At 39.0% G+C, this 72089-nt stretch overlaps 4 protein-coding genes and 1 long non-coding RNA gene across 6 annotated transcripts in view; 3 read left to right on the top strand and 2 right to left on the bottom strand.

Annotated features, from left to right (window-relative positions):
• The first annotated feature begins 28433 nt into the window (after nt 1-28433).
• Nucleotides 28434-30241, top strand: LOC103703032 (galactolipase DONGLE, chloroplastic-like). Its single transcript, XM_008785731.4, has one exon. It carries the CDS (start codon nt 28631-28633, stop codon nt 29957-29959), a length of 1329 nt encoding a protein of 442 aa, XP_008783953.4. The 5' UTR covers nt 28434-28630; the 3' UTR covers nt 29960-30241.
• Nucleotides 30242-32870: 2629 nt separating this feature from the next.
• LOC149767812 (uncharacterized) lies at nt 32871-46148 on the bottom strand. The gene is made up of 5 exons (XM_089930396.1): nt 45946-46148; nt 41658-41751; nt 37457-38140; nt 37174-37375; nt 32871-32926 (listed from the first exon to the last, which is right to left on the bottom strand). The coding sequence occupies exons 1-5, from the start codon at nt 46146-46148 to the stop codon at nt 32871-32873; spliced, it is 1239 nt and encodes a 412-aa protein (XP_089786522.1).
• On the bottom strand, nt 33680-35443 carry LOC120113118 (uncharacterized). The gene is made up of 4 exons (XM_088712314.2): nt 35357-35443; nt 34897-35073; nt 34350-34448; nt 33680-33802 (listed from the first exon to the last, which is right to left on the bottom strand). Exons 1-4 carry the CDS (start codon nt 35423-35425, stop codon nt 33680-33682), a joined length of 468 nt encoding a protein of 155 aa, XP_088568440.2. The 5' UTR covers nt 35426-35443.
• An 8755-nt stretch (nt 46149-54903) lies between the features above and the next one.
• On the top strand, nt 54904-61461 carry LOC148714110 (uncharacterized). Its single transcript, XR_015977251.2, has 3 exons — nt 54904-55100; nt 58682-58757; nt 60891-61461. It is a non-coding gene; the product is annotated as an uncharacterized LOC148714110 (long non-coding RNA).
• Nucleotides 61462-65812: 4351 nt separating this feature from the next.
• Nucleotides 65813-72089, top strand: part of LOC103702925 (transcription factor bHLH129-like) — a 6610-nt gene continuing 333 nt past the window's right edge. The window contains exons 1-6 of one of the 2 annotated variants that reach the window (XM_008785566.6): nt 65813-66423; nt 69419-69750; nt 70182-70313; nt 70432-70497; nt 70761-70829; nt 71827-72089. The exon at nt 71827-72089 is cut by the window's right edge and continues 333 nt beyond it. In XM_008785566.6, the coding sequence (XP_008783788.3) occupies nt 65967-66423; nt 69419-69750; nt 70182-70313; nt 70432-70497; nt 70761-70829; nt 71827-71883 (1113 nt within the window). In that variant the 5' untranslated portion in view covers nt 65813-65966 and the 3' untranslated portion in view covers nt 71884-72089. Of the gene's footprint in view, nt 66424-69409; nt 69751-70181; nt 70314-70431; nt 70498-70760; nt 70830-71826 lie in introns of both variants that reach the window. The other variant, XM_008785565.6, reaches the window with a different exon arrangement.

Raw genomic sequence — 72089 nt, 5'->3', positions numbered from 1 at the left:
ACTAAATTTTTAGTATCTATGAACCAATTATGGAGATAAAAATATAAGAAAATGAATCATGTGCTTGCAAGTGTGGACATTGTAGAGTCTGGGAGCAGCAGCATGTGATCACTTGTCATGGACACACAAAAATGTTGACATACAAGCCTTTCCAAACCATCTTCTGATCATCGAAGTTTTAAAAATTTAATATTCTTATGCATTTATGCCAAAAAAACTATCTCCATCTAACATTTTTATAATTTCACTCAGTTATGTCTGTAATTAGATAGCTACAAGAAGCCTTTCAAATTTATCATTGCCAAAAATCTTAGAAATGATTTAATTTTAGAAACTTTCATCATTAATACTAGCATGCACATGACAAATAGAGCACTTGCATAAGAGCTTTTATGCAAGAACTCTCGTTACTAATATCAGCATTTTTCTTCTTTTCCAATTATCATCCTGATGATGGCCAAGCATATTAATACGGGCGTCATCAATATTTGTTGCGTATTAAGCAATAAATTTTAAAAATAGTCGAGCATATTAATATCGGGATCATTAATATAGAAAGCCACATAGCATATAAAGAGTTGTATATAAACCGAGCCTCCATTTTAGTTATTATAATAGATGATAGTAATTTTTTTGAGTAAAATTTGTAAATTTTGCTCCTATTGAGCAAAATCTTTATCTTTCTATGAAAATAATTTATTTTCAATAAAACAATAGGTGAGTCTCTCCCAAGACAACTTGGATAAAGATAATTCCAAGTCAACCCGAGAAGCAAACTAACCCAATTTGGTTGAGTTAGTTTATTAGTAGGCTGGTTAACTTCATTTCTTCTTTTCTAAAGCCTAATTAGATTGATTTGGTTCTGAATCAAACGGTTGGTTGAGAGGCCTTATCTAACTAATGAGTCAAATTTTTGATTGTTTGCTATAATGTTTTTTATTGAATATAATCAATGAATCATTAATATTTAATTAAATTTTCGTATCATTAAGTAATCCAAGAATTAACTCGAACCATCTTGAATCTGACTACCAGTTAGGTTAAGCTTCAATACTAATTGGTACAATTATAGTCGAAAAACACTGGAGAATCCGTTAGGATCGATTCAAATCAAGTTAGCCCCTAACGCAAACCATCCTAACCTATGTGCAACCCTAGATCCAACAATGATGTAACTTTTTAGTTTCGTCTTAGCTAATTTTTAATGAAAAAGAAAAAGAATTAACTCTATGCTCTTTAATTTCACTTCAAAGGCCGGCGTTTCTGCTACTAATGTTGAATTCAAGCTAGTTTGGATCACCACCCTGCCGCTTTAGACATGATGTTGAATAGGTGCAAAAATAAATAATATTTGAACCAACACGATTCGCATACTTGCCCTTGTGTATCACATCAATCCCTTTTCGTCAATGCTCTTTAGGAGGATTGGAAACATGACATTGATGTATGTCTCCAACATAGCATGCTAAGTGACCATTTAGGCCATCAAAGAGAGAGAGAGAGAGAGAGATGATCTACCAATATGGTGTAAACAAGATTATTATGTCGTACCTAGTGTGCGTCTTCGGATTTTGAATGTCATGTTGATGATGTGCCCCAAATTGGAACATATGCACATAATAATCATGATGTAGGCCAATACATCATTAATATGTCATATTAGAGCACAAAAAATTACGAGGCCTAAGAATGTCGACTACCATCTTGGAATGCATAGCTAAGCGAGGAATTCTTAGTACGATGCCATGTTGTAAATTGAACAAATTGGTCAAGGTTATGTATGTGAATTAGAAGAACATCATTTAGATACTTTGAAATGGAAGGACAATGGACAAAAATTCCCATCGATCTAATTCGAATACCTATGACTTATTTTCCGGTCTAACTACCAAAAATTCAAGTTGTGCTGCTCGGAGCAAACATGGTCACATTGTCCCTTTTGATGCAAGGGGAGGGCAAAGCCAAACATGGTCACGTTATCGTGCAAACATATGCACATATGGTCAAACAATCTTCTTTTTAGATCAAATTGAGCTGGGTCTACCGGACAACACCTAAAAATGGTTCAACATTTGGGTCCTAACTCATGTTAATAGACGTTATGTAAGTCCGTAGTACCGGAGAGGCAGAGCCATGATGCTAGCTTTAACTTAGACATCCAAGTGGAGCCAACTCATAGAAACTGTTTAAGTGACAAAAAATCAAAAGAGCATCGATCTTTGAGGTGTTTTGAAGTCAAACAGGAATAATACTTGAAGGAAAACGCTTCATGTACCCCTTAGCATGGCCTAACCTGGTTTTTTTTTTTTAAATTGCTAGGGCCAAAATGGATAATAAAATCTTTCATGAACCACCTACTTGTGTGAATTATTCTACCACTCATCCACCCAAGAAATAAAGCATTATACAATTCACAAAAATCAAGCCTTATTATGTCATGCTCCACTAAAAATTAGATAAATTAGTTTGATTTTCTAAAAAAAAAAACAAAGATTCGGCGGTAGGTCCCAACTAAGCTACCTGCAAGGACCCATGCGAACTTTTGTCTAATCCCACTTGGATAGATCCTAAGTGCGTATATAATATTAAAAAATCATCTTTCAGTGAGTTTTTTTAGATGACATCCTGAGTTATAACAAATGATACCAGAGCGGATTCGGCTCATATTCTATATAATTAGGGGACACTATAGCATAGTTCAAGATTGGATATATAGTATTTGTAATTAAATTTGAATGATTTTGGACTCTTATTCTGATAAAAATGCTAGAGTTTAAATAAAGAGAATATGTGAAGATCCGTGTAGGTGTATGTTTAGTCCCACATCTACTATGTAATAAATAGATTTTATATAAAATTAAAAAATCTAAATAATATTTTTCGGTTAATCTTTTTATATGTCCTAAGTTGGTGCCGGACAACAAAGTGGCACCTTATGTGGAATCTATAATTAACCTTTGTGGCGCATTGAACTCCTCCAACCGTTACAGATGAAGCTAATCTTAAGTCACGTAATTGAGAACCGGTTACATCCGCTTTCTGTTGTTGAAGTGGCCTGAAAGGAGACCGATTAGACCCGCCGAAAGCCTAAAGCAAACATAATTAAAGAACGTACTTAAGATCTTTTGACATGACATAATTAAATCACCTAGAATCGGACACGAGCCAGTACTGTAAAATAAATGGTTTAAGTCTGGATCCTTTGCTCAGGAAAAGTTTGGGTTCGGTAAGCACTCCAACGTGGTGCAATCTTTTTTCTTTCTTTTTTTTTGGAAATTAATTAGACTTCACGACGATCAAACAAGCTTAAAAAATATTTTAAGAAAACAAACAAGCTTGAATATTAAACTCCAGTTTAAGGTAGGTGAACCAGCCATCATGATCATATATATCCTTCTATTTTCTCGATCAACATAAAATCTTGTACTGGAAAATGAGTATGCTATGCATACTCTACCATGCACCAAAATGCATCGGGTTACGATGTTTTTAGGGACCAAAATACCAATTTTGCCTCTAGCAATTCAAAGAAGATTTTGAGTTGGCACTTTTTTTTTTTTTCTTCTAAAATTAATGAATTATACCAGACGAGTACAGATACACCTAATCAAATCAAAAAATAAAATATCTCGAAGTGCTAGAGATAACTCTCCATCTCCAGCCCACAAGATACTATCGGAGTAATTGGCTACATAAGTAGCCACCCAGTCCGCAGCCCAATTAACTTCACAGAAAATATACTTGGCCTGAAAGGCTCCTCCATCCCTCACCATTGCCCAAATATCTCGAAATAAAGAGTGGACACAACTATTATCCCTTGGACCCTCCGGATCCAACTGATAACCATGGCCGAGTTCCCCTTCAAGATGATGGAACTGGCCCGCCCAAGCGGCCCTCAGCTTCGCATCCGAAACCAAAATGTCGAAGAGTTGATTGCCCTCTGCAGCCACGACCCTACCAGATGGTCCTGAATTGGCACTTATTCACTGTACATGATTAACTACATAAAAGTATTATGCATTAAAAAAAATGAAGCCTTACTCTTATGACGCCAATGCTTTGCTCATGCTGGGCATATTAAACTTAGACTTCCTGTAGTTCCGAAGTATAAATATGCCGAATAGAATGATAAGCGACAATTCCAACATCTGGATTTGACCAGCACCCCAAGTAGTTTAGCTGACTACAGTGGTCAACAAAACCGAGTAAAGGATACCGTAGCCGTGAGTCAGTACCTTCACATTTTGGTGGATCAGTACTTTTAGGTTTTAAGCCATTGCTCTACTTTTCGTAGACCAGTGGGAATGGCAGGGAGATCCCATTGAAATTTTTTACTTTGCAAAGTCTTGCCGGTCTAAATTCATGACTAGAATTAAACAACTAAAGTTAGAGAGAGAGAGTGTGTGTGTCAAGGTTAGGTGACCCCTGAAAAGTCCTCATGTTGCATGGTGAAGAGGATATATTGTATTAAATTAAACATAAATAAAAAAAATAAAATATTAAAAAATTGAATAGGAAAGTCAGCTGAAGAAATTTATAGCGTTGACCCTGTATGGCTAGGGTTGTATTTTTCTTAATTCTTCACATTTCCTTTTTTTTTTATCCTTAAGAAAAAAAAATCATTACATTCTAGGATCCGCGTTTGCATAGATAGAGGCATAGTTTTATTTTAAAATAGTGGTACATCTTTACCACTCTTTACAAAGTACACATACATTTCCTAGTCTATATTTTATATATATATATAATTATGAGGCTGGACCAGATCATACATTTGGGTGGGCCCACTGAGAGTAAAAATCTTATCAAAAAAACTAGTCGGAAGGTATTATTTAGATTCCTTGATCCTGTATAAGTATCCAAGATCTATTTAGATTCCTTGATCCTTGATCCTGATTTACCCTCCTTGTTCACAATTCCTCTTAAGAGGAGATTGCATGAAACTGTATCCATGTAGTTTCTGCACTTTAATCTCCATTCATAAGGAGGTCAACACGATTACAGACTAGTTGGAAAAGTGGGGGAGAAATGAAGAAAAACATTAGTAGTAGAGGAACTAATAATTACTCTAAAGATGTGATTTATCTATATAGATAGTTGTGAAGAATTTTATTTCAGTGGTCGCATATTTAGCCAACCCTGTTGGCTGAAAGGAATGATCAAGGAGAGCATGGATTCACAAGAACACCTCGATCGTATTCCCATTAGGAATGCAGGAATGCATTCCTAATGGGAATACGAGGTGTCTCCAAGGGCTGCTTCAATTTTTAATGAAAGACTCAACAATGGGTTCATATGTACAATTAATAGACCTGAACAGTAGCATCTAAAAACTCATGTTTAACCTGAGGCTCGGGAAGTGCATCATAATTAATATCCCGAAATAAAGCACTAAAACCTTGGCCCATTCAAAAAAGGGAAGATCGAAAGTCTAAGGGGAAGGCTAGGATTGGGGACCCTCTCTAAGGCATAGGAGGACGAGGAGATTCAAGCACTGCAGTAGACACACATAAACATAACACCACATAAAGAGACACACATACACAAACACATTAGATTATCAAGGTTGTTTGCTATAATATTCTGTATTATATCATGATATGCTGGTAGATTTAGATAAACATTTTTCTTACAAAAGCAATGCTGATCTAGATACATTTTGGTGGTCAAAGTTATGGAATTTCGCATGTCTTCCACATAATAGACCATTAATTTGGCAAGGTTGTTCCTATCGATCGAGTATAGTAGGGCTAAGTCCCCATACTTTACTAGGTCTTGCCCCATTTGTTTACTAGTATATATTGCTAATCTTTATCACTAAGGATATATTTTAGAGACTCCACCTAGTTTGTCGTTTGGACAGGAAACTTATTATTTTTGATGACAAGCAGAGAACTGATCTGATCCTGAAATTGGTCACAAGAAGCCGGATTTCAGGAGTGAAGCCTTAACAAGTCCACGCGTGGGAGGGAGGGAGGAGTGGTACAGAGAGAAGGCATCCACACAAAGAGAGAGACCCCCATCTCTCTCTCTTGTTCTCTTTGCATAAATACTATAGATACCAATTATCTCGATGGATGCCCTAAAACTATCATGGGATTAAATAAATGTTATAATAGAGTCTTATTAGACTAGAAATCGTTTTTGGAATAGCTGGAATAATTGCTTGCAAGAAACAAAACAGTAGATACGAATACTTTAAATTTGGATAGTTTTTGGTAATAAATAATAATAATATTTTAATTTTCTGAAAATTAATAGTATAAAAAATTAAATTCTATAATCAATGACAATAGTAAATATTATATATCTTATGTGCATACACATAAGGATGCACTATACTAAAATGAGTGAAATTAAGGAGATTTTTGGATTTGTCGAATTTACCATTAGTATGTGAAAAATTAGTTTATTGGCAAATAAAATTTTATTAGATGATAACTATAAATTTGAGTAGTTTTGAGAATAATATTTCCATAGGTATATATATCACTTGTATAGTTAGAAACTGTTGCAAAATTTCCAAGCTAATGAAAGAAATGTCTTAACTATGTAATAATTTTATCTCTTTTTTTTCCTCATAGAAAGGTTTATAGGCAATAAGTTGAACAATGGAGTAGCCTTTTCTCCAATTATCTCTAATCCCACAAAAATGATCTCAAGTCACTTGGCCTAACAACCAAGAACTTTACTAGCCTAATAAGTTAACACATTTCATTAAGTTACTTCCTTGCCACCGTTGGATGAATGACCCTTACTCTCAAAAAGAAATGGATTTTATATACTTGGATAAGATGAGTGATTCCTTCTTTCTTCCATAATTTCTATTTAGGCCAACTTACAATTCTAATTTATCTAATTTAATTCATCTCTTAATACATTTTTTTATACTTGGACTGATGGCCTCTTTCTTTCACACGCATGCCTCCTCTTCCCCTACTCAATTTATCTTTTCTTCTCTTTTCTCTCCTTATCCCAATGCTCATGATCTCGATCTCTTAAATATCTCAACACTCTCTTTGGTGTCCTATAAAAACATCGTTTCAAGTATGTTTCATATTATATAATTATTATCTCTCCACCACTCTCTCTCTACATGTCTCCTCTCTTTGAGTGTTCCCAATTTCTTAATGCACTAATTTGAGCAACAACATTATTAGAGACAGAAAATATCTAGATTAAGACACAACATTTGATGTTTAATCTCATAGTTCATTCTTTTTTTTTTAACATTTTGCGGAGTACCATATCGAATCTTGTTTCTAGCATACTTTCCATTATGTGGTTATAAACTCTCCAACACCCACTCTCTCTATATGTCTCCCCTCTCTCTTTAGTCTCTCCAATATATTATCTTATTTTATATTTTAGATTTAAGCTTGTGTACTAGAATAAATTGAGTTGATTGTGTGCAAATTTTTTTCATAATGTGTTAGTAAGGATGTACTGTTAGATTTTTATTAAATAATAATTAAAAGTTTTCATACTTAAAACATATATATTATGTATATATGTTAAGAAGGGAGTGTGGTGTGGATGGTTGGTGTGCCCGCTTGAGGTGCTTGAGGTAGGTGGTTCGAATCTCTGTTCCCTCCTTTTTTTTAATCTCTCATATGGAGGATTTATTTACGTGAAGGCTCGGTTCTGTGCCTGTGCTCGTCCGACCCGACGGTCTTTGCGCTCGAGCCTGTGCTCGCTCGGCCCTGCTCGTCCGAGGTTACTTGCGCCTCACAGGCCCTGCTCGTCCAAGGTTCCTTGTGCCTGTGCGACCAGAGGTTCTTTGCGCATGTGCCCTGCTCGTCCGAGTTTCCTTGCGCTCGTGCCTCTGCTCGTCGGCCCTGCTCGTCCGAGGTTCCTTGCACCTGTGCGACCCAGAGCTGAGGTCGTCCAAGAGACTGAGGCCCTGCTCGTCCGAGGTTCCTTGTGCCTGTGCTCGTCCGAGGTGCCGAGGTTGAGGTCGGACCACAGGTGCAATGAGCCCAGAGGAGCCGAGGTCGGACAACAGGTGCGATGAGCCAAGAGGCGCATGAGTCGTGCTTCGCACCCTTAGCACGAGGAGCCACGTCGCTTCCTCGATAGCACCTCTTCGCAACCGACCTCGCATCCGCTGGCCATACTCCCAGTGTTTTTTCAAACTTTCTTACCGGTTTCGACCGTTGGATCGTTTTTGGGTCGCGTCTGCCCCGAAGAAGTCTATAAATAGACCTCTTCGGATTAGACAGTATATAGAAAATTGAAAACGGAGAACTTCTATTCTTCCTGTTTGCTGTTTTTCTTTCAATCAACGGGCTTGCTGCATACTGATTCTGGGTTCGAAAGCTTCTTTGATCCGTGCAAATCATTGAGGCAGAAGGAACAGTGCGAGAGGCTGTTGTATCTCAGGAGTAGAACGCCATCCAAGCCTAGTGCACTGTAAGGCGGCGAAATCTACTTCAAGAAAAGTGACCAACATACCACGCCTCAGCATCTCGGGTTCCATTTTTCCACTTTCTCTATTTATTTTCTATAAGCCTATTTCTGCCTATTATTTGTTGAAGTAGAGTATTATAGATTTAAAATTTTCTGGGACAGTATTTTTCCAACATTCTTGAAGTAGATTTCTTCCTACATATAATAGGCTAGTACTTAGAGTTACCCCAATGGCCAATGCAAGTGACCCGGTTCCTCCTGAAAAATTTAATGGAAATAACTTTAAGCGTTGGAGACAGAAGATGGAAATCTTCTTAACCACACTTGGGTTATTTTCCATAATCTTTGACTCTCCTCCAAATGAGGAAGAGAATGAACTAGCTAGAACTTGTAATTTGGAGGAATTTAAGAAGAAAGACTACCTGTGTAGGGGAAGGATTCTGTCCTATCTTACTGATCCCCTTTTTGATGTCTACTGCACTTTTAAAACCTCCAAGGAGATTTGGGATGATCTTAATAAGAAATATGGTATCCAAGATGCCGGAATGGACAAGTATGCTGCTAGTCAATTCCTGTCTTATAAGATGGTTGACACCAAGCCCGTAGTTGACCAAGCCCATGAGTTAACAGTGATTTATCATGAGTTAGGCTTAAGGGTGTAATAACCCCAAATTTTTTTTTTTATATATAAAAAGGGATAGAATAGTCCTTTAAAATTGATATAAGGGGTAAAATTGGAAGGAATCAAAAGTTAATGGCATAACCGTAGATATGTTGAAGTGTTAGGGGCAAAACGGGAATTTAATAATATTAAACAAAGGGTGAATAGTGTCTTGATGTGATTTAATTGGAGGGTTTGAGCTGGCTTTTGGAATGAAACCGAGAGAAAGAGGGAGGGGGTTCTCAGGCGTGAAACGGAGGAAAGAAAGAAAGAAAGAAAGAAAAAGAGAAGAAGAAGAAGAAGAAAGAAGAAGAGGAAGAGGATTCGAGGAGGAAAGAGATCCCGGTTGTACTTCCAGCTGAAGGGAAAAACGTAGATCTCCTTCCCCTCTACGCAAGGACCTCGATTTCCAAAAAGAAAAAGGTAAATATCCGTCTCTATCTAGTCTTTTGATGACATTAGGCTATACAAAGGGTGGATATAGTCTAGAGGGGTCGGATAAGGGTTGTAGAGGCGGTTAAAAGAAGAAGAATCGGATTTTGACAAATTTTTCCGGCACTACGGAAAAACTGTGTCGAAGTCCCAATTTCGGCGAATTATTTAGGGGGTCAAACGGCCTCCGATGATGATGCATGTTATCTCTTTGGAATCCTCTATGAGTGTAGAATGTTAGGTAAAAATTTCATCAAATTTGGAGTTTGGAAAGTGGATCAAACCCAGGATGAAGTAACCGGCTGTCGGTTCGAGTTACTGTTCATCCGGGTGGAAAATAGGGGATTTCATGCTATAATAGGGTATTAAGCCTAGATCAAGCAAAAAGGGACCTTGTACTCATGCAAGAGAGTCCCTAATACATATAAATGGTAAGTTAATTAATTAAAAAGAAAAAGAAGAAAGAAAAGAAAAGATTTAGGGAACGGGGGAGTTGAATCAATTAAAGTTCCCTATATTATAAATGGCACGTAGATTATAGCCCTTGATACAGGACTAAATGTATTATAAATGCATGTCACAGTTGGGCAAGAAGCTAGGGAACAAGAGGAAGAAGTTCCCCACTGCCTGCTGTAGATTTTTGGAGGCGTATCAGGGCTGTGCCAGATTGACAAGTGAGTGGGAGTCATGTACTTTGCACCATGAGCATCCTTAATTCATTTTCATGAATGTCGCCAAGTGTGAATTGATTCCACTTGAGCATATTGATTGATATTGTAGTAGATTTCTCTATAATCTTGATTCTCTATGCTTGATTATTCTATACATGCATTTGAGGGAACATTGAGAGGAATTACGAGGGGTTGATGAGTAATCAAATTGATTCCGAATTGTGAAATGATTTCTTTTGTAAATTGATTTCATTTCCTCTATTTTAAAGACTTGTGAGTCGTAGCTTGATTATACTCTTTTATGAGTAATTAAATTGGTTCCAAATTGTGAAATAACTTCTTTTGTAAATTGATTTCATTTCCTCCATTTCAAAGATTTGTAGAGCCTTTTTAGTGGTATATTGAGTTGTATTGCACTTCCTTGACCCTCACTCCTAACCCTGATGTTAGTTTATGATTGGGTCGGAGTCGAGTGAGTGGTAGTCTTGATCATACTCCTTTTTAGTAGAGTATTGGGAGGGTGCATTATGGCATTTATGCATGGCTTGGCAGTATCTGCAGGACACCTATAGTCGATGGGGGTTGAACATCGGCCTTTGTGCACATAGTAGCCTTCTGGGTGGGCGGAGCCCAGTCCCTTCCTAGGGGGGGGCACGGCCCTAGGCGTAGGATCGGCCGGTCCTACGACTTATATTCTGCTTGCCGCCGGGCATAGTAAGACCCCGCGAGGTGCAGTATGGCTTTCCGCGGATGTAGAATTCCCGCGAGGTGCCGTTTAGTATGTAGATGTGAGATGGATTTCTGTTCTGGATACTGGCCAGCATTTATATGATCAGTGTGGTGTCTTATCCTGCATATGCATGTGACAGTAGGGAGTTGTTGCTGGTTCGCCTGGGGCGTAAAACCCACCTCCCGATAGCTGTCTAGCATTTATGTTATCGGTATGGTGTCTTATCCTGCATATGCATGTGACAGTAGGGAGTTGTTGCTGGTTCGCCTGGGGCGTAAAACCCACCTTCCGACAGCTGTCTAGTGATGATTTACATATTGGTGTGGTGTCATATTCGATGTATGCATATGGCAGTAGGGAGTTGTTGCTGGTTCGCCTGGGGCGTAAAACCCACCTCCCGATAGCTGTCTTGTTGATGATTCAGCCTATTGACACCTGATTTATATGATTCAGTACTATGACCTGTTGAACATATTCATGAGTAGCATATATGTTGACTTGATTATTCCATATATGCTTCAGATGAGTTGATATTGATTGTGGTGATATTGATGATTTACTCCATATTCTTTATGTTGAGTTCATGTTCATCTTGTTATTGATCTTGAGATTTTACCTCGAGCCATGATTATATCTTGTCTCATGTGTATAGTACTCTCTACTCCACTCACTGAGTATTTATATACTCACTCCCCAGTTTGATGTTTTTGATTGCAGGAAAGGTATTGTATAGAGAGGAGCAGGATTAGTGGTTGCCTGCTAGCTGTGCCGCTCCATAGTATAGTATAGTATAATGTAGATAGAGGTTTATATCTTTTGGTGTATTATAAACCTTCTATTGTATATAGTGCATAGTTACAGTCATAGATCCTGTTGTGGATATGGGTTTGACCATGGATGGATTGGGAAGCAGGTATATATATATATGTGTGCAGATCAATTGTGTGCCTGTGATAATGTATTGCTATATATTGTCCAGGTTTATTATGTGACAGATTATGTGATTGCTGCTCTGACAGGTAGTGTGTTGTATGTATTGAGATAATCCTGACAGGTCACTATAGGAAAAGTGATCATTTTGTGCATGCATCATGCCAAATTTTTGAAGATTTATTGATGATTGATAGGTAGTAGGGTTCTATGCGGTGGCTGGTGGCCTTATGCCTACCCGCACCCTAGGACCGTCGCGGCGGCCCGCCGAGAACGGGGCGGGGGTCGTGACAAAGCTTGGTATCAGAGCAAAGGTTAAGAAGAGTCCTGTCAGAGCAATAGGATGAGTCAGGATTAAGTATAGGATTATACTATGGAGCATAGGATTTTTCTGTATGTTATTTTATGAGTCATTTACAACTCAGTAAAATATATCATGACTCAGTGTGTAACGACCATCCTCTCTTTTTGACTTTTTAGAGAGATATAAAGAATACCTCCAAGGAGAGGACCTGCTCGTTCTGGAAGGAGGATGGAGCCAGATATAGTATTGGATGCGGGTTCTGCACATGTCGAGCCCCAAAGAGAAAAATCTCCTCCTGCTGATAGACGGAGGGTTAATGATCAAGGAGATGTAGGAAGTAGAGATGCATTGATGGAACAGTTACTGGCGGAGAATCAGGCTCTGAGGGAGCAGATTGCTCGGGGGAAATCTCCTGCCCCGTCAGTAGTATCCATCCCACCTCCTGTACCTGTGCCAAGAAGTTTGGCCAGGCGGGCTCTAAATGATGAGGGGATTACTGTACAAGAATTTCTGAGGCTTAGAACCCCGGAGTTTAAGGGGGAAGAAGGTGAAGATCAAGGTGAAGATCCTCAAAGATTCCTGGAGGAGACTGAAAAGATGATACGGAGACTGCCCTGTTCTGATGCAAGAGCTATAGAACTTGTAGGGCTTACAATGAAGGAAGATGCCTGGGACTGGTACCAGAGGCATATGGAGGACAGATTGTACAGTAGGAATCCTCCAACCTGGGAAGAGTTCAGGCAAGCAGTGATGGATGAGTTTTTGTCTCCGGCTGAGAGGCAAAATCGGGCTCTTCAGTTTGAGAGGCTGAAGCAGATGCCCGGAATGAGCGTATCTGAGTATGCTCGTGAGTTCACTAGATTGGAGAAGTATGCTCCTTACATCATCCCCACTGAAGCTGCCAGGATAGAAAGATTCAGGCGGGGTCTGATTTCCCTGCTTTATAATGCAGTACTGGCAGTAGAGGTCCCCACCTTGTCTAGGCTGATAGATAAAGCAAAACAGTGGGAGACCAGAAACAAAGAAGAAAGAGCTGAAAGAGAACAGAGAAAAATGAGTGTGGGGAAGGAGCAAAGCAGTAGAGGTAGATCTGAGGGAGTAGATCTCTTGGAGGACCCGACGGAGCAGTCTGTATGCTCAGCTCCACCTGCCCCACGTAAGAGGAAATGGAGGGAAAGAGGTCAATCACAAGATACTTTTCTACCATCAGTACCTCGTCCTCCAGTCACTATGGCCAGAACTGAATCTAGGTTCCAATCATGGCCAGTATGTGGCATATGTGGGAAGCAGCACCCTGGCAGATGCAGAATGGGTCAGGGAGTGTGCTACAGATGTGGACAGCCGGGTCATTTTGTCAGAGAATGCCCGCAGGGTGCCACCCAGCAGTTTGTGCCTTTAACATCCTACCCTTCTGTGCAGATGGACAGGCCTAGTAGTAGGGAGCCTGTAGGCAGAGGTAGAGGTCAAGCACAAACATCACAGCAGAGTGCTGGACCATCTCAACTGTCAGCTCCAGTAGGCAGAGGGCAAGGAAGGGTGTTCACGGTAAATCCACAGGAGGCACAGGCATCAAATGCAGCTGTGACAGGTATGCTCCTCATTGATAAGATTAAAGCTAGAGTGTTATTTGATTCTGGAGCTACCCATTCAGTCCCCTTATTTTGCTAAAAAGTTAGCTAAGGATAAGATATTAATGCATATTCCCTTAGCTATTAGTACACATGTAGGGGATAGTATAGAAGCGAAGTATGTGTATCCTACCTATGTGGTAGAGATAGAAGGTAAAACACTCCCAATTTATTTGATTTCCAATACCACACCGAGCAGAATATGAAAAGCAAATACACTCACCCCTTTGAGTAATCAGGTAATTTACTCTTTTAAATTCGAGGACGAATTTTATATAAGGAGGGGAGGATGTAATAACCCCAAATTTTTTTTTTTATATATAAAAAGGGATAGAATAGTCCTTTAAAATTGATATAAGGGGTAAAATTGGAAGGAATCAAAAGTTAATGGCATAACCGTAGATATGTTGAAGTGTTAGGGGCAAAACGGGAATTTAATAATATTAAACAAAGGGTGAATAGTGTCTTGATGTGATTTAATTGGAGGGTTTGAGCTGGCTTTTGGAATGAAACCGAGAGAAAGAGGGAGGGGGTTCTCAGGCGTGAAACGGAGGAAAGAAAGAAAGAAAGAAAGAAAAAGAGAAGAAGAAGAAGAAGAAAGAAGAAGAGGAAGAGGATTCGAGGAGGAAAGAGATCCCGGTTGTACTTCCAGCTGAAGGGAAAAACGTAGATCTCCTTCCCCTCTACGCAAGGACCTCGATTTCCAAAAAGAAAAAGGTAAATATCCGTCTCTATCTAGTCTTTTGATGACATTAGGCTATACAAAGGGTGGATATAGTCTAGAGGGGTCGGATAAGGGTTGTAGAGGCGGTTAAAAGAAGAAGAATCGGATTTTGACAAATTTTTCCGGCACTACGGAAAAACTGTGTCGAAGTCCCAACTTCGGCGAATTATTTAGGGGGTCAAACGGCCTCCGATGATGATGCATGTTATCTCTTTGGAATCCTCTATGAGTGTAGAATGTTAGGTAAAAATTTCATCAAATTTGGAGTTTGGAAAGTGGATCAAACCCAGGATGAAGTAACCGGCTGTCGGTTTGAGTTACTGTTCATCCGGGTGGAAAATAGGGGATTTCATGCTATAATAGGGTATTAAGCCTAGATCAAGCAAAAAGGGACCTTGTACTCATGCAAGGGAGTCCCTAATACATATAAATGGTAAGTTAATTAATTAAAAAGGAAAAGAAGAAAGAAAAGAAAAGATTTAGGGAACGGGGGAGTTGAATCAATTAAAGTTCCCTATATTATAAATGGCACGTAGATTATAGCCCTTGATACAGGACTAAATGTATTATAAATGCATGTCACAGTTGGGCAAGAAGCTAGGGAACAAGAGGAAGAAGTTCTCCACTGCCTGCTGTAGATTTTTGGAGGCGTATCAGGGCTGTGCCAGATTGACAAGTGAGTGGGAGTCATGTACTTTGCACCATGAGCATCCTTAATTCATTTTCATGAATGTCGCCAAGTGTGAATTGATTCCACTTGAGCATATTGATTGATATTGTAGTAGATTTCTCTATAATCTTGATTCTCTATGCTTGATTATTCTATACATGCATTTGAGGGAACATTGAGAGGAATTACGAGGGGTTGATGAGTAATCAAATTGATTCCGAATTGTGAAATGATTTCTTTTGTAAATTGATTTCATTTCCTCTATTTTAAAGACTTGTGAGTCGTAGCTTGATTATACTCTTTTATGAGTAATTAAATTGGTTCCAAATTGTGAAATAACTTCTTTTGTAAATTGATTTCATTTCCTCCATTTCAAAGATTTGTAGAGCCTTTTTAGTGGTATATTGAGTTGTATTGCACTTCCTTGACCCTCACTCCTAACCCTGATGTTAGTTTATGATTGGGTCGGAGTCGAGTGAGTGGTAGTCTTGATCATACTCCTTTTTAGTAGAGTATTGGGAGGGTGCATTATGGCATTTATGCATGGCTTGGCAGTATCTGCAGGACACCTATAGTCGATGGGGGTTGAACATCGGCCTTTGTGCACATAGTAGCCTTCTGGGTGGGCGGAGCCCAGTCCCTTCCTAGGGGGGACACGGCCCTAGGCGTAGGATCGGCCGGTCCTACGACTTATATTCTGCTTGCCGCCGGGCATAGTAAGACCCCGCGAGGTGCAGTATGGCTTTCCGCGGATGTAGAATTCCCGCGAGGTGCCGTTTAGTATGTAGATGTGAGATGGATTTCTGTTCTGGATACTGGCCAGCATTTATATGATCAGTGTGGTGTCTTATCCTGCATATGCATGTGACAGTAGGGAGTTGTTGCTGGTTCGCCTGGGGCGTAAAACCCACCTCCCGATAGCTGTCTAGCATTTATGTTATCGGTATGGTGTCTTATCCTGCATATGCATGTGACAGTAGGGAGTTGTTGCTGGTTCGCCTGGGGCGTAAAACCCACCTTCCGACAGCTGTCTAGTGATGATTTACATATTGGTGTGGTGTCATATTCGATGTATGCATATGGCAGTAGGGAGTTGTTGCTGGTTCGCCTGGGGCGTAAAACCCACCTCCCGATAGCTGTCTTGTTGATGATTCAGCCTATTGACACCTGATTTATATGATTCAGTACTATGACCTGTTGAACATATTCATGAGTAGCATATATGTTGACTTGATTATTCCATATATGCTTCAGATGAGTTGATATTGATTGTGGTGATATTGATGATTTACTCCATATTCTTTATGTTGAGTTCATGTTCATCTTGTTATTGATCTTGAGATTTTACCTCGAGCCATGATTATATCTTGTCTCATGTGTATAGTACTCTCTACTCCACTCACTGAGTATTTATATACTCACTCCCCAGTTTGATGTTTTTGATTGCAGGAAAGGTATTGTATAGAGAGGAGCAGGATTAGTGGTTGCCTGCTAGCTGTGCCGCTCCATAGTATAGTATAGTATAATGTAGATAGAGGTTTATATCTTTTGGTGTATTATAAACCTTCTATTGTATATAGTGCATAGTTACAGTCATAGATCCTGTTGTGGATATGGGTTTGACCATGGATGGATTGGGAAGCAGGTATATATATATATGTGTGCAGATCAATTGTGTGCCTGTGATAATGTATTGCTATATATTGTCCAGGTTTATTATGTGACAGATTATGTGATTGCTGCTCTGACAGGTAGTGTGTTGTATGTATTGAGATAATCCTGACAGGTCACTATAGGAAAAGTGATCATTTTGTGCATGCATCATGCCAAATTTTTGAAGATTTATTGATGATTGATAGGTAGTAGGGTTCTATGCGGTGGCTGGTGGCCTTATGCCTACCCGCACCCTAGGACCGTCGCGGCGGCCCGCCGAGAACGGGGCGGGGGTCGTGACAAAGCTTGGTATCAGAGCAAAGGTTAAGAAGAGTCCTGTCAGAGCAATAGGATGAGTCAGGATTAAGTATAGGATTATACTATGGAGCATAGGATTTTTCTGTATGTTATTTTATGAGTCATTTACAACTCAGTAAAATATATCATGACTCAGTGTGTAACGACCATCCTCTCTTTTTGACTTTTTAGAGAGATATAAAGAATACCTCCAAGGAGAGGACCTGCTCGTCCTGGAAGGAGGATGGAGCCAGATATAGTATTGGATGCGGGTTCTGCACATGTCGAGCCCCAAAGAGAAAAATCTCCTCCTGCTGATAGACGGAGGGTTAATGATCAAGGAGATGTAGGAAGTAGAGATGCATTGATGGAACAGTTACTGGCGGAGAATCAGGCTCTGAGGGAGCAGATTGCTCGGGGGAAATCTCCTGCCCCGTCAGTAGTATCCATCCCACCTCCTGTACCTGTGCCAAGAAGTTTGGCCAGGCGGGCTCTAAATGATGAGGGGATTACTGTACAAGAATTTCTGAGGCTTAGAACCCCGGAGTTTAAGGGGGAAGAAGGTGAAGATCAAGGTGAAGATCCTCAAAGATTCCTGGAGGAGACTGAAAAGATGATACGGAGACTGCCCTGTTCTGATGCAAGAGCTATAGAACTTGTAGGGCTTACAATGAAGGAAGATGCCTGGGACTGGTACCAGAGGCATATGGAGGACAGATTGTACAGTAGGAATCCTCCAACCTGGGAAGAGTTCAGGCAAGCAGTGATGGATGAGTTTTTGTCTCCGGCTGAGAGGCAAAATCGGGCTCTTCAGTTTGAGAGGCTGAAGCAGATGCCCGGAATGAGCGTATCTGAGTATGCTCGTGAGTTCACTAGATTGGAGAAGTATGCTCCTTACATCATCCCCACTGAAGCTGCCAGGATAGAAAGATTCAGGCGGGGTCTGATTTCCCTGCTTTATAATGCAGTACTGGCAGTAGAGGTCCCCACCTTGTCTAGGCTGATAGATAAAGCAAAACAGTGGGAGACCAGAAACAAAGAAGAAAGAGCTGAAAGAGAACAGAGAAAAATGAGTGTGGGGAAGGAGCAAAGCAGTAGAGGTAGATCTGAGGGAGTAGATCTCTTGGAGGACCCGACGGAGCAGTCTGTATGCTCAGCTCCACCTGCCCCACGTAAGAGGAAATGGAGGGAAAGAGGTCAATCACAAGATACTTTTCTACCATCAGTACCTCGTCCTCCAGTCACTATGGCCAGAACTGAATCTAGGTTCCAATCATGGCCAGTATGTGGCATATGTGGGAAGCAGCACCCTGGCAGATGCAGAATGGGTCAGGGAGTGTGCTACAGATGTGGACAGCCGGGTCATTTTGTCAGAGAATGCCCGCAGGGTGCCACCCAGCAGTTTGTGCCTTTAACATCCTACCCTTCTGTGCAGATGGACAGGCCTAGTAGTAGGGAGCCTGTAGGCAGAGGTAGAGGTCAAGCACAAACATCACAGCAGAGTGCTGGACCATCTCAACTGTCAGCTCCAGTAGGCAGAGGGCAAGGAAGGGTGTTCACGGTAAATCCACAGGAGGCACAGGCATCAAATGCAGCTGTGACAGGTATGCTCCTCATTGATAAGATTAAAGCTAGAGTGTTATTTGATTCTGGAGCTACCCATTCAGTCCCCTTATTTTGCTAAAAAGTTAGCTAAGGATAAGATATTAATGCATATTCCCTTAGCTATTAGTACACATGTAGGGGATAGTATAGAAGCGAAGTATGTGTATCCTACCTATGTGGTAGAGATAGAAGGTAAAACACTCCCAATTTATTTGATTTCCAATACCACACCGAGCAGAATATGAAAAGCAAATACACTCACCCCTTTGAGTAATCAGGTAATTTACTCTTTTAAATTCGAGGACGAATTTTATATAAGGAGGGGAGGATGTAATAACCCCAAATTTTTTTTTTTTATATATAAAAAGGGATAGAATAGTCCTTTAAAATTGATATAAGGGGTAAAATTGGAAGGAATCAAAAGTTAATGGCATAACCGTAGATATGTTGAAGTGTTAGGGGCAAAACGGGAATTTAATAATATTAAACAAAGGGTGAATAGTGTCTTGATGTGATTTAATTGGAGGGTTTGAGCTGGCTTTTGGAATGAAACCGAGAGAAAGAGGGAGGGGGTTCTCAGGCGTGAAACGGAGGAAAGAAAGAAAGAAAGAAAGAAAAAGAGAAGAAGAAGAAGAAGAAAGAAGAAGAGGAAGAGGATTCGAGGAGGAAAGAGATCCCGGTTGTACTTCCAGCTGAAGGGAAAAACGTAGATCTCCTTCCCCTCTACGCAAGGACCTCGATTTCCAAAAAGAAAAAGGTAAATATCCGTCTCTATCTAGTCTTTTGATGACATTAGGCTATACAAAGGGTGGATATAGTCTAGAGGGGTCGGATAAGGGTTGTAGAGGCGGTTAAAAGAAGAAGAATCGGATTTTGACAAATTTTTCCGGCACTACGGAAAAACTGTGTCGAAGTCCCAACTTCGGCGAATTATTTAGGGGGTCAAACGGCCTCCGATGATGATGCATGTTATCTCTTTGGAATCCTCTATGAGTGTAGAATGTTAGGTAAAAATTTCATCAAATTTGGAGTTTGGAAAGTGGATCAAACCCAGGATGAAGTAACCGGCTGTCGGTTCGAGTTACTGTTCATCCGGGTGGAAAATAGGAGATTTCATGCTATAATAGGGTATTAAGCCTAGATCAAGCAAAAAGGGACCTTGTACTCATGCAAGGGAGTCCCTAATACATATAAATGGTAAGTTAATTAATTAAAAAGGAAAAGAAGAAAGAAAAGAAAAGATTTAGGGAACGGGGGAGTTGAATCAATTAAAGTTCCCTATATTATAAATGGCACGTAGATTATAGCCCTTGATACAGGACTAAATGTATTATAAATGCATGTCACAGTTGGGCAAGAAGCTAGGGAACAAGAGGAAGAAGTTCCCCACTGCCTGCTGTAGATTTTTGGAGGCGTATCAGGGCTGTGCCAGATTGACAAGTGAGTGGGAGTCATGTACTTTGCACCATGAGCATCCTTAATTCATTTTCATGAATGTCGCCAAGTGTGAATTGATTCCACTTGAGCATATTGATTGATATTGTAGTAGATTTCTCTATAATCTTGATTCTCTATGCTTGATTATTCTATACATGCATTTGAGGGAACATTGAGAGGAATTACGAGGGGTTGATGAGTAATCAAATTGATTCCGAATTGTGAAATGATTTCTTTTGTAAATTGATTTCATTTCCTCTATTTTAAAGACTTGTGAGTCGTAGCTTGATTATACTCTTTTATGAGTAATTAAATTGGTTCCAAATTGTGAAATAACTTCTTTTGTAAATTGATTTCATTTCCTCCATTTCAAAGATTTGTAGAGCCTTTTTAGTGGTATATTGAGTTGTATTGCACTTCCTTGACCCTCACTCCTAACCCTGATGTTAGTTTATGATTGGGTCGGAGTCGAGTGAGTGGTAGTCTTGATCATACTCCTTTTTAGTAGAGTATTGGGAGGGTGCATTATGGCATTTATGCATGGCTTGGCAGTATCTGCAGGACACCTATAGTCGATGGGGGTTGAACATCGGCCTTTGTGCACATAGTAGCCTTCTGGGTGGGCGGAGCCCAGTCCCTTCCTAGGGGGGGACACGGCCCTAGGCGTAGGATCGGCCGGTCCTACGACTTATATTCTGCTTGCCGCCGGGCATAGTAAGACCCCGCGAGGTGCAGTATGGCTTTCCGCGGATGTAGAATTCCCGCGAGGTGCCGTTTAGTATGTAGATGTGAGATGGATTTCTGTTCTGGATACTGGCCAGCATTTATATGATCAGTGTGGTGTCTTATCCTGCATATGCATGTGACAGTAGGGAGTTGTTGCTGGTTCGCCTGGGGCGTAAAACCCACCTCCCGATAGCTGTCTAGCATTTATGTTATCGGTATGGTGTCTTATCCTGCATATGCATGTGACAGTAGGGAGTTGTTGCTGGTTCGCCTGGGGCGTAAAACCCACCTTCCGACAGCTGTCTAGTGATGATTTACATATTGGTGTGGTGTCATATTCGATGTATGCATATGGCAGTAGGGAGTTGTTGCTGGTTCGCCTGGGGCGTAAAACCCACCTCCCGATAGCTGTCTTGTTGATGATTCAGCCTATTGACACCTGATTTATATGATTCAGTACTATGACCTGTTGAACATATTCATGAGTAGCATATATGTTGACTTGATTATTCCATATATGCTTCAGATGAGTTGATATTGATTGTGGTGATATTGATGATTTACTCCATATTCTTTATGTTGAGTTCATGTTCATCTTGTTATTGATCTTGAGATTTTACCTCGAGCCATGATTATATCTTGTCTCATGTGCATAGTACTCTCTACTCCACTCACTGAGTATTTATATACTCACTCCCCAGTTTGATGTTTTTGATTGCAGGAAAGGTATTGTATAGAGAGGAGCAGGATTAGTGGTTGCCTGCTAGCTGTGCCGCTCCATAGTATAGTATAGTATAATGTAGATAGAGGTTTATATCTTTTGGTGTATTATAAACCTTCTATTGTATATAGTGCATAGTTACAGTCATAGATCCTGTTGTGGATATGGGTTTGACCATGGATGGATTGGGAAGCAGGTATATATATATATGTGTGCAGATCAATTGTGTGCCTGTGATAATGTATTGCTATATATTGTCCAGGTTTATTATGTGACAGATTATGTGATTGCTGCTCTGACAGGTAGTGTGTTGTATGTATTGAGATAATCCTGACAGGTCACTATAGGAAAAGTGATCATTTTGTGCATGCATCATGCCAAATTTTTGAAGATTTATTGATGATTGATAGGTAGTAGGGTTCTATGCGGTGGCTGGTGGCCTTATGCCTACCCGCACCCTAGGACCGTCGCGGCGGCCCGCCGAGAACGGGGCGGGGGTCGTGACAAAGGGGAATGGGAATAACTGAGAGCCTTCAAGTTGCTTGTACCATTGACAAGCTCCCACCTTCTTGGAAAGACTTTGGGTTATCCCTGAAACATAAAACCGAGGATATGACAATGAAAACTCTATTGTCTGCCATTAGGATCCAAGAACAACACCTTGAGAAAGATAATGAGCAACTCATGAATCCTGAGCTTCTAACCAAGGTGAACTTTGTAGAAAGCCAAAATAAGACCCATAAGTTCAAGAACTCCAAATTTGAAAAGGGTGGACCTAGAAACAAAAGAAAACCTATAAAGCCAAAACACCATATCAATAAGAATGATCGGAAGCCGATTTGCTACAATTGTAGGAAACTCGGTCATATGGCTCGAGTATGCCGGATGAAGAAGAAGAAGTATCAGAACTATGAACATGCGCCTTCTCAACCTGCAAATCCACAAACCAACATGGTGCTATCCAGTACTGGTCCTACTAGTACTGATGATCGGTATGTAACTTTAAGTCCAGAATTAAATTTGGCAATTTGCTCTACCGATTGGTTAGTGGATACAGGTGCGAATGTTCATATGTGTACTGATCATACCCTTTTTACTACTTATCAGGTCCGGAGCGGCCTAACAGTAACTATGGGGAACGCCACCTCGGCACGAGTGCTTGGAACTGGAAAAGTACTTCTAAGGCTTACGTCTGGGAATGTGCTTACACTATTTAATGTGTACCATGTGCCCGATGGAAGGAGGAATCTGATCAGTGGATCTCTTCTAAATAGAAGTGGTTATTCTTTGTTATTTCAATCTAAGAAAGTGATTATAACAAAGAATGGAACATTTGTAGGCAAAGGCTATGAGTGTGATGGCTTGTATGTAATAAATAATGTATCTTTGGATTTTCCTTCTGATAATAATAATAAAATTGTGCTTTCAATATGTTCTTCATCTCTTTGGCATGCTAGATTAGGACATGTGAATAATAATACTATTAAAAGAATGATTAGCTCTGGTTTATTACCTAATGTTTCATTAAATGAAAAGGAAAGGTGCCAAATTTGTGTTCAATCTAAACAACCTAGAAAACCATTTAAAATAATAAATAGAAATTCAACTTTATTAGAATTAATACATTCAGATGTATGTGATCTAAATGGAACTTTGACTAAAGGGGGTAGAAGGTATTTCATTACCTTCATAGATGATTATTCTAAGTATTGTCAAGTTTATTTAATGAAATCTAAAGATGAAGCATTTGAGATGTTTAAGACTTATAAATCTTTAGTAGAAAATCAACTTGACAAGAGAATAAAGATTCTCAGGTCAGACAGAGGAGGAGAATACACCTCTAATGACTTGAATGAATTCTGTAGAGTTAATGGAATTCTACATGAAGTTACACCTCCCTATTCACCTCAGTCTAATGGAGTGGCTGAAAGGAAAAATAGGACTCTGCAAGATATGGTAAGATCTTTGCTTGCCAACTCAGGTTTACCTGATGTTTGGTGGGGGGAAGCAATGCTTACTGCATGTTTCCTGCTTAATAGGGTTCCATTTAAAGGTTCTAATGAATCTCCTTATGAATTTTGGAAAGGAAGAAAACCTAACCTAAACTTTGTAAAAGTTTGGGGTTGTTTGGCTAAGGTTAATATTCCTTTAATCAAGAAAAGAAAATTAGGACCTAATACTTTTGATGCTGTGTTTCTTGGTTATTCTCTTAATAGTGTTACTTATAGGTTCTTAGTCATTAGTTCTGATATTAATGGCATAGAAAAGAATACTATAATTGAATCTAAAGATGCTTCTTTCTTTGAAGACATTTTTCCATTTAAGGATAAAATAGAAAAGCATGTAATAGATAGATCTAATGATGCATCTTGTAGTTCGCCATCTAATTCTCTAATTATTCCTAATAATGAAAATGAAAATGAACTTAATGATATTAATGAACTTGGTAAAGGGAAAAGAATTAGGAAAAAGAAAGATTTTGGATCTGATTTCTATACTTTTATGGTTGAAGATGATCCTAAAACTTATAAAGATGCTATGAACTCATTAGATTCTATGTTTTGGAAGGAAGCTATTAATAGTGAAATGAATTCACTTATGACTAATAAAACATGGTTTTTAACTGACTTACCACATGGTAGTAAGGCTATAGGTTGTAAATGGATATTTAAGAAGAAATTAAGACCTGATGGTTCTATTGAAAAATATAAAGCAAGATTAGTTGCTAAGGGCTTTTCTCAGAAAGAGGGTATTGACTACTTTGATACATATTCTCCTGTAACTAGGATAACCATAATTCGTACTTTAATTGCACTGGCTTCAATCCATAATTTGATAATTCATCAAATGGATGTCAAGACTGCCTTCCTTCATGGTGATTTAGAGGAAGAGATCTATATGGATCAGCCAGAGGGATTTGTGGCTCAAGGACAGGAAAGAAAAGTTTGTAGGTTAGTCAAATCTCTCTATGGTTTAAAACAAGCTCCTAAGCAATGGCATAGGAAATTTGATAAAATAATTGTTTCTTATGGCTTTAAAGCAAATGAATCAGATAAGTGTTTATATGTTGATGATATTTTAATTTTTGGTACTGATATGAATATGGTGACTGATATCAAAACTTTCTTGTCTAATAATTTTGATATGAAAGATTTAGGTCAGGCAGAGATAATTCTTGGTAACAGGATTACCAGAATACCTGATGGTATAATTTTTGATCAATCACAATATATTGAGAAAATATTGAAGAAATTTGATAAGTACAACTGTAAACCAGTGAGTACACCTTATGAGCATGGTTTGAACTTGAAGTGCAATAAAGGTGATCCAGTGGCCCAAGAGAAATATGCTCAAATTATTGGGACACTGATGTATGTTGCAAATACAAGTAGACCTGACATTTCTTATGCTATAGGAAAGCTCAGTAGGTTTAATAGTTGCCCTAGTCTTAGTCACTGGGAAGCACTGGATAGAGTACTTAGATACTTGAGAGGTACCATGTATTATGGTTTACATTACTCAAGATTTCCCGCTGTACTTGAAGGATACAGTGATGCTAGTTGGATCACTGATTCAGTGAATCGAAAAGGAACTAGTGGATACATATTCATGTTGGGTGGTGCAGCTGTTGCTTGGAGATCATCCAAACAAACTGTGATCACAAGATCCACTATGGAGGCTGAGATTGTAGCCTTAGATTCTGCAAGTCAAGAAGCAGAATTGTTTAAGAATCTTATGTCTGAAATACCTATTATGGAAAAGCCTATACCTGCTATCTCTTTGTTATGTGATAATGAAGCTGCAATTAATACTTGTAGAAATACTGAGTATAATAAGAGAAACAGAAGACACATTAGTGTGAGACATAAGACTATTAGATACCTAATTAAAAATGGTATCATAACTTTGGAATTTGTTGGATCTAAAGATAACCTAGCAGATCCTTTAACTAAAGGACTGGCTAGAAGCAAAGTCATAGAAACATCAAAGGGGATGGGACTGAAACCCATAAGGAATCATTGACAATGGCAACCCAACCTTTTCTGACTGGAGATCCCAAGACGAACGGTTCAACGGGAAAAACAAGTTGTTTAATGATTAGTTAGCACTATAATAAAATGACTTTATGTCATTTGGTCTCTCCCTGTGATGTGAGTGCTAAATACAGCAGAGGTATACGGAAGAGTTTAAAACTCTGAATGAGTCCGAGACTATGGTAAGGTGCTGTGCTGCGAGCACCCTTAGAGGACTCACCTATGTGAGTGTGACTGTGTGGCCGCAGTCTATGGGGATAAGGGTTTAACCCCTAGAGCACTCATGAAACTGAGATATTGGTGCATAAGGCCAGAAAAAGCACCACCTATAATGAACCCAGTATTTGCATTTGTCATGGGTGAAGTATATAGAAATCTGAACCAAAGGATTTGGTTCAAAGCTTTTTAGCTACCACTATACCTTTCAGATGAAAATATACTTTCACTAGGTAAAGGTTCAAAGCCGCAAGCTACCTTTATTGAAGTCGTGACATAAACAAGCCCAGTTTGACTATTTTTTATTTTATATAGTTTTTGAAAACATTTTAATCAGGTGGGGGAATGTTAGATTTTTATTAAATAATAATTAAAAGTTTTCATACTTAAAACATATATATTATGTATATATGTTAAGAAGGGAGTGTGGTGTGGATGGTTGGTGTGCCCGCTTGAGGTGCTTGAGGTAGGTGGTTCGAATCTCTGTTCCCTCCTTTTTTAAATCTCTCATATGGAGGATTTATTTACGTGAAGGCTCGGTTCTGTGCCTGTGCTCGTCCGACCCGACGGTCTTTGCGCTCGAGCCTGTGCTCGCTCGGCCCTGCTCGTCCGAGGTTACTTGCGCCTCACAGGCCCTGCTCGTCCAAGGTTCCTTGTGCCTGTGCGACCAGAGGTTCTTTGCGCATGTGCCCTGCTCGTCCGAGTTTCCTTGCGCTCGTGCCTCTGCTCGTCGGCCCTGCTCGTCCGAGGTTCCTTGCACCTGTGCGACCCAGAGCTGAGGTCGTCCAAGAGACTGAGGCCCTGCTCGTCCGAGGTTCCTTGTGCCTGTGCTCGTCCGAGGTGCCGAGGTTGAGGTCGGACCACAGGTGCAATGAGCCCAGAGGAGCCGAGGTCGGACAACAGGTGCGATGAGCCAAGAGGCGCATGAGTCGTGCTTCGCACCCTTAGCACGAGGAGCCACGTCGCTTCCTCGATAGCACCTCTTCGCAACCGACCTCGCATCCGCTGGCCATACTCCCAGTGTTTTTTCAAACTTTCTTACCGGTTTCGACCGTTGGATCGTTTTTGGGTCGCGTCTGTCCCGAAGAAGTCTATAAATAGACCTCTTCGGATTAGACAGTATATAGAAAATTGAAAACGGAGAACTTCTATTCTTCCTGTTTGCTGTTTTTCTTTCAATCAACGGGCTTGCTGCATACTGATTCTGGGTTCGAAAGCTTCTTTGATCCGTGCAAATCATTGAGGCAGAAGGAACAGTGCGAGAGGCTGTTGTATCTCAGGAGTAGAACGCCATCCAAGCCTAATGCACTATAAGGCGGCGAAATCTATTTCAAGGAAAGTGACCAACATACCACGCCTCAGCATCTCGGGTTCTATTTTTCCACTTTCTCTATTTATTTTCTATAAGCCTATTTCTGCCTATTATTTGTTGAAGTAGAGTATTATAGATTTAAAATTTTCTGGAACAGTATTTTCCCAACATGTACTACGAGTATCTTCACATATTTTCCAAAATATTAAAGAAATATTTTTTATTTTTTTTGGAATAGACAGCGATTTTACCCAGAACAGAGTCAAATATTTGACTGGTCGATAAGTCTATCAAATACTCTCTGCTTTGGAACATACTGTTCCGCGTTGACGTTTTTTTTTTACTCGGCATTTTTGAATTTGAGGCAGCACGGATGGACGAGAAAGAAGATCCAGTATCGTTCAGAATTGTACCGTCTAAAAGCATCAGAAGCCGTCGGATCATCCGCGGCCCCATCCATCACCACGATAAGACTGGGGAGGGCATTATTTTTGCTGGGTCCCACGCACCGAAGGCCAGGAGCGAAAGCGGAAGCGAAAGCAACAGGATGCATGGCCGGAGGGAGACCAAGAGACCACCGTCATCAGAATGACGGCCAATCTCCTCATCCGTCCACACCCAAATCAACGGCCAGATCTTTCCCTCCCCTCTCGCCGCGTTGAACGTCCCAAACCATGGATATAGTAAAAATATAATAAAATTCACAATTGCCCCGAAGGACGCCAAACTCTCGAATGCTTCGGATACCAAACTTTCGTACCAACCATTTCTACTTCCGCGCGTCGCAAATTGGCTGGCTGCGTACGGGACCACATTTGATTTGCGCCAAACCCCTTGCGCCATTTGGGGGAGAATAACCTTTTGGTGGCATTCTTGGGGCTGGAAGCTTCGTGTGACAAAAGAAAATTCTCCCATGTATTTTTCTCGCGGGGTTATGCGTCAACCCTGATGAAATCATCAAAAGAGTCTCTCTCTATATATCTCTGGAAGATATAACTACCGTTTTTTCCCCCTCTTCCAAAGTTTGCAGCTTTTCAGTTTATTTATGTATTGCGGAGGACGAACAATATGAAAAAAAAATTTATAAAAAAATTTTGAGTTCATCTTTTTCTTTTTTATTTATTTATTTTTTTTACGGCTCTTATGGGCGTCCTGGTGAAAGTGTAGCACCGTATAAATAAATAAATAAATAAAATAAAATCAACGAGGAACCCAGCCACAGGTGGGTGGACCAGCCGACCACTTTATTGGAGAAATAAAATGAGAGAAAATATTCTATGAACGGTCAAACACCTCGCCGAACATGCTTCACGGTCCAACATATATCAATATGCCCCCGGTAGCGAAGTCCTCTCAACCGCGTCTATATATACCCTCCCACTCCCCCCGCGCTTCCAAAGAGGTTTGGCTTCCGGGTGATCTTCTCTACCCTTACTCGATCCCTCCCCCTTCCATAGCTTCCATTTCGGAATGGCGTCGAGCATCTTGATACCGAAGCCGCCCCTCATTTCGCATAAAAGTCGCACTCACGGCCGGAAGCCGGTGAGTGCCTCATTGGCCGCGACATCCGCTGTCGCAGCCCGGCCATTGACGTCAGTCGCCACCCCCACGACAACACTTAAAACCACCGCCGCCACGGCGGTCGGCGCGAAGCCCCCTCTCGCTAGCGTGTGGAGGGAGATTCAGGGCTCCGACGACTGGGAGGACCTCGTCGAGCCGCTGAACCCCCTCCTCCGCCAGGAGATCGTGCGGTACGGGGAGTTCGTCGCCGCCTGCTACAAGGCCTTCGACCTCGACCCGAGCTCGAAGCGATACTTGAATTGCAAGTATGGGAAGAGGAGCATGCTCCGGGAGGTTGGGATGGAGAGCTCGGGCTATGAGGTCACAAAGTACGTCTACGCGACGCCCGACATCGATATCCCGACGCAGGGTGGCACGTGCCGCAGCCGGTGGGTTGGGTACGTCGCCGTCTCGAAGGATGAGGAGGTGCGGAGGCTCGGGAGGAGGGACATCCTGGTGTCCTTCCGGGGGACCGTCACCAACACGGAGTGGATCGCCAACTTGAAATGCTCGCTCACTCCGGCAAGATTGGACCCCCACGAGCCCCGCCCCGACGTGAAGGTCGAATCCGGCTTCCTCAGCCTCTACACATCAGATGAAAGCAGCTGCAAGTTCAGCAGTGGCAGCTGCAGAGAGCAGCTGCTATCCGAGGTCTCTCGGATCATCAACAAGTACAAAGATGAGGAGCTCAGCATCACATTGGCTGGACACAGCATGGGAAGCTCTCTAGCTCTTCTACTTGGCTACGACCTCGCCGAGCTTGGATTGAATAGAGATGGATCGAACCGAGACGTGCCCATCACGGTGTACTCGTTTGCCGGCCCTCGGGTCGGCAATTCGGGCTTCAAGGAGAGGTGCGAAGAGCTCGGGGTGAAGGTATTGAGGGTGGTTAACGTCAACGATCCCGTCACGAAGCTGCCCGGGGTCTTTCTCAATGAGAACTCCCAGGTCCTCGCGGGGAGATATAAGCTCCCATGGAGCTGCTCGTGCTATGCTCATGTGGGAGTCGAACTGGCTCTGGACTTCTTTAAGATGAAGAACCCTGCATGCGTTCATGACATCGATGCTTATATCGGGCTGTTGAAGTGCCCGAAGATGGCAGCGCAAGTTAAGATGGATGGGGCAAATCTTCTCGACCAGGCGAAAGAGTTTTTAAACTTGCAGAAGATCGATGCATGGCGATGGCAAGATGTCGCATGGCACGTTGGTGACTTGGTGCAATCTCTGGGAATAATATGAGAACTAACAAAATCAGGGCCCCGTGTATAGCGGATGATTCACTCATATCTGTACATTTTCACTTACAGATTAACACATTCTTTAAGATTATATACATTCCAATGGGATTTTTGCAACCTCTAGATTGAAAGAAATAGACAACAATTGAACTTGGTTAATCCTTATATTGATGCACTTTTGCAGTCGAGAATTGGACAGAAGTAGTTCATGGTGTCTGAAGTGCATTAAAAATTTTGCATGCATGCACAGGAAAAATGTTACAAATCTTAGCAATGCCCCTTTTTTGGGAAATTTATTTAGGATTGTTGATGTGCGGATTAAGTACCATAACAGTTTATTCTACTGTTGCCTATCACCAACAAGTCTGTCAATTAAATTTTCTCTACAAGAGAACTAGATTTGGAGCAAATTACAGAAACTAGGGTTCCTGTTCGTGCTTAATTCAGTCTGTTCTGAATGCATCAAAGGAAAACAACTTTAGTTGGTCTCGCATTGCATACTTTCAACTCATCCGGTGTGGTGGTTACTTGTGTCTTCAAGAAGAAAAAGGAAATTTACTGTTGAAATATCTGACATTCTTAGTCTATGTTTTCATACCATTAGTCTTCCATTTCTGATATTCAATGTTAGCCTTGTTGAACTTTAGTACTCTCAGTCATGACATTTGGTGTCAGACTACTTATTTAGTTTTCTTGCAGGTATAGGAAACATCTGTTTTAGAACCTTTGATCCAGTCAGAAAGTCAAAGTCACTAAAATCTTAGCAAGATAACTATTTCTAATATTTAATCTAGCACAATTGATAAGTAGATTTACTTTTTTTGTTAACCAATTAGTTTTTTTTAATTGAGTAATCTGAACACCTTCACAAAATGGATACACATTTTGCTCATTATTATTATAGTCAAGCAGTGTGATCCATCGCGGCAAAACATGCCATTGCCTTATTCACGAAGGAAGAAAGGTAGCTCAAACTACCAGCAAGCGTTCACACTCATTGGCTCTACAAATTGATTATATAGTAATAGTTCTTTTCACACTAAGAGTTATCCATATAGTGATAGTATTTACTTATGAAAGTTGGCTAAGCAGTTGACTCTATTTATCCGTTCTTTCAAAAATAATAATATAACATTTTTGCTTCTCATGCTACCATACTCCCTCTCTCTAGGCTTTGCACTCCTCCGACATTCAATAGCCTTATAACCATCGGCCTATCTCTTAAATTTTTTTTTTCTGTGAGGCATCAACTTTTACATACGAGTTACTGCCCATTCTTTAGCTTTTGAAGGCAAATGTGCTGAGTTTTATGGCAAAATTAATTGCATGAAATCTTCCGATTGATGTTATGTCCACTTTATGTAGTTCAAGCAATAAATAACAAAGAAATAAATTGTCATGAGCAGAATATGCGTTAGTCATGGGAAACAACGTGGATATAATGGATACTATATATGTACGTAATGGATGGATGGAATGGGCGGATATATTATGTTGAGAAACGGGAACGGGTACATCTCGTGAGATATTTGGGTGGCATGAGGTACCGACCACATGAGAACACGTGAAATTAGTAGATGATTGACCGTTCTAACACTGACGTAGCTTTATATGCGCGAGCGATGACGTCTCCCTCCGACCTTTCTCCAAGGCAAAAGCCACAAAAGTACAAAACGAGGGGGCGAGACAGCGTGGGGTCGAACGACGTAAAAGGTGGCCAAATCGCCCAGGAGTCGGTACTCGGCGGCTGGGACGGATGAGCTTCTACTTTTTCCGGAGCCTCCGGCCGGTCGGGGGTTTGTGGTGTTTTGGGGTGGCCGGTGGCCCGTAGGGGAAAGAGAGAAAGAGAGAGGTACGGGTAGAGAAGCCTGAGAAGGCAAGCAAACCGTCTCGTCGTTTTCCACGTCTTTTCAGCCCTTGCCACGTTGCATTGTGGGTAATAGACATTGTGGTTGACAGAACCAAAACAATAACATAGGCACGAGAGAGAGAGAGAGAGTGAGAGATGTGACATGTAAAATATCCCTATAATTAATTACATATGAAGAAATTAATCACGGTAACTTGAGTTTGTGTTCTTTTTGGCAATGTGTCCTATTCAGTTTTGCTCAAAAAAGTGTATTCTAATATTGAGAAAAGCAAGCCCACTCCTAACTTTGTGGGAGGCACTAGCGTGCTTGCAGGAAATCAGTCCCCAACTAAGACTTTGGAAATCAAAGAGGTTGGTATATTGTGACTATACATAGTGTTTGAATTGTATCTTTTGCGCAAAAGAATGATTGATCTTTTTTTACGATGTCAACCAGATTGTGCTCTGTATTGATCTTTAAGCATTTTGAACTCTTTTATTCATCCTTCTGTATAGATCTCAAAGCGACTATTGTATAATGCAATGGTGGATTTGTACGAAACAAGATGAATTCTTTTATCACACAAAAGATATGGCCCGTCCCTATATATAATGCCAGAAGTCGAACATGGTGTATGATGGATCAAACAACTCGTATTAACTAGGGTCCTTTCTGCTGGATATATATTGGATTGTTTGGCCATGTTGGTCCATATTTCTTTTGAAGTTAACAAAAGTGGACTACAATGTCATGCCTCCTAGCATTCCCAAAAATGAGAAGAATATCTAGGTGATTTATACGTCACTACAACAAAAGGGGGTTTCGCCGACTCTTACCCACCGACGCAAGAAAAAAGCGTCGGAAAATTGGGCACCCCATGCAAGGTTGCCGACGCGTTATAGTAGGGTTGGAAAAAAATAGATTAGACGACGCTTTTGAGCATCGTCAGAATGCTACGACTCTCAAAAGCGTTGTCGGAAGCCTTACAACCCAGTCACCTTTTTTTTTCCCACGACGCTTTACAAAACGTCGTCGTAAAAATCTGCGGCATGAATCTATGGCTTACTTGGAAGAGACGGGGTGAAGGGTACGGGCGATGCCGTTAATGGCGCCATACACTACCAGAAAACACGCGTATAGTGACGGAAATTTCCGTCACTATACCATGTTTCCGGTCACTAATACGGAATTTGTGACCGGAGCTCCCGTCACTGAATTGGTTACAAAAACACGCGTCACTAATTTTCAGTGACGGCGCCGATTCCCATCACTAAACTCCGTGACAGACTCACCGTCACTAAACCATTACAAATCCAAAAATTAAATATTTAAGAAATTATGTATTTTCCGTCACTAACCAGTCATTGAGTTAGTGACGAAGGTAACTTGGTCACTGATTTTGTCACAGAATTCGGTCACAAATTTGATCACTGATCTGTCACAACCTTCAGTGACAAATTTTGTCGTCACAGACATGGTCACAAATTTTGTCACTAAATTTGTTATTAATTCCGTCATTGATCTAGTGACAAGGTTACTGTCACTAATTTATCACAACTCACTGAGCAGAATCAATTTTTAGTAACCAAAATTCTGACACTAAATTTATGGCTGCTCGTCACAATACTTGGTAAACAATTCAATAACCATATTTAGTCACTGATCACATTCCAATAACCTGGTACATTTGGTACATTGATTGGCTCATAACAATAATAATAATATCATTAATAGTAAAGGCATTCAACATTACGCAAAAGTTTTTTAACATGTCATTCAAAATAGGCATCAACATGTCCTAAATCCATCAAAATCAAAGTACAAAAAGTATGTCATAACAGAGATTTCATTCCTCCTAGGAATGCAAAGACCTATCCTAGGATTGCTCTCTTGAGGGCATCCTTGCTCAGGACAAAACCCTTGGCCAGCATGCTGCTCACCACATCCTCTACCTTCCTCACTGTAGACTCAGTTGACGAGAGCTTCCCTTCCTTCTGCAGCACCAAAAAAAAAAAGAAGATAGGAAGACAAAAACAGTGAAACCTTTTGAATTAATATAAGTAGGTTGAAATTACAAAACTCGAACTGGAAAAACAAAACAAAACAAAAGAACCAACAATTACAAGCCTGATAATCTCACTAAATGGTTCCCAATCCCTAAGACAGTAATATATAAAAGGTCGTTATCTCTGACATGTTCCTTCTTGTTAAAACATAACATGCGAGCAAGACCTATAATCCCAAAAATGAAAGACACAGGAAAAATTTTGGTCCACCAGTTCAGAACTTTTGTTTTTGAAAATTATCACCACAACCTACTGGTACAATTATAAAGTAACACTCGAACGATGAAACGCTAATGAACGTGGCCCACACGGCTTTGTTTTTTCATTCATTCTTTTTTCAAGGAGAAAACCACTACGTATACAAAATTAAAAGCAAAAAGTCACAATATGGCTTTCATGTCATGCAGAAACTTGGAGTCAGATGATGAAGAAATCTATTAAATATTCACAATTTTCTCTTATATTTCCCTCCCACCTGAAATCCAGGCCTCATAACAAGAACAGATCTTCCATATTTGTCAAAGTAATCAGCCCGGTAAATCTTTCCAGTAGCAGCTTCATGGGCAACATCTTCCTAGTAGTCAACAAGAAATTACATCAGGAAACAGAAAGCTACAAACAAACTTGTAATCATGTAGGCTTTACCAAAATATCAAGAATGAGTGGACTCTAAAAATTCTATGCAGTTCATAAATAGCAACTTATCTGCACTTTCTTTCAAAATAAGGGCTTTGGAGATATAAAAATTTGATGCAGATTCTTCCTTCTTACAGTTGAATGATGGCACACTAATAAACTAAATGAAGGAGGTAGATCACTTAATCTTTGCGTTCTGTCAATTTTTGTTTCGCTCTTGCCAAATGTGGGCAAATGGTCATTGTGTCTTTTTGATTTAATGTTTTAATAAATCTAGCCTCTTCTTAGATTTGTGAGGAGTTAAAATTCAGAAATAATTTGATTGGTCAGTGACCAACTTGTGTTAAACTACAGTTCTTCAAGAACATAAAGAACTCTACTCATACCCAGCGAATGGCTTCTGGCTTGTATTTCAATCTCCATTTCACAGTCTCTTTCAGCATTTTACTTGCCTTTTCTGCATTCCAGTTTCTTGACCAGAGGTACCTTGATATTGAAGCATCTGAACAGAAGTCTGGCAGTGCTTCCGACGATGGACCAATCATCCTTCGAACTTCATTTATCTGCTTGGAAAAGGCATCAACATTACCTATATATGATAAGCATGATACAACAGGAACCCCTTAACAATGTTGTGAGACATAATATTCCATAAAGATCTTAACATGCTTTCTCAGAAAAAGGAAGGAGCTTAAGATGCTCTTCAAGTGAAAACTATAGGATGCTTTTCAAGTGAACACTATAAGATGCTTCAAGTGATAACCAAAATTCGGAATGAAGATGTGATGCATAAAACTTAAGAGGCATAAATAGAAGCATTTAGTTGGTTAAAATGAGTATGTTTACCTTTGCTTGCTGTTCTTCAGGAGACAAGGCTTTCTCAACAGCACTCGATCTTGATTTTCTCAAAGGCATTGTTATATAATTTAGCAAACTTTTGGAAGATCTAAAAATTAAATTAAAATGAGTACATCTGTATACCAGTAAGAAGATCAATAACAAAGATTGAATTTGCCTGTGAGGGAAATTTATAGCTAAATAAATCAGCAGAATCAATAAATTTTATTTCATAGAAGAGAGTCTAGCTCCTATGTAAATAACTTTAAATACCCAAATGTAGCCTATCTGGAAGAAAAAGAAATTAAGTTTCATTGATGTACATGATGCTGTTAGATATATGTTTTACATGATTCAGGGCTTATCTATCTTGTGCTGAGATTATTTTTCCAACAAAGCAATGAAATGTTTAGAATCAATTATAAAGAGAGAAAATTATACAGCCATCAATTCTTACACAGATACAGTAAATTGACTAAAGAGAAGCATATTCAAATGACATGTTAGACAAATTAAGAAAAACACGAACATTCAATTAGACTTACATCTTGTAAGGATCGGCACCAGTGAAACCAGTAGGTTTTGGTATCGGAATCAACACCTGTGCACAAAATCAAAAGAAAAACAAACAAATAAAGAACAAATCATGAGGGCGGAAAACCCTAGAAGTATGAACTATAGAGCTAAACAAAAATCTCTGCTGTATATCCACAAATTGCAGCCTCCTGGAAGCGGCGGAGACCTTTTTCTTCAACCAAAAAATTATCCCATTACATCAAAAACCACAGAATCATCCAAATCTCTGCTGTATATCCACAAATCGCATCACAAGAAAAAAAACCCCAATAAATTAAGCTTACATTCCACCATTTTATATGAACCAGACACCGAAATCACCCAAAAAAAATATAAAAATAGTAACAAAGGGACAAGCACGGGTACCTCAAGCAATATCACAAGCATTTCATCAAAAATCCGAGGCGAAGAGATCTTATCAGAAAGACCGCCCCGATCTCGAGCATTTCACGAGAGATACAGAACGAAATCCCGCGATGCTGGCCTCGGACGTGAGCTCTCGAAGCGAGAATCCGCATTCGAGGAGACTCGAAGAAGATCAGGTAGCTCTCGTCGGCGTAGGAAGGAGGAGAAGGGGTTAGGAAATCCGGACGGTCATCCCTGCCGTGGACAGCCTTCCGGTTAGGAATTTGTTGGATTTGGGTTGGGGGGAGGAGGAGGGGTTAGGGATCACCCGAGGGGGGGGGGGGTGTGGGTGTGGTGTGGGGGGGTTGAGGGGCGGCTGCAGGGGCTAGGGTTTAGGGGGATTAGAATTTTGGTGTTGGCGCCGGGCGGGCGGGCGGGCGGGTCGGGGGGGGATTAGAAATTAAGCGTGGCACTTAGATTTCCTCCTTTTATCTTTTATCTTTTTTTATTTATAATTACTCAAAAATATTATTTTTAATATTTTTGGAATTATAAATTAAATTTGGTGACGAAAATTTCTGTCAATAATCCGTCACTATCAAAAATAATCTTTTAAAAATTTATAAACATTTGGGTTGCAATTTTTGTGACGGGTGAATTTGTCACTGTCTCGTTGCAATTTCGGTTACCAATTTTGTGACAGATATCCCGTCACTACGGTGGTCACTAAGTTTTGGCGCCCGCCCTACCCGCATATTTTGTGACCGGTCGGTCACTAATCTGTCACTAAGTTTACGCCACGGTGACCAAATTTCTGTCTGTCACTAATTCGTCACAAATAGTGACTGATAATGGGCCGTCACTAATTTTCCGTCACTATACGCGTATTTTCTGGTTGTGATAGCTGCGGAAAGTGAAGCCCAGGCAACCGAGCAGGCCCTGGCGGTAAGGCAAGAACGTCTTCCGCCGCATCTCCTCCGTCTGCACCTGGTTCGCCGTGTAGTGCCGCTCGTGCGGAGACGGCGCCAGCGCCCTCCGCCGCCCCACCCAGTTCTCCGCCGCCCTCCTCCGCCAGCGCCAGCGCCAGCTGACCGGTGGCGATGGATCCTTCGATTTTGCCTTCTCCACCCCCGAGATCGCAGCGATAGGCAGAGGATTGGTGGAAGAAGAGGAGTCAGCAGCAGCGACAGCCGAGGCGGAGGGAGGAGGAATCGGCGGCGGAGGTTTGGACTTGGATTTGGATTGGGAGAAAGAAATCGAGTGCCAGAACTTCTCTTTGGTGTTTCCTCTCTCTCTTCCCTCGCTCTTGCTTCTATAGAGGAGATCTTTGAGGAAGATCCACTTCTTGGAGGTTCTTCCAGAGGAGGAGGAGGAGGAGGAGGATGTGGAGGAGGACCGGGAGGACGAAGCCGAGACGAATAGAGTGGCCGACTCCGCCTCGATCTGCTTCGGATCTGGAACCGGCTCTACATCTTTCGCTCTATCCTCTCGTTCTTCGACCTCCATTTGCCAATGGAGTGGCGCGTTCCGAAGCGGGGAATGAGATCTGGCCCTCCGACGAATCGATCGGCTCCGGAGCTTCAGATCCCGCCCCCTCGCGGCCATTTCCGGCGGGTGACGCTCGGATTCGTCGTCGTCGTCTTCTTCTTCGTTGAGATCGAGGACCTGGGGCCGCTGGAGGTGGGAGTATAGCTTCATGGGGCGGATCTGGTCGTTAAGGAAGAGCTCATCGGTGGAGGTCATGGATCCGATGGCGAAGGCGGCGGCGGAGGGGAATCGGACGGAGAATTCAAACTCAAAGGAGCTGGCGACGGAGGCGTCGGGCGAGTCGGAAGGGAAGCCGCCTCCGCCGCCGCCGACGGAGGAGAGGAACTATTATGCCGCAGATAATAATTCAATTTTTTTTATTTTTTAAAAAAATTAATTCTAACGACGCTTTAAAGCATCGTTAGAGCAAGTTTTGCCGACGCTATAAAGCGTCGTTAAATTCCAATTCTCGAAATTACAGACGTTAAAAAGCGTTGGTAAAGCGTCGCTAATTTTCAACACTTTTCGAAGCGTCGGAAAATATTTTCTCCACTGTAGCATAGGCGACGCTTTACCGACGCTTAGGAAAGCGTCGGGATGGTTTTTAGCGACGCTTAAAAGCGTCGCTAAAGGCCAAAAAATGCGTCGCTAATGCCCAATATTCTTGTAGTGCGTGATTGCAGGACACTTGTGAGGCACATGTGAAATAGAAACAGATCCTTCAAATGACCGGTGGATGCCGTTTCTTGCAAACAACTGTTGTGCAACGCATGCATGTGGTATGTTGATGATTTCAGCATATAAAGATTCTCAAACATTTATTAGCTAGGTAACCATGGTAGCTTTTGCCAATATAAAGCAACAATTCAAGTCCTACATATCAGTATGCTACAAGATTATAAGATCTTTCATGCTACCTGCAAAAAATTTGCTAGAAAACTGATCTAATCAAAAAGAAGAAAGATTTCCATCAACCCGCTTAACTCAAATCTCTCTCTCGAAAAAAAAAAAAGAAGATAGAGGAATATCGAAAGTAGGGCTTAAGTTTCTATTAATTCTTTAAAAAATGAGATATATAACTTCTATTTATAATGTGAGGTCCGCTCTAACATAATTTGGGCCGGATTTTTTTTTCTAATCCTAGTAGTACTCTTTTTCCTAAAATAGACATCTCTAGTAAAAAAAATCTAAAAAATTCGAGGAGGTAGGTCTCGACTTCTACATCAACTCTGCATCTGTCGCTATGCCTCATTCTTTTCGGATAGAGAGCTACACCCAGTCAAAGTCTTATTTGAAAAAAAATTGGTTTGACCAACCTGTTTTGGGGTCTAAGAGCAGAATTTTATCCCAATTTAATCTTCTAGTTGCATATCTCGAAAAGATACTCAATTTTAGAAAAAAATATCTTAATCGGACATCGTATGACCAAGTTATGGCCTCTGAAAGTTTGGCTATGACTCGGCTTTTTGATTAGCAGATTTCGCTCTTGAACCCTGTCCAGTCTCGCTCGTAGTGGTCAAAGTGGTCCATATTGAGTCTGAAGATCCTCTGGATCAGGGCTCCTCCTGTTTAGGATATTTAGCTCCCGCTAAATTAGAGCTAAAGGTGGATAAATGTCTGCTTTCCCATCTCATGGTTGAACTATCTAGCTTAGTTGAGAGATGGTTTTTGGCTTGGCTCTTTTTCACTCTCGAGTCTCAATAAACCACTTTCTTTGCTCTTGCATCTATACTTCATAATAGGTATGCTCCTTGCTCTCTTTCGTCGTCGATAATGACTACAACGACTCCTCGATCTTAATCTCAGTAGATCGATCAATAAAATCAAAGAGCATGAGCTTGGCCTCTCATAAGTAGTATCAAATTTTTGTACTATCATCACCAACTTATTGCAAGCATTAACAACTTGCTTTGCTTGCGCAGTAATTTAAAGGTCTACATTTTTTTGTATTTTGAAGGCGTTGATTATAAACTTCTTCTCGTTTTTCATGAACTAATACTTCTTCAGACGCTGGTAAAAGACTGCATCTCGATCCTAAAGATATAGGCTCCCAAGGATAACTCGGCAAACATCCAAAGAAACAACTTCACAAGTTACCTCGTTGATATGCCTCTCAATTATAGCAAATTTGAAGGTGTATTGCTTATGAGTGGTGGGGATGGCTTCGTTATTAGGGGCTCTAATTTCAGACTGGTTGCAGTAGGTAGGTGTCAGTTATACAACTATTTTGTTCATGGGGCAGAGTTGAGGGCTACTTGGGCTAGACTCAAACACGCGCGGAGCTTTCTAAGGATTGATAGTATTATATTGGAGGGTGACTTAGCAACTGTGATCAATTAGATCTAGGGGCAGGTAGGAGCTGTGGATTCTAACCCCCTAATTCAGGACATTTGGCGTCAGGCGGCTGGCCGCTCTGCCTTTGTGGCAAGGCATATTTATAGAGAGGCCAATAGTGTGGTGGAGTGGATGGCCTTTTTTGTGGTGGACCATTCGAGATGACTACCTTGGACTTTGGAGACTCATGTACCTAGTAGGTTTAGGGATGCTTTACTTTCTGATTTTTAGGGTTGTATTCATACAAGGTCTGTGTAATATATCGTACTGGCAAAAAAAGGTACATTGCTTATTAATCTTCAATTCAACATCCTTCTGAATCCAACCAAGAGAATAAGGACGTGGATGAGGCTTAATCTACAACCCCAGCTTATGAACCAAATTTTCAGAGATGAGATTCTTCTGGCTTCTAGTATCTACAATAGCCTCAATGACACTCTAATTTACCTAAATCTTCAAGCGAAAGAGTTCCTCTTGCATTTCTAAATCTGCTTTAGTAGCTGTCTCGATTTTTCTCGTCATTAGGCTTAATTTAGAGTCTGTTTGCTCGAGGTCAGGCAACTTCTCAACTTCTGCAGTATTGAGAATCACTTTTTTCTTCTTTCTGGAATCCTTATCCTCCTGCGTCTTTCTTTTCTGCTGTGGCTCGGGATAAAGTTTTCAATACTTCTCCTTCGTCTGTCCACGCAGGTTACAATGATCACAATAATTTTTTCTGAGATGTGTTGTCGTGCTTCTTTTCTTACTCCCTCTCTTGACATAGATTTTTGCTATTTTTTCTGAACTTGTCAGCCTTTTGACCTTCTCTAAGCTGATTCTTCTGCTCAATCCTCATGGCCTTCAAGCTGGCTTTGCTGACGTCTTCAACTTTGAAGAGTTTCAACTCCTTCGAATGCTCTCATGAAGATCTTTGATGTATTTCATAAAATCTATATAATCATCGATGGAGATTCTGAATGATATTATTTTCTTGTGAAACTCAGTGGTGTAGCTCTGGACAGACTGATCATACTTTTGCTATACCTACTGCCACTTGATCGCTGATCCTCCTCGTAGCCAATTAGGTAGAACTGCTTCTTGATTAGGCTCTTGAATTTATTCAATTTCAGATTCGAAACATCATTTTTCCTCATGTACAAATTCCATCACATAAGAGCATGGCTAGAAAGCTTGACATGGGCGACAGCTACCTTCTGAATACTAGAATATCCATAAATAGTAAAATATATCTCTAACTAGTCTAGCCAGTTATCTAGCCTTTCTGCATCAACAACCCCATCATATATTAGGATCTCAATTCGAGCCTCAATTTTAAATGGTTGAATAGAGAGATTTTTCATACTTGTAGGTTGCTCATTTTCAACCTCCTCGTTGGATGGTAGATCTTCATCTCGAGCCGTGGGAGACAGGTTCACAATACGAGCAGTTGGTGCTTGTGCTGAAGGTATTGCCAATTAAAAAACGATCTCAGTAAGTTGGGCAATCTTCTCCTCTAGTTGTATGAGACATCTCTTTATCTCCTCATCACCCATCGAGGAAGAACTAGCGGCCATAACCTTTGTCCTTCGATGTACTTGAAGTACGTATAGCCCTTCTCCTGATTGCTTGTATTGCTCATGCATCTGGATCATGAACATAGTTCCCCACAGATATAGAAGACCAGAGATCTGATACCAACTTGATCCGATCGAGGAGAAAGAAAATTTTCTTCAACCCACTCAACTCGAATCTCTCTCTCAAAAAAAAAAATAATAGAGAAATCTCGAAAGAATGACTTAAGTCCTCATTTCTTTCATTAATTCTTGAAAAATTGAGATATATATTCTCTATTTATAATGTGAGGTCCGTCTTAACACAATTTGGATTGGATTCCTCTTCTTAATTCTAGCATAACTCTTTTTTCTAAAATAGACTTATTTAGTAAAAAAAAGCTAAAAATCTCAAGAAGGTAGATCTCAACTTTTACATCAACTCTACTTTCTGTCGCTCTGGCTGATTCTTCTCGGATAGAGAGCTACGCTTGATCAAAGTCTTATCTAAAAAAAAAAACTTTCAGTTTGATCTGCCCATTTTGGGATCTAACAGTGGAATTACATCTCAATTCAACCTCTTAATTGTAAATCTTAAAAAAAAATCATCTCAATCGAAGATCGTATGACCAAATTATGGCCTCCAAAAGTTTAACCACGACTCGGCTTCTAGATGTAGCTGATCTCATTTTTGAACATTATCCAGCCCTAGTCATAGTGGTCAAAGTAATCTACATCAAGTCTAAGAATCCTCCGGGATTAGAAACGAGTCCTCAAATTACAATTCTAAAAAAACTGATTTATATGCGGTAACCCAAAAGTTGAATAGTATAGATGTACACCAAGATGGATTAAACAATCAAATTAGTCTTTTGGTCCTTTCTGCTGAATGTACTAGTTTGTTTGGTCATGTTGGTCCTTTTTTCATATTTATTTTGATGCTAACAATTGGAATAAAAAAGAAACACTTCTTAGGTGAGTGAACTCTAATGTTAGGGCAATGACTTCTTTCCACATCTGAGGTACTTGTGAGGCACATATTGTTTCTTGTACTCCAGGAACATCTTTTTTGGTACAGTGTATTTGTGTTATTTGTTGATGATTTCAATATACGAGTCCCTCAAACTTCCACAGTAAACATGGCACACTCACCAATATCAGTAATTCAAACTCGAAGTATTGCTTGCCGTTAAGTAGCTGAAAATTATTACTCCATCGAAACATCAAAGCCACAAAATTGCCAAAGGATGGTATGGTTGCACCAACGGTTAGCCTGCAGTAAAATTCAAAATTGTAGCTGGCACTTCTTCGATTACGCCTGTAATGTAAGGAAAATACAAATGGAGCTAACCATTTCTTTCTAGCTTTATTTGACAATCCCTCTCTCCAAAGGCTATCCTTGTCAAGTAATTAAATCCCACTAAATACTGTTAATTATTTATGGGCCATTTATCATTTTCTTGTACTTCACGAACATGCTATTGATGATGCATGCATGTTATATATCGATAATTTCAACATATACGATTCTCAAACTACTACATATAGATGTGATAACACTCACGATATCAATAATTCAAATTATAAATATAACTTGCCATTAAGTAGCGGAAATAAACCTTACATGTGATCCTCATAAGCACTATAACGAAAATACAAGTAAAGCTAACCATCTCTTTCTAGCTCCAACATCAATCCTTTTCTCTCTAAAGGACATCCTTCTCCAATAATTAGAGCCACTCTATGAAATTAATTATTCCATGCAGGACTGAACCTTACATGTAAGCCTCAAATATTCTTAGTTGGCTATATGTTAATGTAACAACTTGTGATATTAACTAATAAAGTTGTTGTCATACTTAGTTTATTATAATTACGCCCATATCTACATCCTTTTCGTGAGGACCCGTGCGAGCGTGTGTTTAGTCCCACATCGATTATTCGCTGGGTAGATCTTGGGTACTTATACAGGATCAAGGAATCCAAATAATAACTTCCGGCTAGCCATTTTGGGTGAGGTCCTGGGTTGTTACAAATGGTATCAGAGCGGACCCGGCCCATAACCTATGTGGACTAGGGAACACTGCAGCACGGATCCATTGGGGCTGACCACGGATCAATCGTGGTGTTTATGATTTGATTTGAATATATATGAACCCTTAGCATGACGAGGACGTCAGGGCTTGAACGGGGGGAGTATGTGAGGATCCGTGCGGGCGTGTGTTTAGTCCCACATCGGTTATTCGCTGTGTATATCTTGGGTACTTATACAGGATCAAGGAACCCAAATAATAACTTCCTGCTAGCCATTTTGGATGAGGTCCTCGGTTGTTACACTTTTATTTTGCTCCAAATCCGTTATAATTGGACACTAAATGCAGCAGTGAGTGGCTCGAATGGCCATACCTTTCCCTAAAAGTTGAAGTTTTGTTCACTTTCTCACATCTTCGCCTTATCTGGATCATTGGAAAGAGAGAGCAAATTTAAAAAATAATAATAAAAAAACTGAAAGCCGATATGGATAACCAACAGTTACCGTTGCTGTTTGTAGATCTTGGAGAGAGAAGGAGCTTTCATCTTGTGAGGTTTTTCTAAGTCAGCCTAGTCATGGCATAAACTGTTGGTTAATTACTCTTGTGGACTGCAGCTCTATCATTAATTTTATCCTGCTACTTTCGGCTCGATGTCTCCCTCTTGTGTCATGCCATTTTTCGGTTTGCCATTTCATTAAAAATAAGCAGCATGCAGGCTTTCAAACAACTATAATGGCCACAACTCGTAATAAGCTGGTTGCACCATTCTTGGAACAATAGAATTCAGGACAAAATAATTAATCTCCCCTCCCATTACTTAGCCACGTTTCTTCACCCTAGCAGAAGTACTGTATGGATTGGGTGGCTCTTCCAATGTTTCAAATTTGTGGACTTGTTTTTTTTCTCTCTTTTTTTTTCTTTGGGACCTACGTACATTGAGATCTCCATATAAAAAAAAAGGATGACATCGACATAGAAGGGAGTTGGAAGGCTAAACGATAGCCTCTGCATGCATGGGAGGCAACAAGCCAAGCAAGTCGTGGTCCAACATTTGACCTACAGTTGCTCATGGCAGGCTGAAAGGGGCAAGTGCTGTTGAGGAGTGGGACTGGTCATTAGGAAAAAAAAAAAAAAAGGAGTGGGACTGGTCGTCTATCAGATAGGAAATGGACATGATGGTTGGCTCTCTTAGCTTGTGTTAAATGGCCTCGAACATAATTGTTACAACTAAGGTATACATGTGTTGCATTTAAGGATTGACATATATCGTAAGTAGATTGCATGATGCGTATTAATGCAAGGATTTTATGGCATCTGCAGCAAATAAGAACTTGCGTTCTATAAGCCAATGTACTTTCACAAGGTGGTCAGATGCCAACATTTAAGGGTTACTTTCTGCTAATTGTCGTACAATTATCTTATCAATCATTGTTGATTAATGCGTAGATTTTTATCCCATCAAGGTCTGTTTGGATGATTGGGCTAAAAATTCTATAGAATTTGTGGATTAATTGGCTAGTACAAGCAGCAAGATCACAGTATTACAGGCTAGGTTAGACCTATATTCATCAATATTTAAGAATAGCTTTGGAATGGGCCGGCTCGAGTCCTATACGGAGAAAAAAAAATTATAGCACGAATCCTATATGATTCATGGATTGGGCCAGTACAACCAATAAGTTTTTTTTTCTCTTTATAGGATTCGGGCTGACTCACACCAAAACTATTTCTAGGTATTTATGAATATAGACCTAGCCCAGCCTGTAATTCTATAATCTTACTGATTGCACTGGCTCAATCTACGAATTATAGGATTTTTCAGCCCAATCATCCAAACAAACCTTAAATAATAAGGAATGTGTATGTCAAGAAATAGTAGATCAGGTATTGGGATAAGAGCTATGGATATGCCTATGCTTATTATAGGATACAAAAGGAGCATGTGGCTCATATTTGTCAACTGGCTTTGTTTGATGTCACGACATATACATCTCAAGAACTGTACTGCAGGAATAATGATTTTTGTTTGGAAGCCACATATATATTGTCGTGGTTCAAATCTGGCCTGAGAGAGATTGACCACGCCGGAGGAGTCAGATGAGCCGCCGAAGTGTGGAAGAAGAGGATGAGAGCCGCCTTCCATGGTCGGTGGTGTACCTACACAAAGCCTCACCGGTGTTTTCAGTGAAGGCCCTCCGATGAACAAGTTAGTGTGGAACTCTGTTGGTCCAGCCAAAAGTCTCTTAAGCGTTACCTGTTGAGGTTCTTTATAGTCCTAGTAAGAGCTCTTAGGTGGCGGAGGTATAGCCCGTTCCCTTCATGAGTGGGAGTGGCGCGGAGCCAGAGCTTACTTGTAGCGCGCAGTAGAGTCCGTTCTTGGAAACGGTAAGGCATTGACAGCTGTAGCAGGATATAGCCGGAGTAGCATGGCGTGGTGGCGTCGCAATGTACGGCCATATAGGAGGGCGTAGGCATGCACATGATACGACCATTGATGAGGTCGAGCTCGTCGAGAGGTCGTGTCAGACGTTTGGCGAGGTCGGCTAGACAGGTGCTGAGGCCATCCTAGTATCCCGAGTTCCAAGGTGTGCTCGGTGAAGCGCCCCGAGCTCAAGGGCCGGGGCGTATCATTAGAGAGGGCGCCCCGAGCTCGGTCGAGGCGAGTCGGCGAATACAGAAGGTGCCCTGAGCTTGGTCGGGGCAAGTCGGTGAATACCCGAGGTCGATGGAGCTGGTTCTAAGCCAGACCGAAGTTTCGTCTGGCTGGCGTTGGTGTCTATTGGGCCGAAATTAGGTGGCCCTTTCATTATGGGCATAACGACTTATTTCGCCCCCCATCATATATATATATATATATATATATATATATATATATATATATATATATATGAAAATTGTTATACATCACAAAATTTATTCGTAGTGTCAGCCGCCATGTTTCACTTCGTTGCATGATTTATTCCATATATCAAGGTAGTGTCGGGGTCGAGAGTAGGTCTTGATTAGATTGTGACTCTCATGATGCATAGCCATCGATATAAAAATTGTCTTTTATATATATATATATATATATATATATATATATATATATATATATATATATATATATATATATATATATATATATATATATATGTAAAGCAAGAATTGATATTGTATTAATGGAAGAAGTACAACATAGCTTCTGGTTGGTTGGCACTTGAATCGTTGCTTAAAATATAAGTACGTGATGTGTTAAATGATATATTTAAGGCCTTCCCCAAATCTAAAAAGAATATATATTAGTAGGGGAAAAAATTTTTTTGTAAAAATAAAATGATATACAGGTCGAATCTTGGTTATAACCTTAACGCGTAATCAGGCAATATTACCAATGTGCAACCCACTTATTTCTTCATTCATTTACGGATAATTGCCAATATACCTTGTCCATTTGCTGACAAGAGCATGTAGATAAAACCTGATAATTAGTGAAATTAATTGAAGCAATAAGATAATTATATTCCATAATATTTTTTAAAATATTTGTGCTATATATGCTAGAATTGCTCATATTTTTCATGGTGATGTGCTAAGGCATTTTCATTTTTGCCACTTGTTTGTGAAGCAATTTTTTGGATAAGTGTTTGTTAAGCATTTATTTTAAGTGTAATAAAAGTTTGTTAGGCATTTATCAAAATGCAGTATAGCCCTAATGATCAAAGTAATGATTTTTTTCATATATATATATATATATATATGCATGTGTGTGTACGCGCGCGCATGTACGCATGTATACCTGCAGAATTGCTTTTTTCATATTTGTTGGTAAAAAGTTGACATACATGCCTCTGCATTTGGATTTGTTTAAATATATAGAAACTTGAATGGTAAAAATTTAGTCTAGCCAAATCATCTTGCAAAGGACCTGAAAATTGGGAAATTAAACCACTTTATACAGTTCATGGATATACATGGAAAAACAGTGATTATTACGACCAATAATATATCCAAGCTCTATATATAGCGATGATGGTGGCTGTTTTCTAGCTAGCACACTTATTAACACATGGGCTTATACCATACAAATCAGGTGATTAAAAGTCTTTAGCGAACCTAAATTCTAATGTCTTCAACTCCTTTCCAAGTTAATCAACCAAAGCTTGCTAATTATTCCTACTGCAACTCATCTAATTAAGCCAATCTTGGGAACATATCCAAGAACATTTCAAACCTGCTTAATGTCACAAGGAAGCATATATTCCCTCCATAAAAACAATGGCCAACTAGATCCATCTCAGAATTCTCACCATAAGTTCAGACTAGACCTCAACATATGTCTGTCCAAGACCTGGCAATTCATAGTTTCAATCTTAAAATTAATTCTTTGGTCAGACCTAGCCTAGGGTGGACTAAAGTCCCAAATGGATCATTTGCCAAGGCTTTGCAAAGCTTTCTATGAAATCAAAGAGACCGCGTTCATAGATCACGCATGCATGGCGTAGTAATTTGTTCATAAATGTTATTAGTCATTATTCAGAACAGACGTCTATGTCCGTCTACATCTCTTTGCCTCTCATTTTCCTCGTTCTGGACAAAACTCCTGTCAAAGACTAGTCAGCATTTAAGCAAGAATACCATTTTTTTTTTCAAACAAGTGATCTCTTGTTTGAATAACTATAACTTGTACAAGAACGATTTATTAAGCTTATTAACATATATTCATATCATCAAATAATTATATGATGTACATTTTAATATTTCATATTTTAATCATTAGTTTTCTAAAAAATTCACAAAAATAAAAAAATGAACTTATCTATTTTTGTTCTTTATGATATTTTCAGAATTTTATTATTAAAAATGTTTTAAAATTAACTTTTGCATGTCACCATATTCATATATAATTTTTTTTCCAGAAACTCTCTAATTAATCATATTTGATTCATGATTATTTTTATTTATGTTATAATAAAATGTAGTAACGATTTTTGATGTAAGAAAATGTTAATATTATGATGTTATAATTTTATCTTTAATAATTTTTGATTCTTAATATTTTAATACAAGTTCGAACGAACCAGTGCTCTATATACAATAATACTAAGATGATATGCTAACTTGCTGTAAATATTCACCTCAAAGAGTTTCAATCATGAGAGATTCGACAACCTCCACATTGCGTATGATAATATGTTGATGACCCCAGTGTAACCAAATCCAAACTATCCAAGCTCTATATAAAGATTAATAATTTAAGATTTAGCTACAATCTTTTAAAATTTCACGAAGTATGATATTATTGACTCGTATATTAGTTAAATGCCATAATAATAGTTCTAGTCCGCAGCGCTTCAAGTTATATATTGTAGAGTATAAATTTATAGCGATATTTACAATAAAGTACCACTAATAAAAAATCACTTACTGAAAGAAAGTATTTATACTATAATGCAAAAAATATATATGCCAAAAGTTTTTTTCTTCTTTTTTTTTGCTTTGAAAAAGAAAAGAGGGGGTGAGAACGACCTCACCCGCATAGCAACCCCCACTGGGCCCTCTTCTCACTGAAAAATGTTCAATAGGGCAGATAAGTTTTACTCATACCCTCCCCATCCGCAAGAGAGCCTCACTAACGTAGCAGCCCCTTCTACATGTGGGTAAGTCACACCAGCACCACCTAAGTACAGGCAGATTAGATGGCGACTCTACCGGACAAACCAGTCGGAGAGCATTCGGTCCCCGTATTTAATCGACGCCCGTGCATTTTGAATCTGAGCCACTCCGATGGAATCTTAGCTCCGTTCCAACCGTGCTACCACTTCGGTGGTTGCCAAAAGTTATTATTGTTGTGGAATTATGTCAATGATTTTGCACGTAGAAAACTCCAGGTGGCCCAATAGTAGCATACATCGCGCTTACGTGATAGGATGTGACTTGACGTGCATAGATTTTACATGGATCATTCACAAGAAACACAAACACTCACGCTGCAGCATGAAATTGAGTTTTTTCTTCTTTTTTAAATATTACTTAGTGCAGGTGTTAAGTGGTTCAGTAATTAAAGTTATTCGAGATTAGATGTGAGTATTTTGATCCAGGTCTCGCTGATCTGCAGTGGTATTCATAGGTAGTGGATTTGGCCTGCTCTTTTTATGGCTTAGAGATTGATGGTGTCAAAATCTCAAATGGTAGGTAGATGATGGGGAAGTTGGATATATCTTGTAGCATGTTGGACAAAGTTGGTTGCATTTGCATTGCATGTGAGCTTTTATATACTAAAACAGGTAAGAAAATATAAAATATATACATAAATCTACTTCATTCTATAAGCTTAAGTTTGTAGGACAAGTGGTAATTTCAACATAATATCAGAGCAGAGATCCTGAGTTTGAACCCTGTTTTCGCACTCTTTAATTCCATTATTAAAAATTTTACATGTTGGGCTTGCCCATTAAAAAAAAATCCGGCCCAAGTATAATAGTATTTCATCCCGCATCTAGAAGACTAGGCCAATTTCAAAATTGTTTACCCATAAACAATATTAGATCTGTTTCTTCCAGCACTGCAAATCCTGTTCGATTCTGCTATGATGCGTGGACTGCAAAGCATTAGCATTTGGTCATGAACCATATAAAAAGTAGGTTCCTTTGCGGCCTTCATGCATTTAGATGATTAGGTTCAACTTTCATGTCAAGTAGATGTCTTCTTTTACCAATTTTAATACTACAGGCTAACCTATATAAAATGTTAGCTGCATTCTTCTGCCGCAACCTTTTTTTTTTTTTTTGGTATTCTGATGATGTGTAGCCTAGCATTGAAATTGTATTGTTCCAACCTCATAATTAGGAATATGTTAGGTAGGTATAAGCTTTAAATTCCAACATGAAATGAAATCAGCAACATTATTAAAAAGAGTTTTTTTGTATGGATATCCTTCTAAATATTAAATTTTGCATGAATACCCTTCCAAAATTAATATTTACGTGTATACCCTTGTAAAACTCTGTTATTGTACAAATGCTCGTAGTATAACGGTTGTTCTAACAGTGTTAAGAAAAATCATATTTATATTAATTAAAAATAAAATTTTAAAATTACGCTATTGTCTCTATTTTCTTTTTTACTATCGTGGTCGCGATTTATTTGCATGTCTCCCATTAAAGGTATTTTAGTCATTTTAATTTGAAACTGTTAATCTTTTAATGCCATTAGATAATATGGGTACATATGCAAAAACAAAAATAAAAAAAAAGAGTAGAATGGTAAAACAAGTGTTTTACGAGGTATACATATAAATATTAATTTTGAAAGGGTATTCATATAAAATTCGATATTTAAGAAGGTATTCATAAAAAAAAAACCTATTAAAAATGCAACTAGAGTGTATTTTAAGATTTTTTTGGTAAAGCATGATTCAGTGGCGATAACACCAATTAGAAGTAGAATTATCGGATTTTTCAACTGATCTTGTCAAGTGGAATTCTATATGATGGGTTTAACGCTGCATTTCATTGCCTAGTCTAGATCTGAATAGCATTGTCATTTGCATTCTTCCAACCTTATAACTTCTCAAAGTTCTTAGTAACAATATTCATGATGTAATTGGCAATTGAGACTTGTAAGGCATAACTATCTTCTAACTACAACTATTAAAGTCAAGGTAGTATCATCTTGCTGTCATGCTTCCATAAGACCAATTCTAAGTCCGCATCAACTGCAAACTTTTTTTCCTTATCTTGATAGGGGGACAAAATGTTGAATTGGCCACAAGATAAGTTGGAATATTAGCATAAAACAACTTGGAATAAGTTAAGATATATGTACATACTATTCTTTGGGCCATGTGATTCTCGTACAAAGTACATATAACGTTCAATTAGCCGCAAGATAAGTTGGAATATTAACATAAAATACAGCTTGGAATAAGTTAAGACGTCTACGATAGCATTCTTTGGTCCATGTAATTCTTGTACAAAGTAGCTAGAAGCAGCTTGTAATATAAAACTATCTCACTCTTTCTAAGAGACGGGAATGTAAATAGAAAACATCCCCTGGGAAAGCCTCACGGCCTGGTGGTCGGCAGAGATTTTGTAGGGAAGTAGTCAACTTATTTTTTTGAATAAAGGGGGTGGGAAAGCTGCAGTAATTCTTTGGAAAAGCCCAGTTCTCTTTGTCTTCGAGCTTTCATTCCTCAATCCACTGTTTCGTTCTTTCATATACCTCCCCACCAAAGCCGTATTCTGTATCTCCTGACACTTCTTCATGGTTCTAGGAGACAAAGAAAACACTTAGAGTCGATGCGTTGCGGCCATTAAAAGAGTGAGTTGGCTTTCTAAGGCTCATGCATCCATAGCATTTAAAGATATTTTATTTTCTAATTTTTGTGACTGTATTCATATTAGATTTGTGTAATACGCCATCTGAGATTGATTGATAAAAGTTAGGCCTTGGAGAACAATTTATGCTTTGGTGATTGGCCTCCATTATATGCATGAAAATAAACTAGTTGTCACTTTTGGATACGCCATGGCTATAGATCGTTTTCTTTATGTTTTTCTTCTGATGGTGAGCAAATGCATGCGTTCTTCACTTCAGAGTAAATTTGGCTTATCGGGAATACATGCATATGCACAAGTAATAGAGTAGTTATTCTTTTCCTTCCATGTTCTCCTATGCCCATGAAATATATGTGGAGTATTTAAGATTAACTGGAACATGAGGTTTCACTCAAATGTTATTGTAAATGCAACTGACATTTTAAGATTTATCCGAAAAGCATGATTCATTTGCGGTCGACACTGCAGGATGATCTTACAAAAATGCTGATTTTAGCTGGCATTTCTTTGGGGAAATTATGTGGTCTTCTAGTGATGTGATGCAAGTTTGGATTGAGTAGACGACATTTGCATTCTTCGATTTCAACCTTGTACTTGAAAATATGTTATGCCTAAAGAGTTAGCCAAAAGATGTTATTTGAGTTTCTTTAACTTGTATAAGTATTCAATATCTATATATCATATGGTCAATATGAGATCAAAAACACCTCAGCATGAATCCTCGCATACTTTTCTGAACATCATAGTAGCCCATCGTCAATCCAACTACACTTGTTCTACAGTGTTCTATAGTACATAAAGATTTTGACCTATGCTGCAGTGTTCCCTAGTCTACATGGATAATGGACTCGATTCTCTCTGATATTATTTATAATCATCCAAAACCTCATCCAAAAAAATCAGTTAGAATGTATTATTTAAATTTTTTGGTCTTGTATAAGTACTCGAGATTTATCCCAACACATAACAGATATAGAACTAAACACGCAGCCACAAGAGTCCTCACAGTTTTCTATAGCAATATTTATAATATCGTTGGTGATCTGAGAATTGTTAAATATTCCTCATCACACCTATATATTATAGTAACATCTATATATATGTCGTGCTAGTTCTATGTTCACATCAACTAGAAACGTTTTTCAAATCTTCGCTTTTCGACTTTCTTGGCATGATCTTACGGCATGTACCTTTGAGTCGGCGCCTAAATCAATTCAACAAAAAAAAAAAAAAAAGATAAAGTCCTCTAGTTGGGCTGTTTTCGAGCAAGCTCTTAACTTTTATCATGACCGAGAGAGGAATTAAGGCTGATCCAGCTATTGTAAATCTATATCAATGACTGAGAGAGGAATTGAGGCTGGTCCAACCCATACAAAGTGGTGAAATAGCTGCATTTCGTAGCTTCTTAAGACATGGTAACATGCAATAAGTTGGCATGATGGTATATGACAAAATTTTTAGAAGAATAGCCGTAGGGCCTTGTGATTCTCGTACAGAAGCTCCCCACGCTCAAAAAAGGTCGAAAGTACAAGCGACTTGCAGTATAGAGGCAGAAAAGGGGCTTAAACTATCGTACGTTCAACTTTTAACACCTGTAAAGGGTTCCAAGAGACAAATTGGCACTTGACTTCTGAAACCACGATCCACAAAATTAATAGTCTATAGGTCTCTTTCCTCCTATGTTTCTCTTGCAATGGTAGGCGTATGCATCCGTTTTCTTCGATTGTTGGATTTTCTGGAATGCATGCAATAATAATGATTAGGTCAAGCTCGGGCTTGGAATTAAATCCTAGATGACGTCGGGTTTGCCCCGATTTTTTTTTTATTTGTATCATTTATTTATGTTTGATGTATGGTCAGGCTCGGGCATAGGATCTAAGTCCTACTCTACTTAATTTTTTTTTTCTTCCATTCTTTATTTATACGATGTATTCATAGATTGAATTAATGATTATTATTGATATGTAAATTTAATAGAATAATAGATATATTGTAGATTGTTGGCAATATTTAGTTGTTTATATTCAGTATTTTTTTAAGTATTTTAAGCAGTTTTAGTATTTTAAAAAATTTGAAAATAAAGGGGATGGACTTGGATCTGAAAGGTAGGCCAGAACGTTGGGCCAGGCGATGCCAAATCCTAGGTAAATATCTAACAGAAAATATTATATCATGTATAAATTCTAAACTATTATTTAAATAAAATATTTTAAATATTGAAATTAAATTATTTGAAATCCATGTATTTACTTGCTGCTTGTCTCGCCTAAAATCAAATATACATGGAAATAAAAGCTGAGGAAGTGAGAATTTTTCTTTTCTTTTTCTTAATAGCTAAAATCAAAAGTTTGGTCTCAAGAATTTTTTACAGAATATCATTGATTTTGGAAAGTTGAGGATTGATTTGGAAATTCTTAGCAGATATTCCAAGGCGAAGGAAAAAAAATTATTCTTATAACAATCAGAATCATTTAGTTTATTTTTTTAAAAAAAAAAAATCTAGTCGAACTACTTCAAAATCTTTCTTTATTATGGGACACTTAACTAGCTTAATTTTTTATAAGCTAAGTAACAACACGAAGTGGCACATATCTCCTATAATTCAGGAGAGAGAGATTAGGATCCAGCTCTTTAAATATATAGAGATGGCTGTGAGTTGCTCCCTTGAGAGGCACAAGGAGGGCCTAAGCAAGAGATAAAGAATTTCTATCAAGCATGGGCCGGCTTTTTGCATGCATACATGGGCTCACTAATCCAACTACAACCCGGCCTGATATAACCAAGAAAAGATAAGTAGTTGGGCTTGTTGTGTATATGTATGTGGACTGGATGTTCACAGTCCTTGGGACAGCTATGTAACTTTCTCAAAGGACCTCTTCTGAATGCTGAGCAGCAAAAAAGATAATTCAATCTGCGATTCTGTTCATCTTTTTATATGTGAACTGGATCCTCGAGGCCTCGCCCGTCGTTAGCCGCCAGCTGCTCGACCTCCGGCCTCACAGAGCACCGGAGGCTCCCCGTCCTGCTCTTTGATGTCATTGGACACCATCATCCGCGATCCCTTCTACCACGACAACCCCGCCTTCTTCCAGTTCGTTACCCTCTTTCCCTCCGTTCTTGTTGATTGAGTTTTCCTCTTTGCCTATGGAGTTATGATCTTGCTGAGTTGAAGAAACATTAACTTCTATTTGATATTGCATTTCTATCAAATAATTGTTTTATTAGCACAGGTAGCAATGATGAAAGAGAAGGGAAAAAATAAATAATAAATAAGTTGGAATAGAACCAGGAATTTTGGTTGACTTACAAGTTATGCTGACACTTGCTAGTCTATAATATTGTTGAGACAGTTGTTAGGGCCTGAAACTCATGTTGCATGATGTAACCATGTCATTTTAAATAAAGTTCAGTGAAAAAAAGGAGAAAAAGAAAAAGAAAAGAAAAGTGTAAGAAAGTAAGAAGAAGTCGAGATAATGGTAGGGTTAATATTTTTACTGTCACTTTCATGGTCCTTTGCTTAATTTCTTCTCTGTCCTTAAATGTTCAGTGCAACTTATGAAACTTCAGACATATTAATTGTATATGCTATAACAGTAAATTAAATTCGAGAACTAAGAGATTTTGATGCATTTACAATGCATTTTACTCTTCTCCCATGAAACCACATTTTCTCCTTGTCGGCAGAAATCCTCTTAACACCCTGGCCTTCAGTTGACCCTATACCTTTATTTTCGAGATGTAACCTAATAATATAGGTCTCTGTCTGTTTATGTTTAATCTCCATTTTCCTTGATAAGTATTTCAGACTATATATTTTCCAAAAAGGTAATAGTAATTGAGGATACATAATGCAATTTTAATGGAGATGCATGAAATATAACACTGCAATCTGTTTCTCTATCTTGTGTGAAATCTATCAAAAAATAGAGATAAGTGGAGATCTATCAAATAGAGCTAGAGTGGGTGGGCAAAGTGAAGAGATACTTCTGAGGTGTTCTATAAGACTCTGGATCCTTAAAACCTTATAAAGTTGCATTCAGCTGGTACAGGAGTATGTATTCTTGCATCATGCCTGCTGGTCCATGCCAAAAAGGTATTAAGTTGGTGGCATGCACAGGCACAAACCTTTGTTGGTTCCCAAAAGTCTTGCCATGTCATTGGGCAAAAGACTAGCCTGACTTGGCATGATAGAATTCATAAGGTGAAAACCCGGCACTGGCATGGACTAGTTAGCCTGACTTCGCATGATTTGTTGTTTCTTCATCCAGATCCAATTTATTCTAGCCTGACAAAAAAGAATGATAATTAGTGTTTCATGATCATCTTACCCTATACTTTTTCTTGAGTGGCTTGCTACTTTGAGAAGTTATTTGACTGAAGAGAGGTTCAAGAAGGCCAAGATATGAAACTTGTGGGAGTGAATTTTAGTAGGTATGGATACAAGATATGTTTACAGCATGATAATAAATAAACAACTAAATAAATTTTACATTTGCATAAAAAGAATCCATAGAACATACCAGGGCTATCATAAGAACATAGATAATGATTTATAGAAAATATTTAGAAAACAGAACATGATATGCCTACAACATGGCAATAAATAAACAAATAAATAAATTTTACATTTGCATAAAAAAAATCCATAGAACATACCAGGCCTATCATAAGAACATAGATCATGCTTCACACAGAAACATGAACATTCATAAACTCCATTATTTAGTAATCATTAAATCAATTTACTAGAGTGCATACTTCTCACAATAACATAGCATCAAAAACTTTACAACTAACCATTCGCAATTGAAATGTCAACATTCATCAAGAAAAGGAATGAAAAACCCTCCCTATCCATGGAGGTGTTCATAGAGTATCTAGGGCATATCCAAGGAGCGTTCCAAGGTTTTTTAAATTTTAGAAAAAATAGGATACTTGGAATAAGGATCTGACACTACATTAGTTTTATTCAATTAGAATCTCATTTGTATTGGATACTTGCATAGTGTGCAATTTGAGGTAGCATCTAGGCAGCCATGCATCAACCTTTAGCGGAATGAAATCCATAAGATCGCATCTTCGACGAAAAAGCATTAAGAATGCATCCTGAGAAAAGATGAAACCAGGTCATTGGTGGATTTTTTTCACAATGGATCTTGCAAGCAATGTGTTGCAAATTTGATCAGACATCATCAAGAGGTGAGAAGTATGGTTAGCTACATCAGGGAATTTTATATGCTTAGTTGCATAATGATCTAAAAAAAAATTGAGAGCTAACTTGTTTCAAATATATATTAGTGGATTTTGTTGGCTATTTGTAATAAGATATAGATGCCTAGATGTGGAACATTACTACTTCATACTAGTTTGAGGCTAAAACAAGCTTGTTGTATATACATATCATTATTGATGTTAATAGCCTCTATGGATCCTCATAACTCATTCCAAGAGTGGAGGCATAACATCAAAATGTGCAATAGTCACTATAACATGTTATCGGCTACTCCAATGACATACTTGGTTGAGGGGAGTTTGGCTCTGGAATAAGAATGGGAATGAGTGACTCCCACTCCAGTGGTTTGGTTGGAGAGGAGTCCCATTCCCATCCCTATGCTCAAGGAAAATGGGAAATACCCTAATCCTCCAAAACTCAATCTCGACTCTCCTCCTAATATTCAATTACCATTCTGCCAGATTTACTTCAAAAATTGATTTTTCAAAAATACCCCTCTATTTAATTGACTCTCCAAAAATATCCCTCTATTTAATTGATTTTCCAATTCTAATCACGAACCAAATGCATCGAAGAATATGGCCATTCCAATTTTCATTCCAATCATTCCGTTTTTGATTCTGATTCCAATTCCGGTCGTGAACCAAACGCACCCTGATTGACTAAGTGAATCAACTTATATGGATGGATGTCTAGAGTTAGCGATAATTTCTTCTACTTATATGGGTAGCTCATATCTCATATAGACAACATTTGACCCTTGAGGATGAGTAAGATAATAAAGAAATTAAAAGAATGTTTGATAGAAGGCAGGTCTTGGTGCAAAGGTAAAATTGCTTTATTATGATCTAGGTGTCATATGTTTAAAATACAGAAACAGCCTCTCTGCACGTGGGAGTAGTGCTGCATAATTTTAACCTTCCTAGACCCGGCAATGATAAAAGCCTTATGCACTGGAACACTCTTCTAGAAGAACATTTGATCTTATTAATAATAGTGTTCTCATAATATGTGGAGATTGGACCAAGAAAAGAAAAGGACTTCATCATCAAGGATTAAAATATCATGAATATAGGTATTAATAATAGTGTGCTCATGTTGGTTAGGTACCACATGATATAGGTATTTTGTTGAAACTGGTGGTCATTGACATGAAAAATACACAAGTCTGCAAATAATTGATATGTATTCATGTGTCTTGCTAATATTTTTGATCGTTCAGTTTCTCTTGGGCATGAATGTATCTCTTGACTACTATAGATTAGTAGTAAGATTTTTCTTTTCCCGGTGAAGATGGTTGTTCTGCTCGAGCATATGGAACAAATCTAAGAATCTTAATTTTTTATATGATTACTTCAATTTATTTCTTGTAATATTCTCATTAAGAAGTTCATTTAGTAATCTAGAAGTTCCATTTGACTAAACATCTCCTTTTGTAGGATGTCCATTAAAGAACTATTAGAAAGCAAGCACCCTACTGCATGGGTTGAATTTGAGACAGGGTTGATTGATGAGGTATGTTTGCAATACTAGGGCAAAAGATTCTTTTGCTATATCACATTAGTTGATGATTAGTTATTAATGTGTTTTCTTCCTTTTTTTAGCATTTTTGGAGTATTTACTCTTACTACTACTTTTACCTTTTACCTTTCATATCATTAGTTGACCATCATTCAAATTTTCAGCAATTATTTCCTAATCAAAAATTTAAGTGCTGGTTAGCATGACAGTACATGCATGAGTACCACTCCTGTGCCATACTTGCATGTAGCATTGCTGTGATACTGGATGCATGATAGCACTTGGCATGCTATCATGCCAGTGCCTGTCATCCTTTGGCAAGGCTCAACATGGCACAATATTGTGCTAATACCAGTCCGATATGCCACAAGCACATGATATTTATATCCTTGCTCCTAACAATAATGGAAGTAGATACTAATGAAATTAAACATATACCTAAAAGAAGATTATGGAATCTGAAGAATTCAAAAGGAAAATATATAGCACCAGTGACTAAGTGAGTTTTACTTTTGGTCTAAGAGTACTAAAGATAAACTTGATTTAATGGGATAGCAATCTCGTTGTTGAGCACAAGTGTTGTGTCTACTTTCTAACACTTCATGTCACAAAACGATTTGATACATGGACACTGCAACATAAACCAGGGATACTTGGTGTCAACACCAATGTTGGTGGGGAATAATGGATTGATATTTCATCTATAAATCTCTATATCAACACTTAGTACAGTTTATGCTGTGGGTTCTGGTATGTTGCTCACTTTTTTCCCTTTTTTTGTGTGTTTATAGTGCTGGTTGTATCCCTTTTGTTTTGTTTTATGGCTGCTATTAATTTCATCTTCTGTCAGACTCTTTCACATTGTAGACTGAGCACCAAGGTCTGCACTATAAAAGCTGCAGTCATGCATCCAAATCTCACCTATGCAGGCCATCACTTGAGACATGCATTCATTAAGCTTAGTTCATTTTTTGATGTTCTTTTCTTTCCTTTTTATTTTTCTTGCTATTTTTTTTGGTTGAAATACACTGCTTTTTGGTTAAGAGGATAAAAGAGAATTGAAGGAATGGAAACAGAAAATGGGATCCAGAGGTTTCTTATCTGTAGTGTGTGTCAAGTGTCAAACCACACTCTACCTATTTGCTAGGGCTTGTGTGAGGTGCTGATATGACTGCTGGTGCATTGTTTCAGTCTGATCTGAAACAGCAAATTGTTTTAGCAAACAAAGAACTGAGTTTCAAGCATGCACAGAAAATACAGCAGTTTTCTTTTTTTTTCTGACAAGTTTTTCCCCCCTATCAACCCTGCTAGCTGTCCTATTTCCACCGTACTCCGATATGATATTTTTCTTGGAACATAGGCCCAAAGTAGATTATGTTTTTATTTTTAGTAACACTTTTTAAACTGTAATTCTACAGTAGGGATGGCAATGCTTAACCTGTTTAACCTATTTAACTTATTCAGCCTGTTGAAGATTAGGTTAGGTTACCTGTTTAGAGCTTGTTTGAAAAATGCAGTAGGATTGGGCCCTATTTCCTGCATGAATTGGGTCTGTTGGCCTACACAGCCCGTATTCTTTTAAAAGCCCATCCTAGTTTTATCCTAAATCTCATCTGTGCGCCTGTTGGTCTGCAAGAAGAAAAAAAAGACCCATGGAAGTCTTTTTTTTTTTGGGCTGGAGCGGTATTAGGTTGATATGCTCCCTATCCAAATAGACTGCCCACTCTATGAATCCAATAGAAAATACAGTCCAATTTTGCCGGATTTTCCAAACAGGCTCTTAATAAAATAGTCAAGTTTGGGTCTGCATTTTTGACTCATTTAATGGACCTATCTTGTATCCGACCTGACCAGCACCGTTCCGATGCAACCCGATTGTCACCCCTAATCTTGGTCAGTCATTAAAAAAGTGGAGAATATTGCATTAAGAATTATCCTTGTCTGTCAGCACGGTTGCTTTCCAAAAAAACTAAAACAGAAAAAGTATCACCACAGCAAGTAAGGTTTTGGAGTTTAATGTGGAAAGAGGCTTTACTTATAATTCCTTTTCACCAATCTACTAGCCTGTGATTCCTTTTCCCTTACATCTTGCATGTTACTGATGTAATTGTTGCTAACAAATTTCAGGATGGCAAATGTGGAGGCAGTTGGGAATGCAGGCATGGTTGGGTTGCATTTCAGGAATCTGGATACTCTAAACAAGAATTATCTTCATTGGGAGTTGAGACAGTAACTCTGGACAACATACAAGCCAGAATCTATTCATATTTTCCATTCTTGCAGAGGATAATCTCATGTTATTTGACCTTATTGTTTCAATTATTGTTCCTATTAAGATGCTAATGTCTGTATAGTCTTGGGGGGTGGGTAGGGGAAGGATAGACATTCTTTTGTATAGCTTGTATTTGTTATAGCATATTTATATGTCATTTCATTCATTGATCATTTGGATTGTTTTCCCGAAAAATACTATGACATTTTCAGTCATCTTAAGGGACTTATACATATATCCTAGATGGGTGGAAGGGCCAAAAATGGAGATGAAGACTAGGGTTGTTATCGAGCTGAGCTTGATCAAGCCTAGACCTAACCATGCTTGGTTGGAAACTAACTTTCAGACCGAGCTCAAAGACCAAGTTTGACATTTTTTCGAGTTCAATTTGATTTTAATTTCAAACCAAGCTGAATACATGCCCAATTAACCAGTTTAATAACCTTAAATCTAGTTTAAATCAATTCAAACTTGACATTAAGTTTGGAATAAATCTAGTTATTTGCTTATTTATCCTGCACTGAGTGCAATGTACATACATACGCATCCAAAAGTCCTAAACCTTGCTTTTATCAACAAAAAAAAAGTCTTGAACTTTTCCCAATTCCATTTTAGAAATCTAACAAAACTAGCATATATTCTTCTGAAAAAAAAATGAAAACTGTCTATTTACCCCTTAGAATCTCAAGGTTGCCATCAGCAAGAAATTTCACACATGCCCCTCAAAACTTTTAATACATTATATGCATTTTCAAGCAAAATAACTAAGGGAGCAAGTTGAGTAAATTTCAACTGAGCATAGGGGAAGAAAATGAATGCAACATAATGTTAGTAAAAGAACAGATGGAAAGAAAATTTATCGTCGGTTGAGGCATGTTATCATTGTCCTTAAGAATAGATCTCGCCTCTCGGAGAACAAATCTCAGTGTAGCAGGTAATGACGGCCTATTCTTCAGGATACAATAACCGGGTCACTCCAAACGTACACTCGTAGATGCAGTGACAAGTAAACAACCCAGATTCGCTCATAAATGAAAAGAGAAAATAGTCAAACAGAGAAGAGTACGAAGAGGAAGATATGGATGAGATATAAATCAGTTAATCCTTTGATCTGATAGGGTTTAAAAAGAAAAGGAAGAGGTGTGTTTAAAAGAACACGATGATTACTAAAAATTTAAATTCAAAGAAGCAAAAACAAGCCAAGTCCAACTCCCGCGCCTGATTAACCCGTTTTCAGATTTGGCCCTCAATTGCGCTCATGCGCGTGTGGGCTTCATACATTCTTTGTTTCACCAAGTTAGAAAGGTTGAAGACTATTTGAGTTTCTATCTCTTTCCAATGTGGGACTAAAAAAGTATACAAGAGAAAAGAAATGATAGGCTTAAAATTTTGAAATCCTCCAACACATGATAGAAAAGGAAAACATGTAGATATCATAATCATGGAAGGGCATGTATCCATCTGCTTTTTGAAAGCTCAATGCAGAAAGAAAAGGATATTTTAGCCATATAACATTAACAAAAGAGAAGAAAGAGAAAGGAGAAAAGGAAAGAGAGGGAGTGGAAGTTTTATCATACTTAAACAATCAAACAGTCTCATTTGGTTCAAAGGCCGTTTGCTTTCGTGGCCTCTCAGAAAGCTCCGGCCGACCAAGAGTCTCTTTCAGGTGCAGTTTTCCAATAATAAAGGCTACGGCATATGAAGGGAAGGCAGGCATTCTTTCAGTGCAGACGCGATTGGGACGTGGCGGAGAGCAGCGGGCATTTCTCGCAAGGCTTGGGCTTCTCCTGCCAGTGAATCGATCTAAGAATGCTATCTCCTCCAATTGATGGCTCCAGAAAGTGACGTTCTGCTTAGGAAATTATAGAACAGTGACTTGCCTTTTGGGCAATGTAGACCAACCAGCCATCCCTCTATCCTCTAAATTTATTATCATGTTTGATTGGACACTTACAAGGAGAATCATGGCGAAGGGGCATGCATCATGTATGGATGAAAGCTTTAAACCAAGGGTTTTATTGTGATTTCAAATGTTTAGAGTTAAACAAGCCGGTCTCGAGTGCACATTAGCTGTAACAACGATACCCAAGATCTTCTCAGTGAATAACCGATGTGGGACTAAATACGCGCCTATATGGGTCCATACATATTCCCTCCGTTGAAGCTCTAATGTTCTCGTCAGGCTAAGAGTTCAAAATCTATTCAAATCTAATCATAAGCACCATGATCGGTCCGTGGTCAGCCTCCATTAACCCGTATTGTAGTGTTTTCTAATCCACATAGGCTATGGACCGAGTTCGCTCTAATATAATTTGTAACAATTCAGGATCTTATCCAAAAAAGCTAGTCAAAAGATATTTTTTTAGGTTCTTAGTTTTGTATAAGTACCCAAGATCTTCTCGACGAATAACCGATGTGGGACTAAACACATGCCCACATGGGTTCTCACATTAGCAGTCCTCCACCACATTGCTATTATAGCCTTTTTTTTTTTTTTTTTTTTTCCTCCGATGCCTAACTACCCAAATTCTAGTGAAGTTTGGATGTCTCTAGGTAGGCCTCTGATAAAACTATCAAGAGACTCTACTCTGTGCCATGCCATGGGGCATTTAGCAGTAATTGATATTTCTTATCATCAATTGTTGGCCTAAATTATATGTTGGGGAATAATGATTTTCATAAACTTGATCACTAAAGTAGAAAAAGTCTTGTTCTATGATCATACTTTGACCAATACAATAAACTCTAGGTATGTCTTGGACTAGTTCGAACATGAGTTAGCAACAACCAATTTTTCAAATGTTTTCTATTGGGTTGAACACTCTGGGGCATGGGCATCAAGGTTTTAGCATGATCATTCCATGTCTTCTCAACATGCTTGTGTTTGCAAAAGTCTATAAATATGAAAAATATCAATATCGAAGTAATCAAATATTTCGATACTACTGGATTGATTATGACAACATCATAGTAGTTGGCAATCAGAAAGAAATCTACTTCCACAAAATAATCATTAAAAACTTTCACAATGCATCAGCGAAAATCTTAGTCATCACCTCGCATGCGCATAGACAAGCAGATGATGTTGCTAACCACCATGCCTCTAACAAAAAGAATATCCCAAAATTCGCAAAATTGAGCTAAAGGAAGACTTTTCATGAGGAATGGAGTATTGCAGCCAAAAATCAGCATATTACTCTAGATTTCTGTAACCTTTGTGTGACAAGGCAACTATCCTTGAGCCATCAGATGTGTATAAGATGGACACAGTTTTCAGCATAAAAGAACCGTGACGATTAGAAAATTTAATTATATGATTAATACTATGGATATACTAGCCAAAAATCTAATGATCGATGTCATCAATAAGAAAAATTAGCCGAAAATGAAAAACTCGACCCGACCTGACCCTATTCGGGTCGGATTGGGTCAAGAGATTTTAAGTTCGAATCAGATAGGTCAAAATTTCTGACCTAAACTTTTATGTCAATAGATAGTACCGGATTTGGGTTCTCTCTTACTCTCTTATCCTAACACAGTTTCAAAAATACAAACTAGTATATAAGCTCTAATGAATAAATTTGGTTAGGATGCAAATTAATACATAAAACATATACCACCATCAATTAGTATTGGGTATAAAGAACTTCTCCCGTATAATTTCTAAATTATATGTATAGAAAGCACAAAGTTGTCTATTTTTGGTAGTGTTAAGCCTTTTTTTTTGAAATCTCAATAAACCATTGACCAGGAATTTGACCAAAAGCATGAAATCTCAAGGAATTACTGGCAGTTTTACTACTATTAAGCTACTTTTTAGGAAAGTCATATTCTACTCTTAGTATCTCTAGGTATTTCACCTAGCCATCACAATGAATGATATAAATATAATAGAAACAATAATCAATTATGGAAAAAAAATATAAAAATCATAGTCAATAATAACCACATGGCCATATTAACAAGCCCTTTCATTATCTACCCCTCATTGACCTGCAATAGTAAGCAATAAATTTTAAAGGTGTCAGTCTTCTTGTTGCTAGCTAATTAACAGCACAATCATTATAGGATGTTTATTAGGCCAAGAGACTTATTTATCAAACCATTAAAGTCAACAAGGTAGGGTTGTATCACAAATAATATTTATTGGGTCTATCAACTTGCGGGACCATATCAACATATCTCAAAGTCCAATTTCCATCTAAAGTTGGTTTAAATTACCATTAACTTGCATCCTAGGCGATCTTCTCGTATCTCAAATTTAAGCAAAAAATCAAATCGAGATATTCCTCTAGTTGACATATGATTTCTCTTGCAAGCAAAGAAACCCTTTCTCACCAATAGGATCCACCTTGGGTTCGAATAAGAGTGGAGTACAATTAACTCTTGCCATAAACTTCTAAGGGGTCAATTTACCTTCATATAGCTATGTACGTTGCCAATCGCAGCCATTTATTTTTTACAGTTGTGCACCGATATGGATGCTTGATGAATGAGATTTATAGGAATGAATGGTTATGATCGGCGGTGCGGATGGCTATGCGGTGCAACGTTAATAGAATTAGGAACCCTGGTTCAGGGTTCACATCGATCCACTCAAAGGAATCCCACGTTGATGAACAGTGGAACTCAGAATCTTAGCACTAATTAATTCCCACGAGCATCACGTAACTCAAAGCTTTATGATTAATCAAGTTATAAACCGTCAAGAATCCCCCCCCCCCCCCCCCCCTCCCCTCTTCAACATTTTACACTGGGCCCCACCATCCCGAAGGACGAATCACAAGCCTCTTTCTTTATTGCGACTAAAGTCCTCCATTCATCCCCCCTCCCCCCCTTCTCCATCCATGCCCTCTCTCTCTCTCTCGTCCACTTCTCAATCCAGTCCAAAACCGAGTGACTTTCTCTGCTCTCTGTAAAGGGTGGGTAGTATGGAGCGGTCGCCGCCGAACGGGAGCAAGGGGATGGCGATGTTTACGGCGGCCGGGCCGCCTGCGGGGCTGGCGAGGTACGTGTCGGCACCGGGATCGCTCCTCAGCAGCATCGCCGACACCGTCGTTGCCGGCGGCGGAGGAGGAGGAGAGTTCCAGATGGGGAGGTTCTTCTCCGGCGAGTCGTCGTGCCTGACGTCGGAGTCTACCTGCAAGGCCGGCGCGGGCGCCGCATCGCCGGATCTCGATCCCTGCCTAAGCAAAGACGGCGGCGGGGGCGGAATTGGGTCCGGTATGCCGCGGTCCTACGGCGTGGGAAAGATCTCTGTCGGCGCTCTCGCTCCACCGTTTCCGGCGGCGCCGGCGGCGGATGGGAGTTCGAGGGGCGGCGGGAGTCCGTTGATTCGTCACAGCAGCTCGCCCGCCGGATTCTTATCTCATCTCATGGTCGATAACGGTCAGTTCTTTTTCCCCCTCTCTTCTTTTCTGAACTTTGTCGGGAAACGAATCGGGAAACGCTTCGTTCAGTCCAAAGATGCGCTGCTATCCGCACCATTTTATCCCGAGGAGAACGTAAGACGGTCGATTCCACTAGGAAACGGGGAAACGCGTTTCTAAAGACGGAAACCACGGTTTTGTGGGGAAACTGTGGTTCGCGGCGGGTTTCGGGTTCGTAAAGTGGGGCTCGGATTTTTTTATCGTTTTAGAGAACGCCTGAGAGAGCTGACAAATTACGACAGGTACGGTTGCTTGTAGCTAGTCTTCTCTCCTTATCTTACTTTTGCTATAATTATGTTAAAATATTTAGAATATCCTTCATTCCGTGTATTTGAACATCAATGGGTCCATCCAATTTAGTGATCTGTGTTTTGGATCGGCCCATGGGTGGGCCCGGATCCGGATCCGGATCCGAACCCGAGTGTCATGGTGGCAGGCTAAGTGATGGTAACATTGAACTTTTTCTTGGATGTGGATGGGGTTCGATGGAGTTTAGTTTCATGGTTTTTACTATAAGAAGGGTGGGTGTATCATTGAATGGGTGGCCCAGATGAGCTGTTTGGGGTGATGGGACTGGAGTTTTGGGTGTCCGGGTTCAGTGGACTTCTACGTTTGGGGATTCCTTGCGTGTCCTCTCTCCTCGTGCCAAATGGAGGAGGATGTCATCTTTGGCCCACCTCTTTTTGTTCATGTCACTCTAGATGTGGTATCTCTCGTGCTCACAATTCTATTAATCTAGCTGGCTTAAGAGAAAAGTTTAAAAAGAAAATTACTGTACCTCTACTGCCATAAGGTGAATTCTTGAAACCTTCTCCCCTGGTTTCTCTACCTTAGTCGATGAAGAAGACTGCCATCTATTTGATGGTACAGAGCGTACCATACCATATCAGTTCAGTACCGGTATCCGGTACAGATGGCGTACCGAAGGTACTTGATATACTTAAAAAAATTTCATACTATACCATACCGACATTGTTCTAGTATGGTACCAGTACCAAGACGATGAATCTTAGTTTTGACATTATGTAGATGACTCTAATATGCTAAAACCTACCACTTGTGCAGCTGTTAAGTGATCTATAGCTAGTTCCATCCATATCAAAGGTTCACCTTAATTAGCTCTGCTAGTAAAGTGAGTGAAACAAGAGGAATTCACTAGCTAAAAGCGGGAGTGCAGTTGTTTGGGTTGGAAACATCAATATGAGTGCTTCCTTTCACATGAATCACAGACATCTATGCTTCCCCTATCGTGCATCAAACATGCCCACCTCTAGTTAAGTTATAAATTAGCTAGTTGGAAGGATTGGAATGAATTTGCTTTTTGAGATCCATTAGAGAGTTGAGTTCGGAATATGCTCCTGTGATCTCTTTGTGGCAGGATCATGGCGCCATGCCTCTATGTGCGAAAGACTTCCTTAGCATATCACATAGTGTTGCATCAATCTGAATGTCTACTATATTTCTTCCTATCAATAAAATGAATGCATCGAACACTAGTTACTATTTAGTAATAACTGATGCTGGCAATGAAAAGCTTCCATGGACAACTGTTGTGAAATACTCCTCGCCTGCTTGAAAATTTGCATGAAAATGGACCTTACCAGGCACATGGCCCTGTCATCCATAGCTTGATTAAGTGCTAACTTGGTTTCATTGGAGTTGTCTGTAAGCAGTATTCTTCATTGTTATATCATTATTATTTGGTCATCCTCTTCGTTGAAGTTGAGTAGCATATTGCCTTGAATACAGTTGAATTATATTGTCGAAAAAGTTATCATGGAGTTTTCTTTGTTTGTTCCGTAGAGATGTTGCTGCAAGAGAGCTTGTAATCCTCCAATTTAAAACCTGTTGGACAAAAAAGATTCATGCTTGATATCACATAAGAAATATTAAGTATAAAATATGTTGAAATAAGTGAGATGAATATCACGCTGGTCCGAGGCATGTTATGGTGTATGCACTCTTGAGAGTACAGTTCTCTCTGTCCATGTGTAAATAGTTGATGTCAGTGTGCTGTCAAGATACAACAAACCGTTTCATGATCGTCTTAATGTGCACCCTAATAAAAGTGTATCTGAACTAGTCTAAGCCTAAATTCTAGGAAGAAAATTATAAACCATAACACTAAAAATGGGGACAGAAACGGTAAGGAATTCTCATAATCTTCTTTCTCTGATTGCTTGCTGATTCTACCATATGATCTCTTAGTTATGGGTTTAGAAGGGTGCAATGCCACAGGACATGATCCTTTAGAAGCATTCCTCCATGCAACTCTTTTATGAAAAGACACCCTTTCATGAGCTGTCTCTTAGAGACATCCCCACAATAAAAATCAATATAATATAAAATGACCCACTAGTGGGTTGTATTGGTTATATGCCAAAGCCTACACATCTAATCAGACAAAATTTGCTCAATGAGCATTTGTCTGGCCGACGCTCGATATAATTGTTTTTTCAATTAAATCTGCAGAGCCATAGGTTGTAGCAATTAATCTTGAAGAGAAAAATCAATGTAAGCATATATGAAAAATCTGACAAGATTGGAGGGAAGAATGTATAGATTAGGTCAGAGAAGTGGTACGGAAGAAAATAAAAAAGAACTTCCTGGTTTCACATCCTAATGAATTGCTTGAAATATATTAGCTTATATTTTAGACTAGATACTTTTTAGAATGAGTGGAATTGGGAAATTCTAGCTTCTACAAATGAATTTTCTGGTCCTTCGAGTATTGTTTTTTTCGTTTATCATGTGGAGTTTGATTGTTATGATATGGATCCCTTTATAGCAAACCGGAGCACCAAAATCTCACAAGAAGATCGCAGTTTATTTGTCGTTCGGACTTAAGAATCCTGTTCTGACTTAGGGGCTGTTATACAGGTTATTTAGGACTTGCTTCCATGTTTTACACAATGTTATGGGCATTATGGTCTGATATGTGACAGGTTTTTCAGTTACAAGGGACACTGGAAGCTATTCTCAACCAGGAACGGATGGTGTCTATGCGATGCCAAGCACAAGATTTAAATCCCAGATGAACTTCTCTAGACAAGGAACATTGTCTCAAATATCTGAGATAAGTGTCCCAGATGTGGGAGAGAGTGTTGGTGGCAGTAACAACTCCACTGGGACGGCTGGGAATGTTGGGCAGTCATACATTTCGAGCAATTTTTCGATAGGCTCATGGGATGATACAAATTCGATTGTGTTCTCTGCACCTCCAAGCAAGCGGGCAAAAGATAACAATGGGGACATAATAACCAGTCTTAGCAGCATTGAGTCTCAGGTAATTTCAATAATTTTGTGATGCTAGCAAAAACAATACAAATAACCAGTAAAACCTTTTCAGTGATCTACTATATACATGTCAGGTTCCTACTTGTCCTGCAATGGTTTGGAAATATGGAAATCAACAAAACATTCCTTTGACCTTAAATACTATTTGGTTCTGTAATAACCTTCATTCTTTAAAATTAAAAAAACTTATCTTTGACATTGTTATTACAAATTTCAAATTTTGCTTGCTGCCATCTAGCAAAATTTTAAGGACAACTGTTTGCGTCACGTGCTCGGTTGGTAACAATTTGGATATCTTGGGACATTTTTCATGTAATCTATTGTTACATTGAGCTCGAATTATTGGCTTTAGTGACTGATATTAATCTTTAAAAAATCTGATCCACAGTCTTAAATTATATGTCGTACTTGATCTTTCAGTTTAGTTTGCCAACAACGTCCCTAGAGATTGCTACAGTAGAGAAGTTCCTCCAGATCCAACAAGACCAGGTTCCATTCAAAATCCGAGCTAAGCGTGGATGTGCAACACACCCACGGAGCATTGCCGAAAGGGTTAGTTTAAGCCAATCTAATAAAGCATCTGTGTATATCTGCAATCCTGTATCAGTACGTGCCTCATAGATCGAGCCTTCATTCTCAGGCTAAGCTTTATTCTTTATTTACTTGCCAGGAGAGAAGAACAAGAATCAGTGAGAAGTTGAGAAAGCTGCAAGAACTTGTGCCTAACATGGACAAGGTACAAACAAACTTTAGCAGAAATAATCCCTATCAAATGGAGTTAAAGAGGTCATTATTTTCATGCCACTACTACTGTATGAAATTTATGAAGCCCTGTACATAGAACAACCACGAAAGAAAATTTTGTACAATGGATAAATCTCAATGGCCATATACTAGTTGTACAATCTTTGCTTATCATTTTACCCCCTCCTAAAAAAACTGTTGTGACAGAAGTGATATATATAATTATTTTACAATTTCCTCTTTGATATTTTGCAGCAAACAAACACGGCAGACATGTTAGACTTGGCAGTTCAGCACATCAACTCCCTGCAGAGCCAAGTTGAGGTGTGTATCAAATTGCATTATTTTATGATAAAACTATAACTAATGCTGCCAACAATCTAATGCCTGGAACTATCCAAAATGAGACTTGTTTTTTTTCTCATTTTCTTGTAACATAGGTGAGCTATACAATAGCAAGCAACAAAATACTAGACGTCAAGCATGTTCTATGTTTAAGTCAGTACAGATCATCTTTTTGTCTTCTGTACCCCATCCTTTATCCAAATAAGCTATACATTTAGTTCGGGAGAAAGAAAACATCAAGATTTTAATTTCAATGTTTGGAAAACTAACTCGAGAAATGCATAACACAATCCATTGGGTTATAACAATGTAAAGGTTATGATTTATTTCTTTAAAAGAAGCAAAAGACAATAGTGATTTTCATCCCTCATGAAATGATACAGAGGTGCAACTTGAAGAATTCTCCAATTATTTACCATATTTCGACTGGAAGTCCGGAGCATTATGTATTTTTGCATGCGTAGCTGTAAACAAAGTAGGTTCTCCTATTGTGAGTGGCCATTTCCTTGTTGCACAGTAAGCAAATCTAAAGCACCTTTAGTTTTATCAATTTTTTAAATATGTACAGTACTTCCACAAGAAAAATGGGCTTATTTAAGTAGATATGAACTCGTTGAGGAATATGCTTACAAGTGTATTTCAATTCTATTACTCCAGCATTCAATTTATATATTTTGAGGAGATGATAAGTCCAGAGAAAATATTATGGCACTCTGACAGACTATGTGATACCTTTTTAAACTTAAATGTTGTTGCAACACTTTGATTTTCTTTTGATTTTTTTTTGTTAACTTCTGGTCTCATCTAGCCATCATTCCCTTTAATAGTGTTTACAAATTGATCTCTAATGATGATCAGCCCCAGTATGTCTGTTTAGCTACCTAGATGAAATACTATATACTATTCTTGCTGATGTTGAAGCTTTTCTAGATAAATATAATGCACTGATATTATAAACGTGGGCTTTTACGTGCAGATTCTTACCCAAGAACGTGAAAACTGCATATGTGCAAGCAAGCAAGAGAACAATTAAGATACCAGACATGCTTATGTATATAAGAATTTATGTTGGTTGTTGTTTGTTAGATGGAAAGGAGGTATTAACATGCGAGTAGTTCCCATTTGTGTATTATCATTTCCCTTGATCTTTGGCAGTCCAACAGGCAATAATGAAGGGCAGTTCTGTATTTCCCAAATTTCTGGCTTCTGGAATCATTTGGATTATAAGAGGGCTTTCGG

Source organism: Phoenix dactylifera, chromosome 4 (genome assembly GCF_051530095.1).
Source record: "Phoenix dactylifera cultivar Ajwa chromosome 4, Ajwa_hap1_PhDact_Kaust_v1.1, whole genome shotgun sequence".
Lineage (NCBI taxonomy): Eukaryota > Viridiplantae > Streptophyta > Magnoliopsida > Arecales > Arecaceae > Phoenix > Phoenix dactylifera.
This window is presented reverse-complemented; position numbering and strand designations above follow the sequence as displayed.

Bases quoted from the DNA above. Each gene is read 5' to 3' on its own strand.
- LOC103703032 (XM_008785731.4), top strand. From the start codon at position 28,631: ATGGCGTCGAGCATCTTGATACCGAAGCCGCCCCTCATTTCGCATAAA.
- LOC120113118 (XM_088712314.2), bottom strand. From the start codon at position 35,425: ATGCCTTTGAGAAAATCAAGATCGAGTGCTGTTGAGAAAGCCTTGTCT. The intron at 35,074-35,356 runs GTAAACATACTC...TTTTCCAAGCAG, and splicing joins CTGAAGAACAGCAAGCAAAG to ATAAATGAAGTTCGAAGGAT. The intron at 33,803-34,349 runs GTGGGAGGGAAA...TTGGTGCTGCAG, and splicing joins TTATGAGGCCTGGATTTCAG to AAGGAAGGGAAGCTCTCGTC.
- LOC149767812 (XM_089930396.1), bottom strand. From the start codon at position 46,148: ATGGCCGTACATTGCGACGCCACCACGCCATGCTACTCCGGCTATATC. The intron at 41,752-45,945 runs GTAACGCTTAAG...TTCATGATCCAG, and splicing joins ACTATAAAGAACCTCAACAG to ATGCATGAGCAATACAAGCA. The intron at 32,927-37,173 runs GCTATCACAACC...GTTTTCTGGTAG, and splicing joins CCTGGGCTTCACTTTCCGCA to TGTATGGCGCCATTAACGGC.